Consider the following 72,089-nt stretch of genomic DNA (forward strand, 5'->3'; position numbering starts at 1 on the left):
GGGTTTAGCAACATCGCGGTTTTTATTTATTTCAATCCCACTTTCATCAATTTCATCATCAAGATCTAGAAACTCCGAATTCTTAGAACGCCTTCTAAGTAAAGGAAGATAATCTTCAGATTCATCAAGATTCATATTGCAAAACAAAGATTTAATGGGAGACACATCAATAACTTTTAGATCTTCATCTTGATTTTCATAGGGACTCGGTTTAGCGGCCATATTATTGACTAAGGTAGCTTTCATATCCGAGATTTCAGCGGTCATCTTTTCGAGGCGAGCAATTTGGGCCCTTATACCATCAAATTCTTTAGACATGTCATCAAGTTCTTTATTCATAAAGCTCATAAAACTTTTTTGTTCCTTAAGTTCGTTTCTAAAGAAATTATTGTGCTCAAATTGCAAAACTATAAACTTTCTAACATTGCTTTAGATCTCCTCTAGCCTTTTAAGGTGAAGGTCACCAAATCTTGGTAGAGCCATCGCAACAAGCAAACTAACACACGAGCAAACAAACAGATGAGGAAAAAGGCAATGGAAAGAGAGGAGGAGATTGGGAAAGAGAGGGCGAATAAAACGGCAAGGGTGAAGTGGGGGAGAGGAAAACGAGAGGCAAATGGCAAATAATGTAATGCGAGAGATAGGGATTGCGATGGGTACTTGGTATGGTTTACTTGCTTGCGTGGGCCTCCCCGGCAACGGCGCCACAAATCCTTCTTGCTACGTCTCGAGCTTGCGTTGGTTTTCCCCGAAGAGGAGAGGATGATGCAGCACAGTAGCGTAAGGATTTCTCCTCAGTTTTTGAGAACCAAGGTATCAATCTAGTAGGAGGTCACGCGCAAGTCCCTCGTACCTGCACAAAACGACAGCTACTCGCAACCAACGCGATTAGGGGTTGTCAATCCCTTCACGGTCACTTACGAGAGTGAGATATGATAGAGATAATATTTTTGGTATTTTTGGTATAAAGATGCAAAGTAAAAAGTAAAAGCAAAGCAAGTAAATAAAGTGATGGAGATTGATATGAAGAGAATAGACCCCGGGGCCATAGGTTTCGCTAGTGGCTTCTTTAAAGAGCATAAGTATTCTACGGTGGGTGAACAAATTACTGTTGAGCAATTGATAGAATTGAGCATAGTTATGAGGTTATCTAGGTATGATCATGTATATAGGCATCACGTCTGTGACAAGTAGATCGAAACGATTCTGCATCGACTACTATTACTCCACTCATCGACCGCTATCCAGCATGCATCTAGAGTATTAAGTTAAAAACAGAGTAACGCCTTAAGCAAGATGACATGATGTAGAGGAATAAATTCATGCAATATGATAAATACCCTATCTTGTTATCCTCGATGGCAACAATACAATACGTGCCTTGCAACTCTTTCTGTCACTGAGTAAGGACACCGCAAGATTGAACCCAAAGCCATGCACTTCTCCCATTGCAAGAACTACCAATCTAGTTGGCCAAACCAAACGGATAATTCGAAGAGACTTGCAAAGATAACTCAATCACACATAAAAGAATTCAGAGAAGATTCAAATATTATTCATAGATAAGCTGGATCATAAACCCACAATTCATCGGTCTCAACAAACACACCGCAAAAAGAAGAAGATTACATCGAATAGATCTCCACGAGAGAGGGGGAGAACATTGTAGTGAGATCCAAAAAGAGAGAAGAAGCCATCTAGCTACTAGCTATGGACCCGAAGGTGTGAAGTAAACTACTCACACTTCATCGAAGGGGCTATGGTGATGATGTAGAAGCCCTCCGTGGTGGATGCCCCCTCCGACGGAGCTCCGGAACAGGCCCCAAGATGGGATCTCGTGGATAGAGAAGGTTGCGGTGGTGGAATTAGGTTTTTTGCTCCTGTTCTGATCGTTCGGGGATACGTAGGTATATATAGGAGGAAGGAGTACGTCGGTGGAGCTCCGAGGGGCCCACGAGGTAGGGGGGCAGGGGGGCGCGCCCTCCACCCTTGTGACCTCCTCGGAAGCTTCTTGGAGTAGGGTCCAAGTCTCCTGGATCACGTTCGGTTGGAAAATCACGATCCCGAAGGTTTCATTCCGTTTGTACTCCATTTGATATTCTATTTCTTCGAAATACTGAAAAAGGCAAAAAACAACAATTCTAGGCTGGGCCTCCGGTTAATAGGTTAGTCCCAAAGGTAATATAAAAGTGGAAAGTAAAGCCCATTATAGTCCAAAACAATAGATAAAGTAGCATGGAGCAATCAAAAATTATAGATGCGTTGGAGACGTATCACTCATCAACAGCCTGCCCCAATAACACTGCAAGAATTTGTGCGCCTCAACCCATCCATTTTCCGCAACTCCACCAATCCTATGGATGCTGATGATTGGCTTCGTGACATCTTGTTTGAGATGGAGTCAGCTAATGTTTCCCTTGCCAGTTACGTCACCTTTGCGACATTCCACTTGAAAGGTCCAGCTGCTCAATGGTGGGAAAGCCACAGGGGTATGCTGCCTGCAGAGACTGTAACCACTTGGCAGGAATTCAGTTAGCCTTCCGTGCACGACACATTCCTCAAGGTCTGATGGACCAGAAGAAGAAGGAGTTCCGCAAACTCTCATAGGGCACAATGACTGTGGATGAATATCAGAGGAAATTCCTTGAATTATCCCGCTATGCTGCGGATGACGTCTGCACTGATGCTCGCAAGCAGGAGAAATTTCATGAAGGACTGCATCCTGATATAAAGCTCGCACTTGTTGCTCATGATTGTGCAGACTTTGCAACGCTTGTCAGCCAAGCTTTCCGAACTGAAACTGGTCTAACTGAGTACCGGGAGTCGCTCAAGCATACTCGCATTGTTGGCCCATCCTCAAGTCAGCCTGCTCAGAAACGTCAAGTTTGGATCCCACACAATGTTCATCACCGACCTGCTCCAACACCAAGGTCGTCTTATGTCGCACCTTGTCTGCCTCTGCCGCCGAGACTGCTAACGACTCAGGGTGGACAGTCCAATGTTGTAGGTCCTCCCCATAATGATGGTTTATGCCGCAAGTGTGGACAGCCAGGGCACCTTGCTATCAACTGCCGCCAGGGTCAACCCCAAAATGCTTCACATCCTCTTGTTGGCCATGGGAAGGGCCGTTGAAACCACCCTATCAGAAATTGTAGTGCCAGACCGCCTGCTATGAGTGGTGGTCAAGTCACCCATGTCAAAATTGAAGAAGCTCGTGAGTCCCCAAAAGTAATGATGGGTACCCTTCGCGTTAATTCAGTGCCAGCTTCTGTTCTCTTTGATTCAGGAGCATCACATGGTTTTATGTCCCAGCAATTTGCTCGGCTACATGGGTTAGATATGGAAAATTTGCTCACTCCTTTAGTGATTCAATCTCCGGGATCCAAGTGGCAAACAACAATGTTATGCCCTCGCAACCAAATCGAGATTGGAGGTCTACTTTTTCTGGCTTCTCTCTTTGTACTTGGACCTTCCAACATAGACATCATTCTTGGTATGGAATGGTTGACCGCCCATAATGCTTTGATTGAATGTACTACCAAGACAGTCCAGCTCACTCACCCTTCTGGCCAGACAGCCCAATACTCAGCCCGAGCAGCTCAGGATGCCGAGAATCAGATATATGTTCTGAATGCATTAAATGCTTCACCTCTTGAGGGCATAGAGAACATTCCAGTTGTTCGTGATTTCAAAGATGTCTTCCCAGAAGAACTTCCAGGAATACCCCCTGCTAGAGCTGTTGAATTCGTCATAGACTTGAAACCGGGCACAACTCCTATTGCCAAGCGACCCTACAAGATGTCGCCATATGAACTCCTTGAACTTAAGGAGGAAATCGACAAATCTCTTCACAAGGGATTCATTTGTCCTAGTTCCTCTACTTGGGGAGCACCTTCTCTCTTTGTCAAGAAGAAGGATGGTATGAATCGTTTGGTCCAAGATAACCGACCTATCAACCAGGCAACAATTCAGAACAAGTATTCGCTTCCCAGAATCAATGATCTGTATGATCAACTTGCTGGCTCCTCGGTATTCTCTAAACATGATTTGAGGTTGGGTTACCATCAGATTCGGGTTCGTAAAGAGGATATTCCCAAAACCGCCTTCGTTACTCGCTATGGTTCATACGAGTACACCGTCATGTCCTTTGGTTTGACAAATGCTCCAGTGACATTCTCTCGTCTGATGAACTATATATTCATGGAATACCTCGAAAAGTTCGTTGTGGTTTATCTGGATGATATCCTTGTATACTCCAAGAATAAAGAAGAACATGTTGAACACCTTCAACTTGTTCTGGAAAAACTTTGAGAGCATAAACTGTATGCTAAGTATTCCAAGTGTGAATTCTGGCTTCCTGAAGTGACCTATCTTGGGCATGTCATCTCCAAGGATGGTATTGCCGTCAACCCCGAGCGAGTTTAGGCTATTCTCGATTGGACTCCTCCGAAGAATGTCAAGCAAGTCAGAAGTTTTCTCGGACTTGCCAGCTATTACCGTCGATTTGTCAAGAACTTCTCCAAGATTGCCAAGCCCCTGACTAGTCTGCTTCACAAGGGCGTCAAGTTTGATTGGACAAAAAAGTGTCAGGAAAGTTTCCAAGCACTCAAGGACAAGCTGGCTTCTGCCCCAGTGCTTGCTCCGCCAGATACTAAGAAGGATTTTGTCATTTACTGCGACGCTTCACAACAAGGATTAGGCTGTGTCCCAATGCAAGAGCGTAGAGTGATTGCCTATGCCTCTTGTCAATTGCGCCCTCACGAAGAGAACTACCCAGTTCATGACCTCGAGCTTGTTGTTGTCATACATGCACTAAAACGGTGGCGACATTACCTTCTCGGTAATCATTGCGAGATCTTCACCAACCACCAAAGTCTGAAGTATCTGTTTACCCAGCCAGACCTGAACCTCCGTCAGCAGAGATGGATGGAGACTGCAGCAGACTTTGACTTGGGCATTTCTTATACACCAGGCAAGGCTAATGTAATGGCTTCTACTTTGAGCCACAAGTCATATTGCAATCACCTCCAGGTTCAAAAAGTTCATCCCTCGCTTGTTGAAGAATTCAGAAAGCTAAACCTCCATATTGTTCCTCCTGGTGCACTTGCACCCCCTCCTCCGGAATTCCGCAAGATGAACCTTTGCGTTGTTTCCCACGGTTCCCTCAATACCTTGGCTGTTGAACCAGATCTCTTGGACTCCATTAAGAGAATTCAGGGATATGACTCTCAAGTTGAGAAGATTAAATGCTACCTCGCAGAAGGAAAGCCCTCATTCTTCACTGTTGCTGATGATGGCACTTTGTACTTCAAAGGCCGCCTAGTGGTGTCGTGTAAGGAGAAAAACCTGGATATGACTAAGGAAGTTATGAAAGAAGCTCATGATACGCCTTTGTCTATTCATCCCGGTAGTACCAAGATGTACCAAGACATTCGTCAGAGATTCTCGTGGTCAAATATGAAGCAAGACATTGCTCGTTACATTTCTGAATGTGACGTTTGCCGTCGTATCAAAGCAGAACATCAAAGGCATGCTGGAACTCTGCAACCTATCTCTATTCCTGAATGGAAATGGGACCATGTTGAAATGGACTTTGTCATTGGTTTTCCCAAATCACAGAAAGGTAATGATGCTATTCTTGTCATCATTGACCAGCTTTCCAAGGTTGCACACTTTCTGGCCGTCAAAGAAACGATCACTGCTTGTCAGCTAGCAACTCTCTATATGTCCAGAATTGTTTCGCTCAGACCGTGGCAGCTTATTCACTTCAAGATTCTGGGCAAGCTTCCAAGAAGCTATGGAAACTCATCTGTCATTCAGCACCGCTTTTCACCCTTAGTCTCAAGGACAAGTTGAACACATCAACCAAGTTCTCGAAGACATGCTTCGAGCTTGTGTTATTTCCTTCGGTGAGAAATGGGAGAAATCTCTCCCGTATGTTGAGTTATCCTACAACAATAGCTATCAAGCTAGTCTGAAGATGGCCCCCTTCGAAGTGTTATATGGACGAAAGTGTTGAACCCCTCTGAACTGGTCAGAAACTGGGGAACGCCCACTCTTCAGTCTGGATATTATCCAACACGCCGAAGAACAAGTTCACATCATTCACGAGAATCTCAAGACTACTCAGTCACGTCAAAAGAGTCGGTATGACCGTTAACATAAAGACATGGTCTATGAACCTGGTGAAAAGGCTTATCTTTGAGTCACACCAATGAAGGGTGCTCACCGCTTCGGGATCAAGGGCAAGCTAGCTCCTCACTATATTGGTCCATTCACTATTCTTGAAAGGCGTGGAAAAGTGGCATACCAGTTGGAGCTTCCATCGAACCTTTCTCAGGTTCACGATGTGTTCCACGTGTCACAACTCCGTCGCTGCTTCAAGGACCCAATCCAAGCAGTGGATCAGGAAGTGCTCAAGTTGCAACAGGACCTCTCCTATAAAGAGCATCCGGTCCGCATTCTTGACCAAGCTGAACGCCGCACACGTCAGAAGGCGATAAAGTTCCTCAAGGTCCAGTGGTCGCATCACTCTGAAGACGAAGCCACTTTGGAACGCGAGGATCGCCTGCGTGATGAATACCCCGCTTTGTTTCCTTCTACCTCCTAAATCTCGAGACGAGATTTCTTGTAGTGGAGGAGAGTTGTAACGCCCGGATAATTATGCTACAGTAAACCACTGTTAATGGTGCCATGTCATCGATTTTACTGTTGTTAAGTTCGCTTTGATTCAAAGTCGGTTCCAATTTCAAAAGTAAATAAAAGAAAAAGAAAAGGCAACAACAAAAGAAAAGGAAAAGGGGAGAGGCCCCCGCCCCCTCACTGGGCCAACCAGCCCCCAGACCCAGCCGGCCCACCCCGGCCGGTGTACCCCCCACTAACCCTAGCCTCACCCCACTCTCTCCCCCACTACCTCACTCCTCCCACTTCTCCCCTCCTGGATCAGGATCGACCCCAATCCCACCATCATCTGCCGACACCTGCGCGACCCTGGCGCGCCTCGACGCTGCCGTCCGTTGGATCGCCCGCCACCGCGCCAGACCTCGCCGTGGCGCCCCCTCTCCCTCGATCTGGACGCGCCGCCGCCCGTCGACCTCTCCTCGATGCCGACCACGTCGCCCGCCCTCGCTGCCGAACGCCGCCACCACATCGCATCGTCGCCGTCCAGTCGTCCACCATCGCCTCCCCGAGCTCGCTTTCGCACATCTGCAGGGCCGGTGAGGTCCCCTCCTCTGTTCCCCTCTTCTTCCCCTCCCTTCGTCATAGGCGGCTCGCACCGGACGCGTCCCGGCTTCTGCCTGCGCGCCTTCGTCGGGCGCACCCTGGTCTCACTCGTGCCCGACCAACCCCGGCCACACCCCTCGCATCTGCCCGCTCGGGCTCGTCCCTTGGCTCGTGTCGGTGTCAAAATCGGCGGATCTCGGGTAGGGGGTCCCGAACTGTGCGTCTAGGCGGATGGTAACAGGAGACAAGGGACACGATGTTTTACCCAGGTTCGGGCCCTCTTGATGGAGGTAAAACCCTACGTCCTGCTTGATTAATATTGATGATGTGTGTTACAAGAGTGGATCTACCACAAGATCAAGGAGGCTAAACCCTAGAAGCTAGCCTATGGTATGATTGTTGTTCGCCCTATGGACTAAAGCCATCCGGTTTATATAGACACCGGAGAGGGCTAGGGTTACACAAAGTCGGTTACAATGGTAGGAGATCTACATATCCGTATCGCCAAGCTTGCCTTCCACGCCAAGGAAAGTCCCATCCGAACACGGGACGAAGTCTTCAATCTTGTATCTTCATAGTCTTGGAGTCCGGCTGATGATGATAGTTCGGCTATCCGGACACCCCCCAGTCCAGGACTCCCTCAGTAGCCCCCGAACCGGGCTTCAGCGACGACGAGTCCGGCGCGTATATTGACTTCGGTGTTGCAAGGCGGGTTCTCCTTCAAACTTCATGTTCCTGTCGAATAGTGTCCAGCTTCCTTATAAATGTTGCGCTCCTTGGCTTCTACGCCCAATAATGGCCTTCTTCCACGTGTCGTATGAATGCGAAAAGCTAGGGCATTTTTACATTTTACCCCCTAGCCGCACGAACGAGCCACTTATAAGAGAGGCGAGGATCTAGATCCAGCTCACACCATCCTCCATTCGCAAGTTCTCATCGAAGCGCTTCTGACAAAAATCCATTCCATCATGGATAGTCGACGCGGCTCCTCCTCTCGCGCTCCCAGCCCTAAGCCAGGGGATTGGGGGAGATGCTTAGTTCCACATAGCGAGCTAGTGGCGCTCCAAACCGAGGGATATCTTCCCCCAGCTTTCATGGTTCCGGTTCGAGCCGGACTAGCCACCTTCAAGGGTGGCAAGCAGGCGGAGAGCGTCCCCAACCCTTCCAAAGGAGAGCGGGTATGCTTCGTCCCTTATCTAATAAGGGGGCTCAGATTCCCCATACATCCGTTTCTCCGGGGGCTCCTGGAGCTCTACGGACTCCAGCTTCACCACCTCACACCTGCCTCCATTTTGCACATTATGGGCTTTGTAGCTCTTTGCGAGCTGTTCCTGGGCATCGAGCCCCATTTTGCGTTGTGGAAGAGATTGTTTTGCCTTGTACCCCGTTCTTATGAGGGGTCAATATATCAAGTGGGCGGAGCCGAAATATGGCGCATCGCCGGGACCGGATATCTATCCGGCACCCCAAAGAAGGCGTCCGAAGGCTGGCCTTCGGAATGGTTCTACATGGAGGACGCCTCTCTGCCGGATCCAGTTCGGATCGGCCTCCCGGAGTTCAGCAATGCTCCCTTGAAGAAACGCCTGAGTTGGCGCCCGCGGAGCCCTCAATGGGAGGAGGATGGGAGCGTCCATTATCTGATGGGCCGGATTAGGTTACTGGCCCACTCCGGATTGACCATGATTGGAATCATGGCCACGTGCATTATGCGAGGGGTGCAGCCACTCCAATATAGGGGCCACCCTATGTGGGATTTCAACGGGGAAGACGACACCACCCGTCACGGCCGCAGAGGGCCGAGCTCGGCAGCCGATCTGGCAAAGATCCTGTCCGGCTTGTACAAGGGGGAGGAGGAGGACTTTCTCCGCACGAATCCATTGAACGGATTCTCCATGAATAACCCTCGGAGCTGGGTAAGCGGACGTTTATCTACCCAATCCATACTTCCAAAGTTAAGTATTTTACTTTGTGATTTCGACGCAGGAGCTGCGCCGGGATGTGGAGGGCATACAAAGCCTAACTCCACAGCCCGAGGATCCGGAACGATCCCTTGATCCGACCTCCGAAGAGGATCCGGACATAAAGGTGGAGCTGATTGACGGGGTGTTCCACCAACTTAGCATGGACAATGCTCTAGTCGCCATTACGGCTGACTACCCTGGCTTGATTCCGGCCTCCCAGGTGACTACAACCGAGGTCTTGACACCATCATTTGATCCGTGCTCAATTCTGACCATCCTATACTGATGGTGCATCGCAGGAGGTGCCTTTAAGGCGGGAAGCCGAACCTGCGGCGGCTGACCAGCAAGGGTCAGTTCGGCCCAGCAGGCGGAAGAGGAGTGCAATGCAAATCGAAACGTCGCCGCAACGGTACGGCGCACTGTTGTTTTTAAGGGAAGGATCCCTATGAGGTATATTAATGCTCATAACTCTTTCCAGGAGGAAGAGCGCTCGCCGGACAGTGTCCGGAGAGGTTGCCAATCAAGCCTCCGCCAGCCATGCTCCATCGCGTGGTCCGGAAGTGGAGGCGAACACAAGGCAAGAGCCGGATGCTCCTCCGACAGAGGATGCCGATAGGCTGTCCGCCACCCGGTCTGAGGTGGAGAGCGCCATGAATCACAGGCGTCGCCGGACAGTTCTTCGTGACGCGTGTTTCTCCCCGGAGGCGTTGAATGCCTTTGATGCGGGAAACGCGCACCTCCGTGCTGCTCAAGATGGTTTAACCAGAGCCACGGAGCAGTATGTGAAGGACATACGGGTAAGTAATTTTAATAGTTATATATGCTTTTAGCCCCCGAGACTTAAAATAGTTAAAACAACTGATTTAAGGATCATTTATTATGCAGGATCTTACGGAGAAAAATACCCACCTGTCCCAGGAGCTCCAAGAGTGCAAGGCCCAACTTGAGGCCGCACTAGCCGCCACCGGGGGAGCCACCGAGACCCCCGCCGGTAATACGTGCTTCGAAAATAGAAGTAGTTAACAAAGTGCGGCGTGTGCGTAAATCTGACAATAATATTGCAGAGGGCACCGGACTAAATCCGGACAAGCAACAGCTACTGCGTCAGCTAAAGGCCGGCGAGAGGGTGCTTCTGAAGGTGCAGCAGGAGAGAAACAAGCTCCAAGATGCCCACACCCAGCTAGGAGAAGAGCTGAAAGGTGTTCGGGCCCAGCTGTCGGGCTCCGTGAAGGAGAATCAGCGGCTTCGTCGCAGCATTTATAGTAAGTGCTTGAGAAAATTCCTTTGAAAAGAAGAATTCGGCGAGGAAGTCGATTGACAGAAATGTGTCTTTTAGGTGTGGTCACAGGTCACCCTATAGAGGAAATGCCCAGTTCAACGGGTGACCAACTTCCCGAGCTGGTTCAACTGCTCGAACGTGTTCGGCAGGCGGTGAGTGGCGTCGTTCAGGCTTTATGGCCTTTCGTCTCCCTACCCGAGGGCCTTGGAGAGCTTGCTGAGAAGCTTCAGGGAGCACGGCGATGCCTCCGTCTGTGGAAAATGTCGGCCTGCCGTCAAGGCGCCAGGGAGGCCTGGGCCATGGTGAAGACGCGGTACCCGAAGGCTGACGCAAACCACATGGCCGAGGTCGGACCTGCAGGGCCTGATGGGAAGGAGATCCCTGTGAGCTTAATGTACGGCCAAGTAGAACTGGCCGCAAAATATTCCCAACAGGACTGTAAATTAGACAGCCTGTTAGATGGAATTGAAGAGGAGTACAATCAGTCAGTTTGACGATGTAATTTGAAATGACATGTAAAATGCCTTCTAGCCGGATTGTAGATCGTTTGTCTTTGCGGACCTTTTCGCTTCAACCTCCGGACCCAATAGTCCGGAGTGTGTCCGAATACCCTTACAGTTATAGAAGAACCGGGGCATGCGTGGAGACAAGGCGTCGGGGTCATAATTGCTTTATCAGACAAGTGCCCAACTAGCTATGTCATATTACATGGTTAGTAAGAAACATCTTCCAGGGAGAATAGTTCCGTTAAGGGTTCCTTTCCCTGGGAGGCATGCCCTAAAGTGCATGTCTGGACTGCGAAAATAGCAGAAAAAGCATCTGGGGGCAAATAAATAAGTAAGTAATAAATCATCTTTCAAGTCACCGACCGAATATTCTCTTAAGAATGCTAGCTTTTGGCTTCACCCAGTCTGAGGTACACACCGGCTGAACCGGCAGTAACAATCGCACAGGTGCTCCCTTTACCTCCTAGCCGAACAATCGGGAACGTAGGGGTAAGCACAGGAGCCAGGCAACCCAGCTTGGCCAAAACTTAAGTCATATCGATGCATATAATGGTGAATAAAAGGTACATGCGGAAGTGTGACACATGTGTTGGGCATGAAGCCCGTATAAATAAGCTTCTGTTAAAGAAGCCCCCAGGTATAACGAGTGCTAGGAGCACATCGAGTGTGTGCGAACAATGCGCAAATCAGCCTATCAAAGGTATTGAGAAAAAAAAGTGGGAAGAAGGAGGAGGACAAGAGATAGTGAAAATGTAAAAAGGTGGAAGGGGGAGTGAGACGAACTCTGAGTCCGGCGTTAGGCGTAGAATCTTCGGAGACGGGCTGCGTTCCATGGGTTCGGCTCGAGTCGGTTGTCAGATGCGTTACGTAGACGGTATGCTCCGCCGGTCAGGACTTGGTCGATGATGAAGGGACCTTCCCACTTGGGCTTAAGTTTGTCCTTTTTCTTGTCCGGCAGGCGTAGAACAAGTTCGCCAACATTGTAAGCTTTGGCCCGTACTTCTCTGCTTTGATATCTTCGAGCTTGCTGTTGATAAAATGCGGAACGAGCTTTTGCCACGTCCCGCTCCTCCTCTAAGGCGTCCAAACTGTCCTGCTGATCCAGCTCGGCTTCTCTTTCTTTGTACATGCGCACGCGAGGTGAGTCATGAATTATATCGCAGGGCAGAACTGCCTCTGCGCCGTACACCATAAAAAATGGTGTGAATCCGGTAGTTCGGTTTGGCGTGGTCTGCAGCCCCCAGAGTACGAAGTCGAGCTCCTCTACCCAGTGTGTGTTAGATTCCTTGAGGGACCGCACTAGTCTGGGTTTGATGCCGCTCATGATTAGACCATTTGCTCGCTCGACTTGACCATTAGTTTGAGGGTGATAGACTGAAGCGTAGTCGAGCTTGATGCCCATGTTTTTGCACCAGAGTTTAACCTCGTCGACCGTGAAATTCGTGTCGTTATCAGTGATGATGCTGTGGGGGACGCCAAAACGGTGTACTACCCCGGATATGAAGTCTATCACAGGTCCGGATTCTGCCGTTTTAACCGGCTTAGCTTCAATCCATTTGGTGAATTTTTCCACCATGACCAATAAGTATTTGCGCTTGTGTTTTCCCCCTTTAAGGGGGCCAACCATGTCAAGCCCCCAGACCGCGAACGGCCAGGTGATGGGTATAGTTTTGAGGGTGGTGGGTGCATGTGGCTCTGATTAGCAAAGAGCTGGCAACCGACGCATCGTCGGACTAAGTCCTGAGCATCTGCCTGGGCTGTTGGCCAATAAAATCATGTACGGAAGGCCTTGCCTACAAGGGCCCAGGCTGCGGCGTGGTGCCCGCCGAGTCCGGCGTGAATTTCAGCCAGTAGATTTTGCCCCTCCTCCTCGGAGATACACCTTTGAAGGACTCCGTTTGTGCTTTTCTTATAAAGTTCTCCCTCATGGACCTTGTAGGATTTAGATCGCCGAACTATGCAGCAGGCCTCGTTTTGGTCTTCGGGAAGTTCCTGCCTAATTAAGTAGGCTAGGAATGGTTCCGTCCACGGGGCAATTACTGCCATTATTTCGTGGGCTGAAGGTGTTATTTCATTGGCTGAGCCGCCGATCGTGTCAGAATTGTCTGTGTTAGGTGATGCAGCTGGCTCCGGATTGTTATTTCCGGACTCCTCTTCCCATAATACGGATGGCTTAAAGAGCCGTTCCAGGAAGATGTTTGGAGGGACGGCGTCTCGTTTTGCGCCGATGCGTCCTAACACATCTGCTGCCTGGTTATTATCCCGGGCTACATGATGGAATTCGAGTCCTTCGAACCGAGCTGACATTTTTAGGACGGCGTTGCGGTAAGCTGCCATTTTTGGACCTTTGGCGTCAAAGTCTCCATTTACTTGGGATATTGTGAGGTTTGAATCCCCGCGCACCTCTAGGCGTTGAATGCCCATGGAGATTGCCATCCGGAGGCCGTGTAGAAGGGCCTCGTATTCGGCTGCGTTGTTGGAGTCCATGTACATTATTTGAAGTACGTATTGGACTGTGTCTCCAATTGGGGACGTCAAGACGACGCCAGCCCCCAAGCCAGCCAACATTTTGGATCCGTCAAAATGCATGATCCAATTGGAGTACGTGCCATACTCTTTAGGGAGTTCGGCTTTGGTCCATTCGGCGACGAAGTCAGCCAGGACTTGCGACTTTATAGCTCGCCGAGGTTTGTAGGTTATGTCAAATGGTAAGAGCTCAATGGCCCATTTTGCAACCCTGCCCATTGCGTCGCGATTGTTTATAATATCGTTGAGAGGTACTTCGGAGGCCACCGTTATGGAACACTCTTGAAAGTAGTGTCGCAGCTTCCGGGATGCCATGAACACCGCATACGCTATCTTTTGATAATGTGGGTACCGGGACTTGCATGGAGTTAAGACAGTGGATACGTAGTACACTGGTTTTTGAAGAGGGAATATGTGCCCTTCAGTTCCTCGTTCGACGACGAGTACCGCGCTGACAACTTGATGTGTTGCTGCGATATATAATAACATAGGTTCGCCCAGGTTGGGCGCGGCCAGGACCGGATTTGTTGCCAGTATGGCCTTGATTTCTTCGAGTCCGGCCGTGGCGGCATCCGTCCATTCAAAGTGTTCGGTGCGCCGGAGGAGGCGATAGAGGGGCAGAGCCTTTTCTCCCAAACGGGAGATGAAGCGGCTTAGAGCCGCTACGCACCCAGTTAGTTTTTGTATTTGCTTGAGGTCTTTTGGGATATCCAATTGTGACAGAGCTCGGATCTTGGCTGGGTTTGCTTCAATTCCTCTACCGGATACAATGAAGCCCAAAAGCTTTCCAGCTGGTACTCCGAAGACACACTTTTCTGGGTTGAGCTTAATGTCATATGCTCGGAGGTTGTCAAATGTCACCCTCAAGTCGTCTACTAGAGTTTCGACGTGTTTGGTCTTGACGACCACATCGTCTACGTATGCCTCTACTGTTTTGGCTATTTGGGTAGCCAGACATGTCTGAATCATGCGCTGATATGTTGCGCCGGCGTTTTTGAGTCCGAAGGGCATTGTGTTGAAGCAGAATGGCCCATATGGAGTAATGAATGCCGTTGCGGCCTGGTCTTTTTCCTCCATCTTGATTTGATGGTATCCGGAGTATGCATCGAGGAAGCATAATGAATCGTGCCCTACAGTAGCATTGATGATTTGGTCGATGCCAGGGAGAGGGAAAGGGTCCTTTGGACAGGCCTTGTTAAGGTCTTTGAAATCGACGCAGAGGCGCCAGGATTTGTCCTTTTTGGGTACCATTACCAGGTTGGCTAGCCAGTCCGGATGTTTGATATCTCTGATGAATCCGGCTTCTAAGAGTTTGGCTAGCTCCTCTCCCATAGCCTGTCTTTTGGGTTCGAAAAATCGCCGAAGAGCTTGTTTGACTGGCTTGAATCCTATTAGGATATTTAGGCTGTGCTCTGCCAGCCTGCGTGGGATTCCTGGCATGTCTGAAGGGTGCCATGCAAAAATGTCCCAATTTTCCCAAAGGAATTCTCGTAGTGCGGCTTCTACATCAGGATTTAATTGTGCTCCAATGGATGCCGTCTTTGTGGGGTCTGTTGGATGGACCTGAAATTTGACTATTTCGTCTGCTGGTTTAAAAGAGGTGGACTTGGACCTCTTATCGAGTATCACATCGTCCCTATCCACCATGGAGCGCAGCGCAGTTAATTCCTCTGCCGCTAGGGCTTCGGATAATGCCTCTAGGGCCAGTGCGGCTATCTTATTTTCAGCGCGGAGTGCTGTATCTGGATCACTGGCGAGAGTGATTATTCCATTGGGTCCGGGCATTTTGAGCTTCATGTACCCGTAATGGGGTATAGCTTGGAAGATTGTGAATGCCTCTCGCCCTAACAAAGCGTGATATCCGCTGCCGAATGGGGCCACTTGGAACGTGACCTCTTCGGACCTATAATTGTCCGGCGAGCCGAACACTACATCTAGTGTGATTTTTCCTGTGCAGCGTACTTCTCGACTAGGGATTATTCCCCTGAAGGTTGTGCTGCTTCGCTCAATGCGGCTCCAGTCAATTTCCATTTTTTGAAGGGTTTCCTCGTAGATGAGGTTTAATCCGCTGCCGCCATCCATGAGTACCTTGGTAAGATGAAAGTCGTCCACTATCGGACTGAGAACTAATGCGGCTGGTGCTCTAGCTGTTTGGAATTTAGGTTCGTCGCTGGCATTGAAGGTGATAGCCGTGTCGCTCCATGGATTTGTTGTTGCTACTTGGTAGACTTCGGCAAGACTGCGGATTGTTCGTTTCCGCATGTTATTTGATGCAAAAGTCTCGAAGACTTTTAATACCGTACTGGTGCTGCTGGGCTGGTTGCCCGGGGCTAAAAAGCCTTCGCCACTTTTGGCCACCTGCCGTAATATCCAACATGCTCGAAGGCTATGTGTTGGAGTGGCGCCCTCCGTACTGTGGATTTTGCAGGGTCCGTTGAGCCATCCCTCCAGTACGGTTCCGTACCCTTTATGGGGTTTTTGCTTTTTGGTTTTTAACCCAGGTGCTTGAGTATGACGCACCCTTTTATTTCGGACTGGGGTTGTATTCAGGGCCGGATTGTCCCAAAACCTAGTTTCGGTTTTCCAGGCACTTTCCATCGCGCAGTATTTTTGTACAATGGTCGCTAGGTCGGCGAAGCGTGTAACTTCGCGACGACTGATGGCGTTTATGATTCCCTTGTCCATGCAATTGTTGCAGAAGATTGTCGCGCTTTCTTCACGGCAGTCCTTTATCCTGCCCATAACCAGGAGGAATCTGGCCCAGTAATGATGTACTGTTTCATTGGGCTCTTGCCGTATTTGAGATAGATCGCTTATGTTTGGGTGGGCAGGCAGAATCAAGTTCGGAACCCCGTCCAATCTGAGGCTCAAAGGCCACGAAGCTTCCGGATTCAGAAGCTTGATTTGCTGGACGCTTTCCCACAAATCTGGTCTGATGCCTGACTTTAGGTTCAGTATTTGATTAGCGTCCGTCCCTCCGCGGGAATCCGGCATGGAGGGATCGGTAATCCGGACATAGTTGGTTTTTATCATAGAAGAAGAGTCGCCGCATTGTTCCTCTACCACGACAACGTGGTGGGTAACCTGGGGAGAGTTGATTTCTCTCAGATCGGTTTTAAGCCCAATCTGATCGTAGTCAGTAGCGACTCCCAGGGCGGCGATGCGATCCAAGAGCTCGTTTACGGAGGAGAGCTCAATCGGATCTAGCTGCTCGGCGAATTCTGAGCTGACGTGAAGATCGCTTTTAATGACTTGAGAGGTCATTGTCGGAGCGGTGGCCGAACAGGCGGTCATAAGAAAACCGCCTAGCCGGATAGTCTGGCCAGCGGCCAAAGCTCCCTTGACGATGGTGCCGTCTTTAAAGACGGGAAAAGGCATCCTTCCTGATGGTGACGGCACAGAGGAACTCTCAATGAAAGCACCAATGTCGGTGTCAAAACCGGCGGATCTCGGGTAGGGGGTCCCGAACTGTGCGTCTAGGCGGAAGGTAACAGGAGACAAGGGACACGATGTTTTACCCAGGTTCGGGCCCTCTTGATGGAGGTAAAACCCTACGTCCTGCTTGATTAATATTGATGATGTGTGTTACAAGAGTGGATCTACCACGAGATCAAGGAGGCTAAACCCTAGAAGCTAGCCTATGGTATGATTATTGTTCGCCCTATGGACTAAAGCCATCCGGTTTATATAGACACCGGAGAGGGCTAGGGTTACACAAAGTTGGTTACAATGGTAGGAGATCTACATATCCGTATCGCCAAGCTTGCCTTCCACGCCAAGGAAAGTCCCATTCGGACACGGGACGAAGTCTTCAATCTTGTATCTTCATAGTCTTGGAGTCCGGCTGATGATGATAGTTCGGCTATCCGGACACCCCCTAGTCTGGGACTCCCTCAGCTCGCCTTGGCTTCGGCCGCCTCCTCCTCCCAGCGCCGTGCCGCCCCTGCCCGACAGCCTCGCCGCTGTCGTTGTTGCTTCACCGTGCCATGCCCCAGTGGCCTCACCCTGTTCCTCCAATCGGGCTTGGTGTCGCGCGGGTTGCGCTTGCCACCGCGCCCGGTGGCGCCTAGCACCCGCACCCGGCGCCCGATATGGCCCCTTGGGCCTATGACACGGGGGGCCTGTCCCCAAAAAGTTAAAAATAAAATTAGAAATAATAATAACAATTAGTTAATTAATTAATTAATTAATTAGGTAATTAATTAACTTAATTAACTCTCGTAATTTACCTAATTAACTTGATTAGTTAATTAAAACTGTTAATTAGTTGTTAGTCTATGACAGAACGACCCCACACGTCAGTTTGACCAGTCAATGCTCTGTTGACTGCTGACATCATGATGACGTCGTAATTCCAATTTTGAATTAATAATAATTTCGAAATATTATTAAAACTTTGAAAAATCATATAAAATAAACCATAGATTGGATGAAAATGTTTTCTACATGAAAGTTGCTCAGAACGATGAGACGAATCCGAACATGCGGTCCGTTTGTCTGCCACACGTTCCTAGCATAGCTAACATGCAACCTTTCCCCTCCAGTTCATCTGCGTGACAGACGTCCGAAACCGGGAAAACTTTCCCGGATGTTGTTCCCCTTTACCGGTATTGTGTAGCACCGCCTTAGAACACGTCTAGCTCTGGCTGTTCTCCTGTTATGCTCTTGCTTGCTATGTATTTACTGTTTTCTCCCCCTCTTCTCTTCGGTAGACCCCGTGACGGCTGCCGATGCCGCTGTGATCGACTATGTCGATGACGACCCCTCCTTCTCACCTGAGCAACCAGGCAAGCCCCCCTTTGATCATCTTGATATCAGCCATTCTATTCTGTCATGCTTGCGTTAGATTTTGCTACTGTAATTGATTGCTCCTATTCTGATGCATAGCCTGCTTTTGTACCTGCTTATTGTTACCTACCTGCTTATCCTAAACTACTTAGTATAGGTTGGCTAGTGATCCATCAATGACCCCCAACTTGTCCTTGTTGCCCCTGCTTCATCTTCGACGACTCGATCAACGTGATTGAGGACCAGAGTCTGACACCTCACATCACATCACGCCCCTTTAGTTGCTCGACTCTGCAGAGCTACTATCGAGTGCCGAGGGTGATCCCTCATAACGCACTCCTGATGATAATTCAGTAGTGTAGCTATTCGGTTGTGGTCATCGAGGGTTGTTCCTCTTTCACCATTCCCGATATGGCTCTGTTGTGCGACACCTCAAGTGTGAACCTCGAGGGTGGATCTTCTTACGTTCACCTTGATGATTACATCGAGTGGAATCCTCCGGGGGTGATTCCTCGGGTTTTCCCCTTGATGTTTGGACACACGGTTACCTTGACTTTACTTGAGACCTTGGTGAAAGTCGGGCGGGCCCAGAGAGCACCCGCAAGATGGTTACGTGCATGGCCGGGCATTCTAGGCCCTTGTCGTAAGTCCACGAGACGGGGCGACGGGGTCACTTTCGATCATGAGTCTCTGCTCGTCTCCGCAAGCTAATAATACACTATGGTTTGGGTATTTTTTATGAGTTGGCCTCTGGCCTTTACACACCAACCACCATGCGAGAATAGTTATGGGCCTCGGCGTCGTGGTATCAGCCGAAGCTTTGTCAGACGTCCAGTTCAGCAGTGCGGCACGGCTGGGCCGGCACCCCAAAGGTGGTGCCTAGGTCCGCCCTGCGTGCAACGACCCGGAGTGCAACAGGAGATGGGCCCAGACCCTAGAGTGCTTAGGAGGTAGACCAGCGGGGACCTCTCTGCTGAGCCTAGGTAGGGCTGCGACGTGTTGATCTTCCGAGGTCGGGCATGACCCAGGATAGTGTGTCCGGCCAGAGTAATCAAGCGTGTTGGAAAACATGGTGCACCCCTACAAGGAAGATTATCTATTAATAGACGTGTCCGCGGTAATGGACGTTCAGACTTATATCCTGATCTTATACAACTACAAATGGATACTTGAGATATGTGGCTCCGGGATTGCTTTCTCACAGAGTCAAGGAAGGATGTCTGGGCGTTAATGTTACAACATGTTTGATCATTTTAAACTGCTATTCTTTACTCTTCTACATGCTGCAAGATGCTTGGAGCTGCTTGAAGATGCTAGTCTTTGATAGGCTAGGCCTTCCCCGTTTCACAACCTGTTTCGCAACCTGTTTCACACCTGTTTCACAACCTGATCAAGAGAAAATCACCTTTACTTGTCCTTCTGGAACTTACGCTTTTAGACATATGCCTTTTGGTTTATGCAATGCACCTGCTACCTTTCAAAGATGTATGACTACTATATTCTCTATTTTCTGTGAAAAGATTGTTGAGGTTTTCATGGATGATTTTTCCATTTATGGAACTTCTTTTGATGATTGCCTAAGCAATCTTGATCGAGTTTTGCAGAGATGTGAACAAACTAATCTTGTCTTGAATTGGGAGAAGTGCCAGTTTATGGTTAATGAAGGTATTGTCTTGGGGCATAAAATTTCTGAACGAGGTATTGAGGTGGATAAAGCTAAAGTTGATGCAATTGAGAAAATGCCATGCCCTATAGATACTAAAGGTATTCATAGATTCCTTGGTCATGCTGGTTTATATAGGAGATTTATTAAAGACTTCTCTAAAATTTCTAGGCCTCTCACAAATCTTTTACAAAAGTATGTTCCATTTGTTTTTGATGATGATTGTGTACAGGCCTTTGAAACACTTAAGAAAGCCTTAATTACTACACCTATTGTTCAACCACCTGATTGGAACTTGCCTTTGGAAATTATGTGTCATGCTAGTGATTATGTTGTTGGTGTTGTTCTAGGACAAAGAGTTGATAAAAAAACTAAATGGCATTCATTATGCTAGCAAAACTCTAGACAATGCCCAAAGAAATTATGCTACTACTGAAAAGGAATTTTTAGCAGTTGTGTTTGCTTGTGATAAATTCAGATCTTACATTGTTGATTCTAGTTACTGTTCACACCGATCATGATGCTATTAAATATCTCATGGAAAAGAAAGATGCTAAACCTAGACTCATTAGGTGGGTTCTCTTGCTACAAGAATCCGATTTACATATTACTGATAGGAAAGGAGTTGAGAACCCCGTAGCTAATAACTTATCTAGGTTAGAGAATATCCTTAATGGCCCACTACCTATTGATGATAGTTTTCATGATGAACAATTAGTTGCAATAAATGTTTCTCATAACACTCCTTGGTATGCTGACTATGCTAATTATATTTTTGCTAAATACATACCACCTAGTTTCACATACCAACAAAAGAAAAAGTTCTTCTATGATTTAAGACATTACTTTTGGGATGACCCACATATTTATAAAGGAGTAGATGGTATTATTAGATGGTGTCTACCTGAGCATGAACAGGGACAAATCCTACGAAAATGTCACTCCGAAACTTATGGAGGGCATCATGCGGGAGATAGAACTGCTCACAAAGTATTGCAATCTGGTTTTTATTGGCCTACGCTCTTCAAGGATGCCCGTAAGTTTGTTTTATAATGTGATGAATGTCAAAGAATTGGTAATATCGGTAAGCGTCAAGAAATGCCTATGAATTATTCACTTGTTGTTGAACCATTTGATGTTTGGGGTTTTGATTATATGGGACCGTTTCCTTCCTCTAATGGGTATACACATATTTTAGTTGCCGTTGATTATGTCACTAAGTTGGTAGAAGTTATTCCAACTAGTAGTGTTGATCACAACACTTCCATTAAAATGCTTGAAGAAGTTATTTTCCCAAGGCTTGGAGTCCCTAGATATTTAATGACTGGTGGTGGTTCATACTTTATTCATGGTGTTCTCCGTAAAATGCTTGCTAAGTATGATGTTAACCATAGAATTGCATCACCCTATCATCCACAATCTAGTGGTCAAGTTGAACTTAGCAATAGAGAAATAAAGCTAATATTACAAAAAAAATTGTTAATAGGTCCCAAAAGAATTGGTCTAAAAAATTGGATGATGCACTTTGGGCCTATCGAACAACATATAAAAATCCTATGGGTATGTCTCCCTACAAAATGGTTTATGGAAAAGCTTGTCATTTGCCTCTTGAGTTAGAACATAAAGCAAATTGGGCAATTAAAGAACTCAACTATGATTTCAAACTTCCAGTGAAAACAGGTTATTTGATTTTAGCTCACTAGATGAATGGAGAACCCAAGCTTATGAAATGGCAAGTTGCTTAAAGAAAAGGTTAAAAGATGGCATGACAAAAGAATCAAAAAGCGGGAATTTAAAGTTGGTGAATATATTCTTTTGTACAACTCTCGTTCCAGATTCTTTGCAGGAAAGCTCCTCTCTAAATGGGAAGGACCATATATCATCGTGGAGGTTTATCGTTCTAGAGCCATTAAAATAAATAACTCCGAAGGTACTAACCCAAAGGTGGTCAATGGGCAAAGAATTAAACATTATATCTCAGGTACGCCTATTAACGTTGAAAGTAATATTATTCAAACAATGACACCGGAGGAACACGTAAAAGAAACCTTCCAGAACACTCCAGAATAACCGAAAAAGAGGAGGTACGTGATACGATAAGTAAACGGACTCCGAAAAATCAACAAGAATATTTTCTGTCAGTTTTGGAATTTAAAACAAAACAGAAGCTAGCCAACTCACCTCCAGGATGCTCCCTTGATTAGCTCCTTCGTCGGCCGTCCGATCTGGCTTCTGGCGTGTCTGAACCGTCGGATCTTCACCTGCAGTCAAACCTAATTTCACCTCGCGGTCGTTTTCATAGTCCAATGACTGGTGGGCTCATGTCGGGCGCTCGTTGGCTGGGTTGGCCCTTTCCGCATGCAGGAGGATTTGCCCCAATCAGCTCGGGCGCTCCGCACCCAATCACCCGCGTCTCGCGGCTCTCGCCCCACCCCAGCCACCAAACAAGGAACCCTAGCCACCTTTCTCCTTCCCCTCGACCCCCACGAGCCGCTGCACCCCTCCCTCTCCCTTCCGTGCGTGTGCTCGGCCAAGGACGCCGCCGTCACCCTCGGCTCCTCCTCCAGCACCTCGCCTTTTTCTCCTCCTCGCCTTCCCATCGCTCGCGTGCATGTCGCCGCCGTCGAAGAACAGGACAATGCGGGTCTCTTTCTCCTTTTCCTTCCGCCGGATCTAAGGCGTGCGGCCGTGGAGGCGAGCCTCTCCGGTGGCGGCGGCAAAGGGCGACCGCATGGATCGTTCCCTGCAGGAGAGAGAAGATGGGAGAGAGGGAGAGAAGGAAGGAGAGGAGGGAGGCCCGGTGGCGGACGGGAGAGGGTCACCGACCGGCGCCGGCGAGGTCAGGTGCGACCTAGTGGTTGGTGGTGGCTTGATCCACTCCTGGATCCTTCTTCCACTTTCGCCGCCTCCCGCGCGCTCGTCCTCTCATCTCCCATGGAGGGGGATGGGGATGTAGGGGAAGGAGGAAGCCGGAGATGCTGCTGCTGCTGACGTCCATGGAGACGCTGCTGCTGCGGATCGAGAAAGCAAAGAAATTAGGGGGAGGATGTGAGAGAGAAGGAAGGAGAAGAGAGGTCAGGGAGAGCCCCGATGTTCTACCCCTACTGGGGCATCTTTGCTCCAAGGAGAAAGGAGGGGACCAGTGGCACAGGGAGGAGAGGAGGTCGTCGAGGCGAGCGGGGAGGGGGCGGCGGCGTGGGAGAGGATGGAGCGGGGAGGACATGAGGTGAAGGGGGAGCGGGGCTCGGGAGCACATGCCGGCAGCCGGCAGGTCGAATTGTCGCGCCACCGCGTCGTCGCCTCCTCTGCGCCATGAGGCGCCACCTCTGCCTCCACCCTCCACTAGGCAAGGAGCTCGAGGTGAACAGGCGGTGGGAAGGTGAGAGGAAGCAGGAGTTCATCTCTCCTCCAATGGCCTCGTGCATCTGGAGTATAAGGAGGACAACACGTGCCTGTTGGAGGCGACTCGAGCAACGCAGGTGTCGGTGCGAGGACCACACCTATGGGATCATGAGAATCCCTACTATGGTTGTGGGGCGCGGGGTTGTGAGAAGGGCGGATCGAACAGATAGCATGCGGGTTCTTTTATCCAGGTTCGGGCCGCAAGGATGCGTAAAACCCTACTCCTGCCTTGATGGTTTGTTTATCTGTGTTCTTCAGCTAGCAATGGGGCGTGAGGAGCTCCAAAAAGGCGAATCCCCCTTCTGGTCGCCTTGGGCCTCCTTTTATAGGGAAAGGGGTTGCCACAGTGGCACACAGGAGGTGGAAAGGGCACAGTGATGCGAGTTTATCCCTCGCATTACATGACAAGGCGCATTTAATGTGTCGTGCTTAGGTGTCCCTGCTTAATCGGGGACGGGGAGAGCCCAGTCTTGTCCGTCGCTGATCCCTTTCATGTCGACACGCGCCCTGGCCAGCGGTGCCCGTGGTGCCATGTAGGCAGGCAGGTAGCTGAGGTGGCGCAGCGGTGGGTCTCCACGAAGATCCGCTTGCCTCCATGCAGGTGCCTGCCCAACTGGTTGGGTCGGCAGCTGCATGCGAATGGTGGTAGAGGTTGGAATTGGCGTAGGCCTGATGGTGGCCCTACGGGTGTCCTTGGCAAGGGCCTCGCCGTAGCCCCAGCAAGGGTCTTGCTGGGGCCCCAGCAAGGGTCTTGCCGTGGCGCCTGCTATCATCCTCGGCAAGGCTCCTGCCGAGGCCCTTGTGGTCCTCCTTGGCTGGGATCCCGCCAAGAGTCGTCATCTTCTATAGTGTGTATCTGATCTCGAATGTCTTCACAAAGATCTGCATGCCATCACGGGGATGTCTCCCGAATCCTTGCCCCATGGGGGCAGTGGACTCAAGGGTGATTCACTCCGTAGGTGTGGGGCGAGCCGCCACGGCAAGGGCCTTGACGGGTTTGCTAAAACCGCCCCCGGCAAGGATTTTGCCGGGGGAGTCTGCTTCGTTCCCTTTGCTCTTCGTGGTCTTGGTCTTGGCGTCGTTCTGCTCCTTTCGAGCTTCGGCCTTACCTTGGCTCACCTCCCTTGCCTTGCTCGGTGCGGTGGTGTCCGTAGCTCGGACTGCCCGTGCACAGTTATAGGGGTACAAAAAGTGTACCCCTCTTTTTGTACACCGACAGGATCCCCCGGGCCTGGGCCACACGTGAGCGCAATCGCGTCGTTGGGCTAGGCCCAAAAACGGTGCGCGGGCAGGTGGGGTAGTTTTTGCCGCGGTAAGTTTCTTCGCGCGCTCCGCTTCTCATGCCCCCCGCGCGTGGCTCGGCGTGGGGAGGCGTGCGTGACGTGGGCGGCATGCATGGGGCTGAGCTCTGCGCGCATGCGTCACGTCGTAGTAAAAGGGGGCGGTTCGCGCCTTCCCCATAAACGGAGGGAGGCGTGGAGGCTCGACCCATTCATTGAATGGGGCCGGGGCGTGGTCTTCAAGGCGCCCACCCCCCACGATCATGGGGTGAGGAGAGGTCACCTCACCCGTCGCCTCGGTCCTGCATGCCCGCCATGTGGTTCTCACGCGCTCAGGGTGGCGAACGGTGGAGGCGGGGAACCGGCCGTCGCGGGCCGGGGCAGCGAGTTGGTCCCAGTTCCGTGTGCCTTCCATGTCTTGATTGGCTGAGTGGGGTGGCTGATCCCCCATCCTGGCTCTTTATAAAGAGCCGGGGGGGAAGGAAATGGAGTCCCGCACTCTTCCATCTTCTCTTTTCTTCAGCTTGGCGAGGGTCGCTGCTCGACAACGCGCCCTCCCTTCCCCTTTACCCGTGGTGGTAGAGCCAGCCGCGAGGGGAAAGGGGAGGGGGTGAGGCCGTGGGCGAGGCCGAGGCGCTTAGGGAAGAGGAGAACGGGGCGGCGCGCCGGTCCCGCCTCCGCCAGTAGTTCCTCCTCCCATGGAGGGCCATGTTGGGGATGACCCTTGCGAGTTCTTCGTCAGGCTGTGCTGGTCGCCTCGCCGTCGTCTTCGTCTCCCGACTCCATTCGCGAGCGAGATGGAGCTGGATCCACCGGAGTCCTTGCAGTTGCACATGAGGGGCTGTTGGATCAGCGGTATGCGAGCTCGCGTCGACTTCCCAGCCCCTCACGTGATGTATCTTGGACGAGGGTGGAAGGCGTTCGCTCATATCCACCGCTTGACGGCGGAGCTTACCCTCCATTTCAAGCTGATGGAGGGTGGCCTCCTCTCCGTCAAGGTCTTTGGGTGCTTCGGGACTCGGGCAAGGTGCTGCGTGGAGAGCTCTTCTGATAGCGAAGACTCCTCCTCGGGCGGGAGTGATGAGGAGGACAGCGGCAGCGACGACGAGGGTAGCGGGCGGCACGATGACGGGTCCGACTAGGTGTCAGGCGCCGCTCCGTGTGGCACCGGCGATCCCATCATCCGTGTCGCCGGCTTCCTGAACTTCATGGGGTCGTCTCCTTGGGCGGCTGGCATTGGGAGGTTGCAGAAGAGGAAGAGGGCGGGCGGCAAGGCCGTCAAATCAGAGTACGCGGGCACCGACGCCTTCGACGCGTGCTGACGTCCTGCCGCCTCGTCTTCGAGCTCTGCTTCCGGCGCTGCCATCACCATCCAGCCTTCGGACGGTCACCGAGATGTTCTCTTGGTGCCTCCTGCCACCCGTAGCTCACCTAGGCGCTCCCTTTTGCCCTTTTCGCCTCCTTGACCTGCCTCCTGAGGAGAGGGACAAGAAAGGGATTATGGGCACCTTATCTCTTTTTAGTTTGTAAGCCTTTAGGCTTTAGCTGATTTTAAAACTTGTAATCCCACCATTCATGTTTTTCATTCCCTATGGGATGTACCTGAGTGGAATGTTTTTAATGAAAAGGGGATGCTTGCCGGGTCATTTGTTTGTGGGTAGAACCCACGATGAGGAGTAAATCCTTGATATCTCAAGATAAACATTTCCTTGCCCGGCAACAGGCCCTCCCGTCTTCCCACTTCGCTCGACCTTTCTCACGCTTTTGGCGGAGGCAGGGATGAGGTGGGTTCAGGCTCCTCGTTTCATTCTTTTGCTGCCGCGACTACGACCAAACCTGGCCCCAGGAACGAGCCCTAGGGCCTAGAGTTTTTAGGGGAGCACGGTAGCTTTGTGAAAAAACGAGGTTTCACATCCCTCAGTCCATAAGGGAATGCATGATAAGGGATGAAGAACTTATCTGAAGTTGTAGCCTCGGCAACTCTGGTTTGTCGTAGGCGAATCTTTGTACTCGGAGCCCCCGGCAATACTGGCTTGCCGGGGTTTAGATGCCAGTCTGTCCCTCTTTTCTTTCTCGTCCCCAAGTGATCCGACAAGGATATCTGTGAGTCCTGCGAACCAAAGAAGACAAAAGATCGGCAAAGAGACGCACACTCAACCTCTAAGCTAGGGGATAGTCGCCGCTAAGCACTATCAACCCTAACCAAGGACGAGACTTGACCTAGCATGCATGCTATAACTTAGGGCGCCAGCGCTTCATTTATTTATGCTCAGGGTCTGCGCCTGGCTTTATACAAAGGGTTACATGCATCATCGGCAATGCTTGTACAAAAGGTGGCTTGCCGGGGGGCCCGGCAAGCCGCGCCTTACGGGTAAAACTTGCGAAGATGCTCAATGTTCCAGGAGTTACTCATCGGAACAGCATCTTCGGTCTCCAGGCGGACTGCGCTGGGCCTGGTGACTCGTATTACCCGATAAGGGCCTTCCCACTTTGGCGTCAACTTGTTGGAATTCTTGGCCGATTGAACGTGCCGAAGGACAAGGTCGCCTTCCTCAAGGTTCCGGGCATGAACCTTGCGGCTATGGTAGAGGTGCAAGGCTTGCTGGTAGCGTGCTGCTCTTACAGCCGCCCGAAGACGATCTTCCTCAAGGAGCACTGCGTCATCTTGCCGCAGTTGCTCTTGCTCAAGCTCATCATAAGAGAGCACTCGAGGTGACCCGTATATGAGTTCAGTGGGGAGAACTGCTTCCGCCCCGTATACCAGGGCAAAAGGTGTCTGGCCGGTGGCTCGATTTGTTGTCGTCCTGATCGACCAAAGAACCGTCGGCAGCTCATCAATCCAGTGCCTTCCACTCTTGTGCAGCCTGTCAAAGGTCTTGGTCCTCAAGCCTTGCAGTACTTCAGCATTTGCCCTCTCAGCTTGACTATTGCTTCGCGGGTGAGCAACGGAAGCAAAACAGACTTTGCTGTCGAGGTCTTGGGTATATTGCATGAAGGTGCGGCTTGTGAACTAGGTGCCATTGTCGGTGATAACCCTGTTAGGCACGCCAAAACGGCACACTAGTCCCTTGAAGAACTTGACGGCTGACTGAGCTGTGACCTTCCTCACTGCCTCCACCTCTGGCCACTTTGTGAACTTGTCGATTGCAACGTACAAGTACTCAAAGCCCTCGACAGCGCGGGGAAAAGGGCCCAGTATGTCGAGCCCCCAGACCGAGAAGGGCCAGGAGAGAGGAATGGTTTGAAGGGCTTGGGTCGGCTGATGGAGCTTCCTTGAATGGAACTGACACGCTTCACACCTGGTGACTAGTGTCGTCGCATCCTGGAGGGCGGTGGGCCAGAAGAAGCCTTGCCGGAATGCCTTGCCGGCAAGGGCCCTTGACCCAATGTGGGATCCACATATGCCTCTGTGTATCTCTGCCAACAACTCCAGTCCTTCCTCTCGAGGGATACACTTCAATTTCACAACGTTCGGCCTCTTTCTGTACAGGACGTCATCGACGAACTGGTACATGGTAGAGCGATGGGCTACTTTCTCCGCTTCTTCCTGCTCCTCAGGAAGTTCCCCTGTTTGGAGGAATCGGACGGTATGTTGTGCCCATGCTAGAGCCTGGGGCTCGACGACGAGGGATAAAGGCATTTCCTCTGCTATAGGAGCGGCTATCTCGACGGCAAGAGCTTGACGCTCCGCCGAAGCTAGTCGTCTCGTGGCGGGCTCAGTATCCTCGGCAACATCCTTGCCGGCGGCTCCGGGGAGCTCGGCGGGAAAGTACTTGCCGGGCCCTGATTTCCTCCTATTATTCTGCTCTGTTGATGGATCAACGGATGGTTGAGTTAGCTGAAGCACAAAGGTACCTGGTTCCACAGGCAGCTTGAGGGCAGCGCATTTGGACAGGTAATCGGTGATATCGTTCTCTGCTCGGGGAACGTGTTCAGCCTGTATACCGTCGTAACGCTCTTCCACCTTTCTCACTTCATCGACGTAGGCCTTCATCAACGGGCTCTGGTAATCCTTGTTGACTTGCTTGACGACAAGCTGCGAGTCCCCCCTGACGATGAGTTTCTTGATTCCGAGGTCCACCGCGATCCTAAGACCGGCAAGCAGCCCTTCGTAATCTGCCGTATTGTTGGTTGACACCTCCCTGGGGAAGTGCATCTGGATCACGTACTTGAGGTGCTCTCCAGTGGGCGCGACAAGCAGTACGCCAGCCCCGGCGCCTTGTAAGGAGAAAGCTCCATCAAAGTACATGATCCAGTCACAACTTGCTTCCTTGCCGGGGAGAGCAGTCTCTTGGGCTTCTTCGTCAGGCGTTGCGGTCCATTCTGCAATGAACTCCGCAAGAACTCGACTCTGAATTGTCGAGGTACTTTCAAACTTGAGGCCAAAGCTGGACAGCTCCAGGGCCCATTCCACAATTCTTCCCGTTGCATCCGAATTGTGCAATATCCGCTGCAGAGGGAAGCGAGTGACGACAATGATCTTGTGCGCCTGGAAGTAGTGGCGCGGCTTCCTCGAGGCCATAAGAAGGCCGAAGAGTAGTTTCTGCACGCCGGAGTACCTCGATCTAGCCCCCTGCAGGAGGGAACTAACGAAGTAGATCGGGTGCTGCATCATTTTCTTCTTCGGCGGCACGTTAACTGGATGTGTCGTCTCTGCATTGGTGGTGTCGGGCTCTGGCGCTGCCATAACCTCGTCATCAACCTCTCTCTGCGCCACTAGTGCAGCGTTGACCACCTGGTCCGTTGCCGCTAGGTATAGCAGCAATGGTTCCTGCGGCCTAGGCGCAACTAGTACTGGCGCAGAAGAGAGGTACTTCTTCAAACCTTGCAATGCTGCTTCGGCTTCTGGCGTCCACTCCATCGGGCCCGCCTTCTTCAGGATCTTGAAAAAGGGAAGGGCGCACTCGGCAGACTTGGAAATGAACCTGCCCATGGCGGCGACGCAACCAGCAAGCCGACGCACATCCTTGATTCGCTTGGGTGCCTCAATCTGCTCTATAGCTTTGATTTTGTCCGGATTGGCCTCTATCCCACGTTGTGACACCAAGAACCCGAGAAGCTTGCCGGACGGGACGCCAAAGACGCACTTCTCAGGGTTCAGTTTGAGATTGATCTTGCGCAGGTTTGCAAATATTTCTTGCAAATCTGGTATGAGGGTTGCCCTGTCCTTGGTTTTGACCACTATGTCATCCATATAAGCTTCCATATTTCTATGGAGTTGGGGTTCAAAACCAATCTGGACCGCCCTTGCAAACGTCGAACCAGCACTCTTCAACCCGAAAGGCATCCGCATGAAACAATACGTACCACATGGGGTGATGAATGCCGTTTTCTCTTCGTCTTCTCTTGTCATGAAGATCTGGTGGTAGCCGGAGTAGGCGTCGAGGAATGACAGCAGATCACACCCAGCCGTGGAGTCAACAATCTGGTCGATGCGCGGCAACGGGAAGGGGTCTTTAGGGCAAGCCTTATTAATATCTGTGTAATCAATACATAGTATCCACTTCCCATTTGCCTTGCGCACCACGACTGGATTGGCCAACCACATTGGATGGAGCACTCCTCTTACCAAACCCGCTGCTTCCAGTTTCCGGATCTCTTCAGTAATGAACTCTTGTCGTCCCAAAGCTTGCTTTCTGACCTTCTGCTTGACGGGCTGCGTATGAGGGCAGACAGCAAGGTGGTGCTCAATCACCTCCCTGGGAACACCGGGGATGTCGAAAGCTTGCCATGCAAACACATCGACATTCGCCCGCAGGAAGGTGACGAGCACGTCTTCCTATTTGTCGTCAAGGGTGGAGCTTATGGTAAAAGCTCCTCCCGTGCCGTCCTCATTGACAGAGACCTTCTTGGTTCCCGGCAGTATGGCCCTGGGCTTCTTGTTTCCGCCGGTGGAGCTCTCTGGCACGTCCTCGACGGCAGCGCTACACTCCGAAGAGGTGCGCTTGCCGGAGTGGGTGTCCGAGGTCTCACCGGTCTTCTTCTTCTTATTCCCTCCCGGGGTCCCAGCGGCAGGAGCAAGTGCCCTAGCGGCGGCAGCTGCTGCAACTGCTTGCTGGTATAGTTGGTCAGCGCAAACCAGCGCATCTTTCTTGTCGGAGGGGATGGTGATGATTGTCATAGGTCCTGGCATCTTCAGGGTGTTGTAGGCGTAGTGTGACGCCGCCATGAACTTGGCCAGCGCTGGGCGGCCAAGGATCCCATTGTAGGGCAAGGGGATCTTGGCAACATAGAACACGATCCTCTCCGTCCTGAAGTTCAGGTCGCTTCCAAAAGTCACGGGCAGCGTGACCTTTCCCTTGGGTTGGCTTCTTCCCGGGTTGACCCCCCGAAATGTGCCCGTCTCTTTGAGGTCTCCATCAGGAATCTGCAGTTTCTTGATCACGGCAGGCGAGATCAAGTTCAGACCGGCCCCGCCATCGACTAGCATCTTCGTCACCTTGAGGTTATGTATTGTTGGTGAAACCAACAATGGCAAGCACCCGACCACAGTAGTGCGATCAGGGTGGTCCTCAGTGTCAAAAATGATAGGTGTGCTGGACCACTTCAGCGGCCTTTGGGCATCAAACGACGGCTCTGCCGCTGTAATCTCTCGCGCCCACTGTTTGAGCCGGCGGTGAGAAGTGTGCAGCGAGGCGCCGCCGTCGATGCACATGGCCTCTGTAGCTTTCTGAAACTCTTGGTCGCCGGACTCGTCGTCCTCTTCGTGATCATCGTCTTCTGGCTTTCTGTCACGGCCCCGGGCGGGCCTCTCCTGTTGCTTATCCTTGCCACGATGGCCCGCCTGGCCGTCACGCTTCTTGCCGGACCCCTCAGCACCGTCTGGGCCTTTCTCCTTGTCCCGCCTCTCATACTCAGCCCTCTGCTTCTCAGCGAGGAGCTCAACCTGCCGGCAGTCCTGGAGAGCATGGCCCTTGGTGCAATGGATCTTGCAGTATCGCTTGTCGGAGTTTCCCGGATTCTCGGCAGCCGCCAAGGCCTGGGAGGCGACACACCCGGCAACCCCCTTGCCGGGGTCATCTGCCTAGTTTTCTTGGTGGAGCCGGCGTCTTCGGATCCCTCGACGACAAGCACGGATTTTCCTTTGCGCTTCCTGTTGCGGCGCCGGCCTTTCTTCGCCGGGGCGGCAGTATCCTCATCTGAGGAGTCAGTTTCCACGCCGGCATCTTCACCGGGGTACTTCCTTCCCTCTTCGGCTCGGGCACATTTGTCAGCAAGAACATAGAGTTCTGCTACATCTCTCACCTTGTTCATTGCCAGCTCTTCGCGCATCTTGCGGTTACACACGTTCTGGTGGAACGCGCTGATGATGGTGGCAGGGTGAACATCAGGGATATTGTACTATACCCGGCTGAACCTCTGAATATACTTGCGGAGACTCTCGCCTCCCTTCTGGGGAATGACGTGCAGGTCGCTTGCTTGGCCATGGGCTTGGTGGCCTCCAGTAAAGGCGCCCACAAACTCATGGCACAAATCCGACCAGGAGGAAATAGAGTCTACCGGCAAGTGCATCAACCATGACATGGCGTTGGGTTTAAGAGCCAACAGAAAGTAATTCGCAAGCACCTTATCGTCGCGGGCTCCGGCAGCTTGCATCGCGATGGTGTAGACGTTGAGGAACTCGGACGGATGGGTCTTGCCACTGTACTTTTCGCCCACGTCGGGTTTGAAGGTGCGATGAGTGGGCCACTGGAACTGCCGCAGCTCACGGGTAAAAGCCGGACAGCCTACCTCGTAAGGTAGGCCTCCAGGGCTCCCCGGTGCTGGGTGGCTCACAGCAGGCCCTGCTCGCCTATCTGATTGGTGGCGCGCTCTGTGCCGGCGCTCGATAGTGGTTCGAGCGTCTTCATGTTCTCATTCCCGAAGAACTTGGCGTTGGTTAAAGTGGGCCCGCGGGTCGGACGATGCTACGGAGATCTCGTCGCCCGTGACGTCGCGACGGGCTGGCGTTCGCGGTACCGGGCGTGGAGGAGGCGAGTGCACCGTGGTCGCGGCGCCGCCGGCTCTCCTGCCACTGGTGCGTGGGACTCCGTCGGAGCGTCGACCCGGAGGCTCCACCGGACTCGGTTCATCTTTGTTGGCCATCACAACAAGGCTTCGGATGGTGGCTCTCCATTCGTCGAGTTTCCCCGTAGTGGGAGGGAAATCGAGGAGCAACTGCGCGCGCGCCAGGGCTTCCGCTGGCGTTGGTGGCAGCGAAACCTGCACGGATCGTGACGCGCTTCGACTTCTGACCATGTCAGAAGGAGTTCCATCACGACCCCGCGGTCGCACGCCATCCTCACCAGCGCCTCGGCGGGCAGGCAGGTCTTCTAAATCCCGGGAACGGTGCTCGGGGCTCTTTCCGTGGCGATGCCCGAGGTCCTCGGTGTGATTACGCCGTTTGTCGCGTGCCGCTTGAGAGGAGCGCGCCGTCGGTGTCAGCATGGGAGTCTTGGAAGCCCTCGCGTTGCCTTCGGGCGGGGTGGCAGCGATCCTGGAAGGCCCCGCGCCACCCGCGGAGAGCCTGGCTCTGTCTTTGGATTTGGCGGCGTGCGGCCCGTTACCAGGCGCACGAACATCGCCGCCTCCCAAACTTTGGCTGCTGGGACGGTGTTGGTGTTCGCGAACGGCGCCCCGGGTCCTTTCCGCGACCGGTCCGCTGCTCGACCACGTCGGAACGGAATGTCCGGCTCCCGGCGGGCCAACCGCCACTGTCATCTTCTTCTTGGGCGCCATGACGATGAAGAAGCGTCGAACTAACTGCCAGAGCCGATTCTCACAACTGCGCCCCCTACCTAGCGCGCCAAAGATGTCGGTGCGAGGACGACACCTATGGGATCACGAGAATCCCTACTATGGTTGCGGGGCGCGGGGTTGTGAGAAGGGCGGATCGAACAGGTAGCACGCGGGTTCTTTTATCCAGGTTCGGGCTGCGAGGATGCGTAAAACCCTACTCCTGCCTTGATGGTTTGTTTATCTATGTTCTTCAGCTAGCAATGGGGCGTGAGGAGCTCCAAAAAGCCGAATCCCCCTCCTGGTCGCCTTGGGCCTCCTTTTATAGGGAAAGGGGTTGCCACAGTGGCACACAGGAGGTGGAAAGGGCATAGTGATGCGAGTTTATCCCTCGCATTACATGACAAGGCGCATTTAATGCATCGTGCTTAGGTGTCCCTGCTTTATCGGGGACGGGGAGAGCCCAGACTTGTTCGTCGCCGATCCCTTTCGTGTCGACACACGCCCTGGCCAGCGGTGCTTGTGGTGCCATGTAGGCAGGCAGGTAGCTGAGGTGGCGCAGCGGTGGGTCTCCATGAAGATCCGCTTGCCGCCATGCAGGTGCCTGCCCAACTGGTTGGGTCGGCAGCTGCATGCGAACGGTGGTAGAGGTTGGAATTGGCGTAGGCCTGATGGTGGCCCTACGGGAGTCCTTGGCAAGGGCCTCGCCGTATCCCCGGCAAGGGTCTTGCCGGGGCCCCGGCAAGGGTCTTGTCGTGGCGCCTGCTATCATCCCTGGCAAGGCTCCTGCCGGGGGCCTTGTGGTCCTCCTTGGCTGGGATCCCGCCAAGGGTCGTCATCTTCTATAGTGTGTATCTGATCTCGAATGTCTTCACAAAGATCTGCATGCCACCACGGGGATGTCTCCCGAATCCTTGCCCCATGGGGGCAGTGGACTCAAGGGTGATTCGCTCTGTAGGTGTGGGGCGAGCCGCCACGGCAAGGGCCTTGCCGGGTTTGCTAAAACCGTCCCCCAGCAAGGATCTTGCCGGGGGAGTCTGCTTCGTTCCCTTTGCTCTTCGTGGTCTTGGTCTTGGCGTCGTTCTGCTCCTTTCGAGCTTCGGCCTTACCTTGGCTCACCTCCCTTGCCTTGCTCGGTGCAGTGGTGTCCGTGGCTCGGACTGCCCGTGCACAGTTATAGGGGTACAAAAAGTGTACCCCTCTTTTTGTAGACCGACAGCAGGCCAGCAGCGAACTAGGTGCTCCGCTCTTTCTCCTTCACTTCCTTCCTCACTCATAATTTACTTTGCTAATATTTGGATTTTTGAACTTGACGTGTGCAGATCTGACATAGAAGACCACGTTCATCAGATTCGAAAGTGATCTTCTTCCAATGGCTCTAATGGTAATTAATAACCTCTTTTTGTGCTTCACCTTGTTCTTATATATGATGTACAGAGAATGTAGTTGTGTCAAGTTTGCTGACATCCCCGTGCTGCAACTGATTTGGTATATTTGGTTAATCGTAACCAGCAAAGAGGAGTCGTCACATACGTGCCTTCTATTATTTATGTGGTTGTATGAAGTGTTCCTTCAACTAATCAAGCAACCTGACATTAGTACTTTGTTTAGTTAATATCACTCTCATCAGAGAGTATGATATCATTTAGCTAGCCTCTTTTCTTTGCGGGATAGTGTAAAGGTTAGAAATGGGTAACGAAAAGAGTGTTCTCATTTTACTGCCCCTGGATTTAGGGAATATATATGCGTATATATTGATGCATCGTTGCCATGTCTGGCTCTTCAGGTGTGTGCTAGCTAGAAGTTCGGATCCGTAATCATCTTTACTTGAACTGGAAAGGTCGACTCTGTGTCTCGATTTTGTTTAGGAATATTAGCAAGTTGAGTAACCTTATTCTTTCTAAAATAGGGATATTCCTGAATGTTGTTTACTACTTCTATTATGTTGCTTATTTTTGTGGTTCCATTTGAACAGGATGTGCACTCTTGTCTCCGTTGTTATATCTATTTTGGAATCCATGGCAGCATGTTGTGCTTTGTCGACACATTCGTGCATGTGTGAGGTCGCAGATGAAGAAGCGCCGAATGATCATTATATTCTCCTCTGCTCTGATCTTCTATTGACATATGTAAGATGTACCTTATTTCCTGGTATTTCCTGAGATTCTGGACTGATTGTTTGTCAGTGATTATTATGTAAAAGTGTTTTCAGTTGCTGTTTAGTATGGATGCCTCCATGGTTGCATAGGCATCCATAGTTCTCTGAGGAGGTTAGCTATGTCATTCTGTTTTATATAGATGTCTAATTAGGTAAGCAATCACACATGGTCCTGTTACTTGTTTGTTTCTTTTGATCATCTTGATGTTGAGTTGTGGGTTTAAGCGATCTTGCTACCCAGCTGGTTATTTGAACATGAAAAGGAGTACGACTCGGCAGGAAAGTCAAACATGGGGCGGTGCAACATGGCATGGCCTCAGCAGCCAATTAGGTGTCCTCTATCTTTGCCTATTGCTTCCTCTGGAACACTGATTTTGTTTGACTTATGAAGGCACATTCATCCTACACAATCATGATTTAGAGTTAAACCGCCCTTGCACATCGGTTTGCTTTCTTACATTGATTATTGTTTTTTATGCATTATATCATTCACCTTCTCACATAATAGTCTGATAAAAAAAGAGTGAACTCACTCCTGAATTTGCACTAATTATATATATATGGCACTATTAATAATTTGTATTTGCATTCTCTGTTGAGTTTGTCGAGTTCCTTTCTCAATATGCTTAGATGCTTTTCTCAATGTGAATTGCATCCGTGATGGAAAGAAGCAAAAGTGTGATGTAGCATAATCTCCAGCATGGTAGGGCTACGTGTCGTCCAAATATTTGTTCTACAGTAGGTTAGTACAGACTCATTGGATCATATTTTTCAGAAGTATGTGAACCTTCTGCACAATGAATCATAACCCTGAATTGTTATTTCAAAAAATATCTGTGAAACCTTACATTTGTTAGTTGTCATACATATTTTATTGTTCCTGGACAATTCCGATTTTTGCTAAATATGCTAATCAGAAGTTATATTTAATCATGGCAAAAATTTCAACAGAATTAGGCCTTTCAGTACTTCACATTTGTTGAACTAATGGCCATTTTCTATTTTGTTGCTGTTTGGATTGTTCAGGTATTGGAAGTTTTGGGTTCCACGGAATTATTGGTGCTTATCTACAAAGTTGATTATGCTTATCATTCTAGATTTTCTGATTCTCAGTTGAACAGTACCGTTGATAAAGCTACACGATGGATGCTATTCATTATATAAGGTGAGCTTCTATGACTTGGTTTAACCTTTCTAGATTATGTAACTGAATAGAAGAACTTTCTGATATGTGTATTTGTAGAATTTGCTGGTGTTTGATGCGAAATATCAGTGGCCAAAATGTTGTTATGGTTAGGTCAACCTGAATATTATGTTCATCTGTCTACACCTCCTCCTGTGGTATCCAGTTGTTCGAGTACTGGTCACCTCCTCATGGTAGACGCTTACAAGTGCTCCTGCTTGTTGAAAATGCCTGAGATAAGTCACTAGCTGAGCCTAATAAAATAGTAGAGAAACTTTTTACAACAGTACAAAAATGTAGAACAAATCAAGTAGAAGAAGAGACATAACGCACAAAAACTTTTGAAAGGAATATCAGTTTCATACATTATTTGTAGTGCTAAAATAAACATATATACTTCAGGTTCAGGACTAATTTATTATAGGCAAACCTGCACACATGTGCTACTCTACCCAGGCTTAATTCGTCCTAGCAAAAGAAATCACATCATGAGCAAAAGAACAAATTCACTACTAACATTTCAAATCAAGATTTTATCCATCTAGCAGTCCCAAAATATATTTCTCTTCTCATTATTGTAGCAGCCTTTTCTATACCAGCAATGTGACACTACACTACAATAGATTTTCACAGGTCGTGGAAAAATAAATAATTTGACAATCGATAGCCTCCAGTATATAATTATAATTCTGCGTGCACTTTGGAGCTATTGGATGCCTGAATGCGTCGTGTTCCTCCATTGTGCCATGTTAAGACTTGCAGCTTGAGAGGAGGGAAATAGTTAAGCAGGTTGTATAGAGTTGCTACCATACCATTTCTTTGTGACTGCATGGTCTTACCATCAATTTTCTTAAAGTATATTAGCCTCTTGTTCTTGGAGGAATAGATTTTCCGTGGCCTCTATTTTACTTGCTGGGTGGATTACACGTTACTTCCTTGGATGTTTAAAGGTTATTATATCCTTGCTCCCCTTTTATCGGCAAGCATTCTCTCATCTTCTGGTAACTTGAGTAAGATGCAACACACTAATGCTTTCTTAGTCTGGTTTGTTCTTGCAAAAAATAATTGAAGTGTGCAGACAGGCAACATGGAAGCACTAGAGAAGTTTCATATGTACTAATAGCTGGAGTGATTTCATACCTGTAGTAACCATCTTAGAAGAAATAAGTTTTAGCTATTTCTAAAGATATTAGACCATACGATTATTCTTAAGCTAAAATGTTTGGCATGGACTAACGTGTATACGGCTGGAGTGGTTCCAGATTTGTTACAAGCTCCTTGTGTTGAGGAACATCAAAGTGGAGAAGTTTCTATTATTTTCGAAACTATTATTCAAATGCTGAAGTGTAATTTATCACATCCCTGAGACATAGGATATACACATTTTACTGTACAGTCACTAAACCTATATCACCAATGTTTACAACTGTTTCAAAAATAGAAGCAATGTGGCTCACACTGATCAATCACATGTTTTATCTCAACCGATATTTTAAATTTTGACATGCTATTTTGAAGTATATATTGGCATTATGTTGAAAAGGGACCTGAGAGGTGAAGTTTTATTATCTATCCTGGTAGAATAATCCGAAGAAGATATGTTTTACTAACCAATTTATATGCCTAAAGGTGTTGCTATTGTTATTATTTTCTTAATGGATGCGCCTAAAACTGTTTCGATGCTCTTCTACTAAGATTGACCAAATGAGTGTTCTGCTAAAGTAAAAGTCATAAGGCTGAAATAACATGGGTCAGCCTTTGTATGTCTGTTAGTGCTACAAACTATTTCAATGAAAGATCTGACAATACATAGCACATCGTATGTCCACAATCGTGATGATGGTAGGTGCAGAGTCTTGACTACTGTAGGTTTATAAGTAGCTTTCTCTGAATGCTAAATGAATGTGCCATGTAACATAAATCCACCATGTACCATGATCATTTGAATAGTCTTGCTTAAGTTTATGTTAGCTCCATATGCTAAATGAATGTTCACTTGTATTCAAATTTCAAGGAAGTGTGCTTCATGCTTCTGTTTCTGCAATATGTTTAAGAGTATATGATTTCATTTTCCTTCATTCCCAGTTATAAATTTATTGGCGTCAAAGTAGAGCTTCAGGTTTATGGTTGAGTATATCATTGTAAAGTAGTTTATGGCTCAGTATATCACTACAGGTTCCTTACACCGTCAAATTTCAATGTTTTTGTATTTTTGTCAATGGAACCATGTTCTTTGACTATAAAGTAGCAGAGATTTCTTTTCTTATCAATTCTAATCCCTTTTTGATGCATTGTAGGTTTGCTATCAAACTCTCAAAAAAGGAAAAACAACTTTACTCTGTTTTATGGATAACCTTCCTGTAGAGTACCTCGACAGAGACAAATATGCGATCACGGATATATTCGATTGATTTTCACGCAAAACTTGGAGGATATTTTTGCAGGTTCGTTGCTTGCTTTATTGTTTTCTTACTTTCTGTTCTTCAAGACAATATCTTCCTAGCACTGATCTATAAATTTTAACCCATCTTTTTGTTCCTTTTGATTATCATGGCATACTCATCCTGTCTAATCCAAGCAAGGGCCTTCATGTTTGCAGATAGTTTGATGCTCTCATGGTTAATCTTTTTCTTGGAACTATTGGCATGTAGAGGAGGCTGCATTTTATTTGCTGGTGTGTTAGGCACATAAGAAACTGGTTTTGCCTTTTTCACAAACCAAGCTAGGGCTAGCTTCTGATGTATATGGTCCCAGCTCCAGTTTTATTGTCAAAAAAATTAAGTACAATGTTAAATGTGTTGGTTCACATGCCAATTGTTCATGTTCTTCAGGCCTTGATCTTACTATCCTATCTGAATATTCCTTTTATGGCAATCACAGGTATATGTGATTGGCGGGGATGGAACAATGAGAGGAGCAGTGGTGATATTCGAAGAGTTTAAACGGTGTCGTTTGAGGATATCCATTACAGGGATCCCAAAAAACTAGGACAATGACATCAAAATCATAGACAAGGCGTTTGGGTTTCAAACTGCAGTGGAGAGTGCTCAGTAGGCAATCGATGCGACACATGTGGGGTTGTGAATATTGTGGATGGCATTGGTCTTGTCAAACTTATGGGAAGGAGCATGGGACATATTACTCTTCATGCCACCCTGAGCAGCCTGAGATGTTGACTGTTGTTTGAATCCTGAGATCGATTTCCATGTTGAAGGGAAGGGGCATGCTGTCGTTGTTGTTGCTCAAGGCGCTGGCAGGAGTTGATTCCCCGGATTGATGACCAGAAGCGAGAGCAGGATGAGTATGGCAACATGTTGTTCCTTAGCGTTGGCCTTGTTCTATAAAGTTTACATACAATTCACCTGCATGGTTAAAAAAGCTACTATACTAATGTAAATGTTGTGTTTCTTTGAAGATTACTCATTTCTTTTACCGTTGTTGTATCGAAACAATTGTGTTTTGGCCGCCTGCGCTCATTTTATAGGAGATTGAGATGTGGGACAAGCTACTACCAAATGTTTGGTTCCCATCAAACTATTTATTTGCTAATAAAATAAAGGTTCCTTTTTTAAAACACATGAAAGGACAACACTGCATAAGGGAGTTTGCCCTTTGGAAAGGTTATTGTTTGCTGTTGTGATTAAACGTAGGAAATTTATATACCTATTGTATGACAGTTGCTCAAGCTAAAGTCTTATGTAACATGTAACATCTGGACTCTGTTTGTGGTAATAATTTTCCCACTGTAAAAGGCCATGTTGCACAAGGTGGGTGTTTTGGGTTTTAATTCAGGAATGTGACACCAATTATGGGTTTGAACTCCAAATGTGTTTGAACATAATTAAGTAGAGGAAGATATCGCGGCACATCTTCGTGGTAAAGTTGTATGTCATATACCTTGCGCCATTTGGCTCTATGCATGCTACCCTGATTGCTAAAACCTACTTCTACTAGCAAAGTCAAATATTTTCAAAACACTTTGGGTTTGACATGGTGTTTGCGCTTGCTCAAACATAAAGATATTGAAAAAATGCAAATATTTTCAACGAGCGTGTGGTATCAAATTGGACTCTGCGCCATTTGGCTCAGAGGTGAATTAAAATGTGTGTACATCTCATTATAGACAATACTCTTCATTTCTTTTTTTATTAAAGGGGTAAATTTGGTCATCATATGTCCTTGCCCACAACTAAACCAACTAAAACATGAATTTCGCTTTCAACGCGCATATGGATTCAATAGATTTGTGCGTCATACGTCCTTGCAAAATGTTAACCATTTTCATCGACAACATGGTTTTAGCGGGTCTCTGCTGAATGGAAAGTAAATCCTTGCATGCAGACAAATCCGAAATCAAAAGAGGTAAGAAATTGCTTTGGTCGGCGGCTGAGGAAACGCCTCTGTCACCCAGCTGAGGAACCGAGAAAGAAAGAAGGAGATAGAGAGTCTCCGCTGGATCCGCCCCCTCCGCTTCATATTCAGCTCCTCACGGGCCACAGGCATCGCTCTGTGTGGGCTGAGCTAAATATCTCTATATATGCACAACAAAGACATGTTTTTTACTTAGGTTTCTTATCTTTTTCCCTCTTTTTTTGCAGGAAAAAGATGCACGGCCAGGTTTCTCATGATGATAACCATGTTTTCAAACTAGGCTTGTTCATGTCACACAAATATTTTCTTTTTCCAAACCCATTGCTAAAAAATACAACCATGCCAACTTTACTCTCTCATCATAGTGGCCATATTTTCAAACTGAACATATTCATATTATGCAAAGTTTCCCTTTTTCTAGACTATTATTTAACAACATAATAAACATGTTTAAAAAATAGCATGATTTAGTTGAAGGTTCTTGCAACATGAAATAATTTTCATCGACAGCATGTCTTCAGCAGGTCTCTGCACCATTTGGCGCAACGGGTCAACTAGTATATTAAAAATTAGGAAAATAAGAAACAATCAGGAAGGCACCCGAGGAGGGCACAAGACACCAGGGCGTGCTTGTACCTACCTCGGGAACCTTCCGGACTCCGTTTTTATCCCGTTTGCTTATTTCTCAAGATAAAAAAATCTTTATATACCCCCAGACGTATTGACCACCGTATTACGGAGAAATCTTCTGTTCTTCTTTCTTGTTGTTTTTCTGGTAGATCAGAAAATATGTCATCTCAAGATTCGGAAGAGGATTGCCCAGTTTCTTATCAGCCATTGGATAAAAAGATCTTCAAGGACACCTATCCCTATATATGGTTCACCAATGAGGAAGATGAAGATGAACCAGACTCTCCTTGTTTCAAGCAGGAAAGCAAGGAGGAATTATGCAAGAGGATAATAAAGCTTGATATGGAGAACGAGGAGTTGATGATACATAATTTTACTCTCTGACACAAGCTGGAGAAAAAGGATAAGACTACTGCCTCATCACCACCACCACCATCTTCATCACCAAAGGAGACTTGAGTTCCTGGTATGGACACTCCCCTTGGCTTGTGCCAAGCTTGGGGGAGGTGTCCTGGTATCGTATCACCACCACTATCTTTGCCTTTATCTATTTTAGTTCGAACCTTAGTTATTTTTTGATTTAGTTGAATACAAGTTTAGTTTAATCCTTTCTTTTTGAGTGCTTGCTTAGTGATCTTTTGATGTAATCGTGTGTGAGATATATAATAAAGAGTAGTTTGAGTTTTGTTTCTTTACTTTCATGTTCTAATAAAAATAAAGGAAATAAATGAAAAATATCATATGCTAATCTTATGGTAAGTAATGAAATCACATAAGGAAAAGTATAAGTAGTAAAATTTATTGGAGATTGACAAACATAGCATTGGTCAATGATGCAATTCATGAAAGAAATAATAAGGGAAGAGAAGATTCACATGCAAATACACTATCTTGGACATCTTTTATGATTGGGAGCCCCCATCAAAATATTATATGCCAAAATTGTTGATGTTGGACAAGGAAGACAACGTAATGATTTATGCTTGTTCATATTCACATAGAAGTTATATTGTCATAGATCCTTTAACATGTGGTGCTTGCTCAATATCTTTGCTAGCAAAAAATTCCACACTCAGTAGAGATACTACTTATGCATCCAAAACCCTTAAACCCAAATCTTGTTTTGAGAGTCCACCATACCTACCTATGGATTGAGTAAGATCCTTCAAGTAAGTTGTCATCGGTGCAATAAGGCAATAAAAATTGCTTCTAAATGTGTTAGATCATTTAGTGTAAGAGAAAATTGAGCGTTGTACAAACTTGTGATGGCAAAATAATAAAATCAACAGACTGCATAATAAAGGTTGCTATCATAAGGGGCAATATAGCGTCTCGTTCTTTTGCACTAAGAGATCAAGCATACAACCAAAAAGTGCATGGCAACCTCTGCTTCCCTCTCCGAAGGGAATATCTTTTACTTTTATGTATTTAGTTTTATGCAAGAGTCAAGGTATTTCTCCCGATTCCATTTATTTTCTCTTTTTGTAAGCACCATGTGGTGAGGAAAGATCTAGGCACATATATCCAGTTGGATATGAGTGGGCATGAGTTATTATTGTTGACATCGCCCTTGAGGTGAATACATTGGGAGGCGAAACTATAAGCCCCTATCTTTCTATGTGTCCGGTTGAAACTCTTTGCTCATGTGTATGTGGTGAGTGTTAGCAATCATGGAAGACTATATGATGGTTGAGTATGTGGACCTGCCAAAAGGCTCTGATACGTGACCCTTCTTGAAAATATGATGAATTGTAGTTGCAAAGTTGACTCAGAACATAGTTTGTTCGTTTTCAATAGAGTTTATGCTTTATACTTCAATGTTGTGATGAATTGTTACTTGCTCATGAGAAGTTATATGATAAAAGTTATGTGATAAAGTTTTATGATAAAAGTTATTTGATACAATTTCATATTAGGATTCGTTTTGGCTAGAGCACCCAAATCCGCTATATATTTGACATGGGTTTGCCGTAATGCTGGAACTATGGCGAATGCATCTATCGTCATTGATGCATAAATAAATATACCAATTAGTAGTGATTGAATTCCTTCTATGGTTCCACATGAGAAACCAGTACGAATATAACCTACATGTCCAATCGAACTATGAGCTAGAGGTCTTTTGACTTTCGTTTGGGCCATGGCGGCCAGTGCTCCTAAGATCATAGAAGCAATGCTGCAGAAAAAGAAGATTTGTTGTAATGTACCCCCATAGAAAGTTCTATAACAAAGTTTGTTGTTGTTATAATAATATACATGATGCTTCTATGTCTATATTTTGTTTTTATCGACACCTCTGTCTCTCTCTCTCTCTCTCTCTAAGCATGTGGACATGTTTTTTGATTTTGGTTTTTGCTTGAGGACAGGCAAGGTCTAAGCTTGGGGGAGTTGATATGTCCATTTTCCATCATGTTTTCCTACTGTTATTTATAATGTTTTTATGCATAATAATGCTTTATGGAGTAATTCTAATGCCTTTTCTCTCATAATATGCAAGGTTTACACAAGGAGGGAGAATACCGGCAGCTCGAATTCTGGACCTGAAAAAGCTACGTCAAAGTTACCTATTCTGCACATCTCCAAATGAGCTGAAACTTCACGGAGATTTCTATGGAATATTTAAGAATTATTGGAGCAAATAACTACCAGAAGGGGCCCACTAGGTGGGCACAACCCACCTGGGGGCGCCAGTGCCCCCGGGCGCGCCCTGGTGGGTTGTGCCTTCCTCGGCCTACCTCTGGTACCCATCTTCTGGTATATAGGTCATTTTGACCTAGAAAAAATCAGGAGAGGACTTTTGGGATGCAGCGCCGCCGTCTCGAGGCGGAACCTGGGCAGGAGTACTTTTGCCCTCCGGCGGAGCGATTCCGTTGGGGGAACTTCCACCCTGTAGGGGGGAATCATCATCATCATCATCACCAACAAATCTCCCATCTTTGGGAGGGAAATATCCATCAACATCTTCAACAACACCATCTCCTCTCAAACCCTAGTTCATCTCTTGTGTTCAATCTTTGTATCGGAACCTTAGATTGGTACTTGTGTGTGACTAGTAATGTTGATTACATCTTGTAGTTGATTACTGTATGGTTTATTTGGTGGAAGATTATATGTTCAGATCCATTATGCTATTTAATACCCCTCTGATCTTGAGCATGATTATCATTCGTGAGTAGTTACTTTTGTTCTTGAGGTCACGGGAGAAATCTTGTTGCAAGTAATCATGTGAACTTGATATGTGTACGATATTTTGATGATATGTATGTTGTGATTCCCTTAGTGGTGTCATGTGAACGTCAACTACATGGCACTTCACCTTATTAGGGCCTAACGGAATGCACTGTGGATTAGTTATTAGATGATGGGTTGCTAGAGTGACAGAAGCTTAAACTCTAGTTTATGCGCTACTTCGTAAAGGACTGATTTGGATCCAAAAGTTTAATGCTATGGTTAGATTTTATCTGAATACTTTTTTCGTAGTTGTGGATGCTTGCAAGGGGGTTAATCATAAGTAGAAGGTTTGTTCAAGTAAGAACAACACCTAAGCACCGGTCCACCCACGTATCAAATTATCAAAGTAGCGAACACGAATCAAACCAACATGGTGAAAGTGACTAGATGAAATTCTCGTGTACCCTCAAGAATATTTTGCTTACCATGTCGAGGGGATGAACCCCAGGCAGGCAACAGAACCCGGATCTATTTCAAAAATAGCGGGGCCTGCATCGCCCCGCAAACCGGCGTGCGCCAGGCCGGGTCGCTCGACCCGGCAAGGCGCGTAACCCGGCCAAGACCCTCGACTCGGCAAGGTACGTCGACCCGGCCGCAGCGGCTGGCGCAAGGCAACTCAGCCCGGCGCAACCTTGGCTTCCCCAGCAAGCCAACCCACCCATGGCGTCCACGGCAACCCAGCCACGGGTCAGCTCCTGTCCCATCCAGGCCATAAGATGGGACGAGACCTCAATCACCGATGACCAAGACTACAGTGCCCCCGCCCATGCCCGTGGTCAGCCGGAGCGTGGCAATAGTGCCCCTTACCTACCCGCTGACCAGGGCTGGCACGGCAATAGTGTTCCTGTCCTCACCACTGACGACAGCAAGCGGCAGCCTGACGGAGAACACTATGCGCGTCTCGACTCGGCCATGCCATGACGATCGACAAGACGGCGCACAGTCCCCCTAGGCACGCGAGGCCCGCACCTAGGGGAACCCGGCGAACCACAAGCTCCCAAGCGGGACCCAGCCCGGTACCCCGGACACCAACAATATGGACCCACCGACTCGGCACATTACCATTGTAACCCTGGGTGGGTTGATCTATAAAACCCCCCAGGAGTCCACACCTACGAGGGCATGATATGTGTGATCCCCGGCATGCAAAGCCATACGAGATAAAGCAAGCAAGATAGGACTAGCCACAACATAGCAACACCAGAGAGAAGGAGCAGCCGAAGCCTTGGCCAGCCTCCTTCCCCCTCCATACAACTCCAGGAGCGACATTGTACTATCAACCATCCAACTAAACTCGGCAGGACTAGGGGTGTTATCTCTCCGGAGAGCCCCGAACCTGGGTGTGTCCGGCGTCCCGCGCCCGTGCATATCAACCTCGCCTCCGAAGCCCACCAGCGCCCTCGAGCCTCCTCCTCTCTTTAGTCATCCCTTGGCATCTGCCGTGCGCCCACCACGACAGTTGGCGCCCACCGTGGGGCAGCTCGAGGAGCTGGCCGGAAGCATCCTTCGGACGGGGCCCCTCTCCTACTCCGACAAGTCCGTTGTCATAGCCCTAGAATACTGTTTGTAAATAGTTGCATCTTCATCCAGGCATCATATTTAAATTTCTGAAACATGAGTTGAGGATTGTTGGAAGCCTCAAAACCCTAAATAAAAGCAGGGCAAAAGAACCCTGGAAAATGCATTCAATGATTCCAAAATGGCCTTAACTAATGTTGGTTATATTTTGGCCAGGGTTTTACACCAAACCAAAAATAATGAACATTTTTGAGGAATATTTTGAGCATTGAATTTAAATCATATTCTATTTGAATTTGGAATTATATTCATAATATATGATGAATATATTTTCAAATGACCTGAGATATTTTTTGTATTTGTGAAAAAGTCCATTAAGTGACTTAAAATATCTAGGGGAGTTTTGGCACTGTTTTCAAATTGTTTGAATTTGAATCCAGTGTCAACTAAATAAGAAAAACAAAACAGAACAGAAATAAATAGAAAGAGAGAGGAAACCTACCTGGGCCACTTACCCGCAGCCTACCTGGCGCCACCAACCGGCCCAGCCGGCCCAGCCCATCTCCACCCCCTCCCCTGTCGTCTTCCTCCCTCGCCAGAAGGACAGAGGCGAGGCGTGGCGCGCGCCCGAGAGGCCTCGGCCACCTCCTGCTTCCTCCTCGACGCCCGGAGACGCCACGCACCTCCCTGCCTCTCTTCCTCACTCTTCCGCGTCCTCATCCCCTCCCTCTGGACCGCTCCCCCTCCTCTGGCTCTCTCTTTCCCTCTCTCCCCTGTGATCCCCGAGCGCAGCCGTCGCCGCCGTTCGCTATAGCCGCAGCCACCAGCCCTCCCTCGCCCCTCCGCCAGTTCCATAAGCTCCGCCGCGTCGTCCTCGACCTCCTCGCTGAGCTACGCAACGCCGGACGCCCTGAAGCCTTGCCAGTGCCGCCGTTTCCGACCTCGGCCGCCGGAGATCCCCCTCGATGCTTCGCTCGCTCCGGTGCCTCCCCGAGCTCGCCGAGGCCACCGCTGCACCCGCTGTGAGCTCCTGTGTTGTTTCCCCCCTCTTCCCTGGCCCGATTTCTTCCTCTAACACCGATGTCGTCGCGGCCGAGAGCTTCTCGCCGCCGGCCATGGCGCAGCCGTGGCCATAGCCGCGCATGCCCACGACGGAGTGCTCCACCGTGCTCATAAAGCCCCCAGGAGCCCAACACACCAACCAGCTCCCCCTCCCGTGCACCGAAACGCCAAACCTGCGGGTGCCCGAACTCCGGCCACCGCGGAAGTGCTCGTCGCCGTCGACTCAGGCCATCCCAACTGTTGTCGCTGCTACCAGTAGATGCGCAAGAACGCCAGCAAGCCGTAGCAACAAACCGCGCTCAAAATGGAGCCCCGTAGCGTTTTTCCGAAACGCTCCGCCGTCGTTTTGGTCGCCGCCGGCGTAACTCCGGCGAGGGTGACGTGGCAGATTAATTCGGGCTAATGACGCACTTAGTCAACACCTAGTGACACTGACAGCAGGGCCCCACCCCTGGTCAAACCTCAGTTAGCGCTGGGTTTGACCGGGATTAGCTCCTGTGTCACTGACGTGTGGCCCCCACACGTCAGGTTTGACCTGGGGCGCCCAGTTGACCCTGCTGACGTCACCGTGACGTGGTGCTGACGCCATAATCATTTCTGGATTTAATATTATTCAGGAAATTCCAGAAAATGCCTAAAACTTCTAAAATTCATAGAAATTCAACCGTAACTCCAAATGAGATAAATTATATATGAAAAATTATCAGAAAAATTCAAGGAATCCATCTGTACCACTTTCATGCATGTTAGAACAACTTATAGCTGCTGTTTAGCACAAATCAATTAAATGGCATTTGTATAATCACATATGGAGTTTGAATTTGAATCTTGTATTCAAACCAACTTCATTTAATCTGTTGCTAGTTGCATTAGCTCAAAACACATTCATTTTGCCATGTCATGATCATGCATCATATTGTGCATTGCATTGATTGTGTTCCCTTCTGTGTTGCCGGTATTTGTCCCCTCTCGATAGACGTGATACCGATGATGTGATCGTTGACACTGATGAAGACTCAATGTTATCTTCAGAAGTGCCAGGCAAGCAAAACCCCTTGTTCATTCCGATAAAATCCCACTCTCTCGCTCCTGCTCTCTTTTACTGCATTAGGACAACATCGATTCATCTGTTACTTGCTGCGGTAGCTGAACCCCTTTATCCTTTGCATGACCTGTCATTCCACAGTAAATAGATGAAACCCACTAGCATGAGTAGGAGTTGTTTGAGCCCTGTTGTGCCTACTCATTCATGTTTGTTTGTCATGCCTGCTACTGCTTAGAGTTGAGTCAGGTCTGATTCATCGGGGATGAATTAGAGGTGTGTGAACATGTCCTACTGTGTGTGAGCTAAGTGTGTGAACACGATTTGGTAAAGGTAGCGGTGAGAGGCCATGTAGGAGTACATGGTGGGTTGTCTCATTGCAGCCATCCTCAGGAACTGAGTTCTGTGTTTGTGATCCATGATTCAGCTACTACCATACATTGGGCCCTGAAATATGACCCCGCTCGACTTCTTATTCACCCTTGTCCTCTGTCCAGGAGTTGCAAGTAGTTTCTGGTGTTTGTAGTATGCTGGAGGCCGTGGACAGCGCTGACCGTAGGGGTGGGCTGTGATGCGGTAGGCACATGGCCGGGTATACCGGGCGCCCGTTTGGTGTCACGGAACCCTGTTCACATCGTTTGGGGCTGTGAGCGAAACTCCGGCCGGATCTCCTCATGGATGGAACCCGAATAGGCGATAAACCTGGACTAGAGACTTGAGTGTTTAGGTAGGTCGTGGTCTACACCCACGTCGGCTTTCGCTTGAAGTCTGCCGAGCACATGTCGTGTGCAGACGCTAAGTGGTGGAAACATGTATGAATAAGTACACCCCTGCAGGGTTAACATCATCTATTCGAATAGCCGTGTCCGCGGAAAAGGACTTCTGGGTTGCTTATATCAGTTCATAGACAAGTGAAAGTGGATACTTTAAAATGCGCAAGATAAGCGTGAGTGCTATGGATGGCGTTCTCGTAGGGAGACGGGAGCGGATCCATAGTGGTGTATTGATATGGTGAATATGTGGACTCGTGTGCGCCACCTCAAAAGAGTCGCTTGCAGTCGTAGTTTAGGATAGCCACCGAGTCAAAGCTGGCTTGCTGCAGTTAAACCCCACCATCCCCTTGTTGAAAATGATGCATATGTAGTTAGTTCTGATGTAAGTCTTGCTGGGTACATTTGTACTCACGTTTGCCTATTTTATGTTTTTGCAGAGAGACTTCAGTCTCACTAGTAGTTCCACGTGGACTTCGACGTTTAGCTTGTTACCTCAGCTACAATCTTGTGCCCTCGGCAGGATCTGATAGATAGTCAGGCTTTTCAGCCTTTTTCATTTATAGATGTCTGTACCCAGACATGATAGCTTCCGCTTGTGCTTTGATTTGTATGCTCTGAATGTTGGGTCATGAGACCCCTGTTTGTAATATCTCGCTCCTCGGAGCCTATTGAATAAATTACTTGAGTCGTAGAGTCATGTTGTGATGCCATGTTGTGTTTGCACATATCGAGCATATTGTGTGTATGTTATTGAAATGCTTGGTATGTGTGTGATCTGACTATCTAGTTGTTTATCTTTAGTAGCCTCTCTTATCGGGAAATGTCTCCTAGTGTTTCCACCGAGCCATGGTAGCTTGCTACTGCTTCGGAACACTTAGGCTGGCCGGCATGTGTCCTTCTTCGTTCCTGTGTCTGTCCCTTCGGGGAAATGTCACGCGATGAATACCGGAGTCCTGTTAGCCCGCTACAGCCCGGTTCACCGGAATCCTGCTAGCCCAGTGCTACAGCCTGGATTCACTCGCTGATGACCGACACGTTCGATGCTGGGTCATGGATGCCTGTCCCTGTAAGTCTGTGCCACTTTGGGTTTACGACTAGCCATGTCAGCCCCGGGCTCCTTATCATATGGATGCTAGCGACACTGTCATATACGTGTGCCAAAAGGCGCAAACGGTCCCGGGCAAAGGTAAGGCGACACCCGTGGGAATACCGTGCGTGAGGCCGCAAATTGATATGAGGTGTTACATGCTAGATCGATGTGGCATTGAGTCGGGGTCCTGACAGCGTTGGTATCAGAGCTTGACTGCCTGTAGGATTACCAAGCCAAACTGGTCAAAGTTGAGTCTAGAAATTCTTTAGTTATGTAAGGGAATTGATTGTGGGATGGAACGTAAGGCTCGTTTTACTCCTTATACCTTATGCCTTCTGATCTGAGTCATCTTATCTTTCCTGTGGGGATTAAGAACTAGGCTATATCTTCTTTCTATTAGGATCACGTGTTACTAATCAGTGGACTTATAAGATTGTTGGATTTAAGTCTCAGTTCAGTTCCTACTACTTCCGTATGTTAATTGTTGATCTCGGAACCTTGGTATTGTGCTTCTGAGTGGTTATGCCACCATTTTTGTGAATGTCTCAAATCTTTTCCGAGCATTTACAGCCGTTATGCTATCCGAGTCATCCCAGGTTTCTAAATAGTCGGATGCAATTGCAAATCCCTTCCTCCTGTTTCCGATGTGCCTTTGGTCAGATTAATCACACAAATCAGTGAGTTGAGGTACTTTATTGCCTTGACATATATGTTGGAGCTACTATTATGACCCTAGGTGTTTTAGGGAGTCACCTAGTAATCTAGCAACGTTTTGTGTTCCCAGTGTGAAGATTCTGGCCTTTATTATCGAAAGCATCCTGTGATGCCATTTAGTTAGTAGGCATTCTATTCCTGGGTTTTGAACCCGAGATTCACTCTACTTACTTCATGTTGATAGTGTTGCTAGTTCCTTTAGGATATTAGTAACTTTGCGGTAGTCCTCGAGGTTCGTGGTATATCCTTCTTCCAATTACCATGAACCATTCTTGGCAGGAGTTCTTCTGAACCAAAAGATGACAACAAGAGTGCTCTTGATGAGTTCTCCATTATATATTGTGGCTCTGCCAGTTCTACCTTTCCGCATGGATTGCCCGGAAGAAATATGTTGAATTCGTTCGACATGCCAAACCATGCATCCACAACTCAGAAAATCGTGTGTTCCTTTGAGTTGTCCCTCTTTAGTTGTCTACTGACCTTCGTCTATCAATTGATAGTCAAGAGTATGCGTGCGTTCGTTTATCGATGCCTATTACTCTTGTGGTCCGTCAAGCCATTCTATCGCGGAATGACTAGGAGAAACAAACTCCAGTACCTCTTCCCTATCCAGGATTGGGTCAAAGAAGTTGTGCTCCGCAGATCGAATTGCTACTCCAGCTTTTGTTCTGCTCTACCTTGGAGTATTACATATTTTATATCGAGATTGTTATAGGAATTGCACACCATCCTATGAACTCTTGGTACAGTGATACTTCTTGCCACCATTGTTCATTCCTTGGTTCCTGTGTTATTGTAACCGGAATGCCGACAAATGAATCATGGCGTGTGAAATCAATATTGCTAGCAACTCTGTTGCTTGGTAGTTAAATGGACGATAACCTCATTCTTAGCGTGTTGATTATTGAATTGTCACCCTAAGATTGATTGTGCTACCTAGTCCCTATTTCTGGTGCACTCCTCGGCCAATGAGTTAGGAATTATTTCAAGTCCTCACTCATTTGATCATGTCGTCTTGCCCTCAAAAGCAAGATTGTTCTCGAGCTTAGTAACATACCGGTGGTTCGTGACTTTCCAAATATCTTCTTGGAAGTGTTACCGGGTTGTTTCCTGACTGTTATGTTGAGCTCGTGATCAAGTTGGTTTCTGGAGAACCACCCTTTCTCCAAGAATCTGTGTTGGGTATCCCTGAGCTAGTTGGTTAAGCTAGACAACAACTTGGAGAATTGGAAGATAAAAGCTTGCCTAACTTAGTTCGTTCCAAAGGGATATTCTTGTGTAGTGTGTGTTGAAGAAAGATGGTATCTTCATCGATTGGTCCCTGTGATCAGTTGCTGGACCTATTGTCTTATCAATCCTTGATTTGAGTGTGGGCTATCGTCAAATCAAATCAGTACCAACGATGCTCGTAATGTTGTCTTATTCGTGGTTGATCCCTCGAGCATACACCATTACATCTTTGGTCTGACCAATGCTATCACTTGTTCACTTAACTATGGAATTCCTTTTAAAAGGAAACCCAGATGAATTGTTGTTGTGCCCATTGACAACATCCTTGCCTTCTCCATAATTTTGCTGAACATTAAGCTAGCGTTGGAAACTTTCGAAAGCATTTGTTCATGCTAGCTCATGAAGCATATGTTCGGATGTAAGAAGTGACCTCTAGTTCATGTGCATTTGATGCAAGTTGCCGCCGTGGACTCAAGAAAGTCAATGTTGCTTCCTCTGGAATCATCGCAAGTCAGTCATGCACACGTGCGAAGTATTCTGTGGTCTGGAGACTTGCAACCTTCATTCCATATGTGTATCCTAGCACACCAAGCCACTGACTGATTTGTTCAAGGAGAAGGAGTATCTTCATAAGAGCTAATCCGGACTTATGTAAGAACTTCGATATCCTCGCTGATGGCTCCCAACTAGAACTCGGTAGTGTTTTATTGTAAGACTACCATGTGGGCATGCATGTCTGGGACAATGTGTTCACATGTTTGTAGCAGAACCAGCTCATGTTTTGGAGCTTGCTATCGTAGTTCATCTCCCGAGAATCCCGCAACGTCATCTCGTCGATTTGTGTTGCAAATTTCCGTTTTTCTTCCTAGACTCGATGAGTCTGGAATATCCTGACACCAACCAGATCTGAATCTCAGGCAGATATGATGGTTGGAATATTTCCCAAGAATTATAATATTGGTCGCGCGATAACCGGTAAAGTGGATGTCGTGGCCAACACACCCAGCCGGAAGACCTGTTATTATAATATCTTGATTGATGAAGTTGGCCACCTCCCCATAGGGATTTCGTAGGGTTTACTCCCTAGTTGCCCCTATGGATTTTTGTGTTCCCGAAGTCCGACCTTTTACTTGATGTTCTAGTTATCAAACCATATCTATGAATGGGATACACTAGCACGTCAAGGAGAACATTAGAAGCGGAGTGCTAAATGTCTCTCGGTCGATCATCCAGATTTTATTTCCTTGGCCCTGCCAAGGGTGAAATCTGAGAAAGTATTATCCTCCTTTGCATCTGCATCGTCCATCGCTATTCATCATGGTAGTATGTTGTGTTGCCAGGATCCTTGACACGGATGTTGGTAAAACCTTGATGATTATGGAAATGCTCAAGTTCTTGAGAGCACGCACAAGCGCTACGTGTTATCATCAGCACTACCTTGGATTCCTCTCAGTTTTCCTCGGCAATGCTATGACCTTCTGAAACCGTGAAATCACTCTCTACTGTTGGGTTCTTCCCTAGTTACCAGAATCATTCCCAGCATTTGCATTTTGTTCCCAGCTTGCACCGCCAATGTGCCATTCTACCATGGGTCTCCTCCATTTCCGGTGACAAGCAAATTTATCCATTGCGTTGTCTTCAACAAGGTAATCCACATCATCCAAGTCCGAGTATGCCATTCTACCGACCCCCCCTCCAAACGATCGCTCGAGAATTGCCCTAGGCTGGTTTAAAGAGTTCCAATGATTCCTGAATCAAAGGTAATTCTTTTTGCCACTTAAGGGGATATATCTTCGAGCCACCCTCCCTGAGGTGCATCATTATGGTATCATGGCAACTCAACTCCTCGCTACGTTGACAATCGATTACCACCTTCTTAAGCGTGAAATTGTTGTCTACCTAGTGAACCTTCGTCATCCGTTTCTTTCCACCCCTCTTGATGTGTATCTCGTGTCTCAACCCGAGAGATGGTCCTATGTCTCATTCCGTGATTTGTTCGATCTTCGAGAAGATCGACCCTTCTAGAGTCTCCTTCTTCCCTCCATGTCATGTTGACAGGATTTCGCAGAGCAAGACTTCAAGACAATGATGGTGATTGAATCAACGTTCAATTGAAGTGCAACCTGGATCGTGAAGATTGTGCTAGTTTGCGTTCCCCCTTCACCCTACCCTACGCTTGAATCTCGGGACGAGATTTTTGTTTAGTGGGGGTGAGTTGTCACAGCCCTAGAATATTGTTTGTAAATAGTTGCATCTTCATCCAGGCATCATATTTAAATTTCTGAAACATGAGTTGAGGATTGTTGGAAGCCTCAAAACCCTAAATAAAAGCAGGGCAAAAGAACCCTGGAAAATGCATTCAATGATTCCAAAATGGCCTTAACTAATGTTGGTTATATTTTGGCCAGGGTTTTACACCAAACCAAAAATAATGAACATTTTTGAGGAATATTTTGAGCATTGAATTTAAATCATATTCTATTTGAATTTGGAATTATATTCATAATATATGATGAATATATTTTCAAATGACCTGAGATATTTTTTGTATTTGTGAAAAAGTCCATTAAGTGACTTAAAATATCCAGGGGAGTTTTGGCACTGTTTTCAAATTGTTTGAATTTGAATTCAGTGGCAACTAAATAAGAAAAACAAAACAGAACAGAAATAAATAGAAAGAGAGAGGAAACCTACCTGGGCCACTTACTCGCAGCCTACCTGGCGCCACCAACCGGCCCAGCCGGCCCAGCCCATCTCCACCCCCTCCCCTGTCGTCTTCCTCCCTCGCCAGAAGGACAGAGGCGAGGCGTGGCGCGCGCCCGAGAGGCCTCGGCCACCTCCTGCTTCCTCCTCGACGCCCGGAGACGCCACGCACCTCCCTGCCTCTCTTCCTCACTCTTCCGCGTCCTCATCCCCTCCCTCTGGACCGCTCCCCCTCCTCTGGCTCTCTCTTTCCCTCTCTCCCCTGTGATCCCCGAGCGCAGCCGTCGCCGCCGTTCGCTATAGCCGCAGCCACCAGCCCTCCCTCGCCCCTCCGCCAGTTCCATAAGCTCCGCCGCGTCGTCCTCGACCTCCTCGCTGAGCTACGCAACGCCGGACGCCCTGAAGCCTTGCCAGTGCCGCCGTTTCCGACCTCGATCGCCGGAGATCCCCCTCGATGCTTCGCTCGCTCCGGTGCCTCCCCGAGCTCGCCGAGGCCACCGCTGCACCCGCTGTGAGCTCCTGTGCTGTTTCCCCCCTCTTCCCTGGCCTGATTTCTTCCTCTAACACCGATGCCGTCGCGGCCGAGAGCTTCTCGCCGCCGGCCATGGCGCAGCTGTGGCCATAGCCGCGCATGCCCACGACGGAGTGCTCCACCGTGCTCATAAAGCCCCCAAGAGCCCAACACACCAACCAGCTCCCCCTCCCGCGCACCGAAACGCCAAACCCGCGGGTGCCCGAACTCCGGCCGCTGCGGAAGTGCTCGTCGCCATCGACTCAGGCCATCCCAACTGCTGTCGCTGCTACCAGTAGATGCGCAAGAACGCCAGCAAGCCGTAGCAACAAATCGCGCTCAAAATGGAGCCCCGTAGCGTTTTTCTGAAACGCTCCGCCGTCGTTTTGGTCGCCGCCGGCGTAACTCCGGCGAGGGTGACGTGGCAGATTAATTCGGGCTAATGACGCACTTAGTCAACACCTAGTGACACTGACAGCAGGGCCCCACCCCTGGTCAAACCTCAGTTAGCGCTGGGTTTGACCGGGATTAGCTCCTGTGTCACTGACGTGTGGCCCCCACACGTCAGGTTTGACCTAGGGCGCCCAGTTGACCCTGCTGACGTCACCGTGACGTGGTGCTGACGCCATAATCATTTCTGGATTTAATATTATTCAGGAAATTCCAGAAAATGCCTAAAACTTCTAAAATTCATAGAAATTCAACCGTAACTCCAAATGAGATAAATTATATATGAAAAATTATCAGAAAAATTCAAGGAATCTATCTTTACCACTCTCATGCATGTTAGAACAACTTATAGCTGCTGTTTAGCACAAATCAATTAAATGGCATTTGTATAATCACATATGGAGTTTGAATTTGAATCTTGTATTCAAACCAACTTCATTTAATCTGTTGCTAGTTGCATTAGCTCAAAACACATTCATTTTGCCATGTCATGATCATGCATCATATTGTGCATTGCATTGATTGTGTTCCCTTCTGTGTTGCCGGTATTTGTCCCCTCTCGATAGACGTGATACCGATGATGTGATCGTTGACACTGATGAAGACTCAATGTTATCTTCAGAAGTGCCAGGCAAGCAAAACCCCCTTGTTCATTCCGATACAATCCTACTCTCTCGCTCCTGCTCTCTTTTACTGCATTAGGACAACACCGATTCATCTGTTACTTGCTGCGGTAGCTGAACCCCTTTATCCTTTGCATGACCTGTCATTGCCACAGTAAATAGATGAAACCCACTAGCATGAGTAGGAGTTGTTTGAGCCCTGATGTGCCTACTCATTCATGCTTGTTTGTCATGCCTGCTACTGCTTAGAGTTGAACCAGGTCTGATTCATCGAGGATGAATCAGAGGTGTGTGAACATGTCCTACTATGTGTGAGCTAAGTGTGTGATCACGATTTGGTAAAAGGTGTCGGTGAGAGGCCATGTAGGAGTACATGGTGGGTTGTCTCATTGAAGCCGTCCTCAGGAACTGAGTTCTGTGTTTGTGATCCATGATTCAGCTACTACCATACATTGGGCCCTGAAATATGACCCCGCTCGAATTCTTATTCACCCTTGTCCTCTGTCCAGGAGTTGCAAGTAGTTTCTGGCGTTTGTAGCTTACCGGAGGCCGTGGACAGCGCTGACCGTAGGGGTGGGCTGTGATGCGGTAGGTACGTGGCACGGTGTACCGGATGCCCGTTTGGTGTCTCGGGAACCCTGTTCACATCGTTTGGGGCTGTGAGCGAAACTCCGGCCGGATCTCCTCATGGATGGAACCCGAATAGGCGATAAACCTGGACTAGAGACTTGAGTGTTTAGGTAGGTCATGGTCTACACCCACGTCGGCTTTCGCTTGAAGTCTGCCGAGCACATGTCGTGTGCAGACGCTAAGTGGTGGAAACATGTATGAAGAAGTACACCCCTGCAGGGTTAACATCATCTATTCGAATAGCCGTGTCCGCGGAAAAGGACTTCTGGGTTGCTTATATCAGTTCATAGACAAGTGAAAGTGGATACTTTAAAATGCGCAAGATAAGTGTGAGTGCTATGGATGGCGTTCTCGTAGGGAGACGGGAGCGGATCCATAGTGGTGTATTGATATGGTGAATATGTGGACTCGTGTGCGCCACCTCAAAAGAGTCGCTTGCAGTCGTAGTTTAGGATAGCCACCGAGTCAAAGCTGGCTTGCTGCAGTTAAACCCCACCATCCCCTTTGTTGATAATGATGCATATGTAGTTAGCTCTGATGTAAGTCTTGCTGGGTACATTTGTACTCACGTTTGCCTATTTTATGTTTTTGCAGAGAGACTTCAGTCTCACTAGTAGTTCCACGTGAACTTCGACGTTTAGCTTGATACCTCAGCTACGATCTTGTGCCCTCGGCAGGATCTGGTAGATAGTCAGGCTTCTCAGCCTTTTTCATTTATAGATGTCTGTACTCAGACATGATAGCTTCCGCTTGTGCTTTGATTTGTATGCTCTGATTGTTGGGTCATGAGACCCCTGTTTGTAATATCTCGCTCCTCGGAGCCTATTGAATAAGTACTTGTGTCGTAGAGTCATGTTGTGATGCTTCGTTGTATTTGCACATATCGAGCATATTGTGTGTATGATTGAAATGCTTGGTATGTGTGGGATCTGACTATCTAGTTGTTTATCTTTAGTAGCCTCTCTTACCGGGAAATGTCTCCTAGTGTTACCGCTGAGCCATGGTAGCTTGCTACTGCTCTGGAACACTTAGGCTGGCCGGCATGTGTCCTTCTTCGTTCCTGTGTCTGTCCCTTCGGGGAAATATCACGCATTGAGTACCGGAGTCCTGTTAGCCCGCTACAGCCCGGTTTACCGGAGTCCTGCTAGCCCAGTGCTACAGCCCGGACCCACTTGCTGATGACCGACACGTTCGAAGCTGGGTCATGGATGCCTGTCCCTGTAAGTCTGTGCCACTTTGGGTTTACGACTAGTCATGTCAGCCCGGGCTCCTTATCATATGGATGCTAGCGACACTATCATATACGTGAGCCAAAAGGCGCAAACGGTCCCGGGCAAAGGTAAGGCGACACCCGTGGGGATACCGTGCGTGAGGCCGCAAAGTGATATGAGGTGTTACCGGCTAGATCGATGTGACATCGAGTCGGGGTCCTGACAGTGTTGGTATAGAGGCCATGTAGGAGTACATGGTGGGTTGTCTCATTGAAGCCGTCCTCAGGAACTGAGTTCTGTGTTTGTGATCCATGATTCAGCTACTACCATACATTGGGCCCTGAAATATGACCCCGCTCGACTTCTTATTCACCCTAGTCCTCTGTCCAGGAGTTGCAAGTAGTTTCTGGTGTTTGTAGCTTACTGGAGGCCGTGGACAGCGCTGACCGTAGGGGTGGGCTGTGATGCGGTAGGTACGTGGCACGGTGTACCGGATGCCCGTTTGGTATCTCGGGAACCCTGTTCACATCGTTTGGGGCTGTGAGCGAAACTCCGGCCGGATCTCCTCATGGATGGAACCCGAATAGGCGATAAACCTGGACTAGAGACTTGAGTGTTTAGGTAGGTCGTGGTCTACACCCACGTCGGCTTTCGCTTGAAGTCTGCCGAGCACATGTCGTGTGCAGACGCTAAGTGGTGGAAACATGTATGGAGAAGTACACCCCTGCAGGGTTAACATCATCTATTCGAATAGCCGTGTCCGCGGAAAAGGACTTCTGGGTTGCTTATATCAGTTCATAGACAAGTGAAAGTGGATACTTTAAAATGCGCAAGATAAGCGTGAGTGCTATGGATGGCGTTCTCGTAGGGAGACGGGAGCGGATCCATAGTGGTGTATTGATATGGTGAATATGTGGACTCGTGTGCGCCACCTCAAAAGAGTCGCTTGCAGTCGTAGTTTAGGATAGCCACCGAGTCAAAGCTGGCTTGCTGCAGTTAAACCCCACCATCCCCTTGTTGAAAATGATGCATATGTAGTTAGTTCTGATGTAAGTCTTGCTGGGTACATTTGTACTCACGTTTGCCTATTTTATGTTTTTGCAGAGAGACTTCAGTCTCACTAGTAGTTCCACGTGGACTTCGACGTTTAGTTTGTTACCTCAGCTACGATCTTGTGCCCTCGGCAGGATCTGATAGATAGTCAGGCTTTTCAGCCTTTTTCATTTATAGATGTCTGTACCCAGACATGATAGCTTCCGCTTGTGCTTTGATTTGTATGCTCTGAATGTTGGGTCATGAGACCCCTGTTTGTAATATCTCGCTCCTCGGAGCCTATTGAATAAATTACTTGAGTCGTAGAGTCATGTTGTGATGCCATGTTGTGTTTGCACATATCGAGCATATTGTGTGTATGTTATTGAAATGCTTGGTATGTGTGGGATCTGACTATCTAGTTGTTTATCTTTAGTAGCCTCTCTTATCGGGAAATGTCTCCTAGTGTTTCCACCGAGCCATGGTAGCTTGCTACTGCTTCGGAACACTTAGGCTGGCCGGCATGTGTCCTTCTTCGTTCCTGTGTCTGTCCCTTCGGGGAAATGTCACGCGATGAATACCGGAGTCCTGTTAGCCCGCTACAGCCCGGTTCACCAGAATCCTGCTAGCCCAGTGCTACAGCCTGGATTCACTCGCTGATGACCGACACGTTCGATGCTGGGTCATGGATGCCTGTCCCTGTAAGTCTGTGCCACTTTGGGTTTACGACTAGCCATGTCAGCCCCGGGCTCCTTATCATATGGATGCTAGCGACACTGTCATATACGTGTGCCAAAAGGCGCAAACGGTCCCGGGCAAAGGTAAGGCGACACCCGTGGGAATACCGTGCGTGAGGCCGCAAAGTGATATGAGGTGTTACATGCTAGATCGATGTGGCATTGAGTCGGGGTCCTGACATCCTTCGCTCTGGCGGACGACGTCATCGGCGCGCTCGCCGCCTCCTTCATTGCGCTGCGCATCTCTGACGCGCTCGCGGTCGACGAGTACCCCAGTGCGGTGCTCAGCTACTCCAACTCCCCACTCTCTCTCAGCGGCGGATTCACTGCCGGGGCAATGGACACCCACGTAGAGGTCTTCGTCACCGGCGATGGCGCCTCTTCCTCGTCGAGCAAGGCGAGAAGAGTCGCCGAAGCCGGGGGCGCCACGGCACGGACGGAGCCATCCGACCCGCTGCGCGCCGCGATGCAGAGCCTCCGCGTCCCCATCGGCACCGACGTTGACACCACCAATGTCGCTGAATCCCGAACCCAGCTCGAGGTCAGGCGCCAGCAAATGCTGGACCTGTCTGAGACGCTGGCCGCCATCAGACGCCGCCTGGAAGCTGCTCGGATGGAGCACGACGCCGCCCACGGAATCACGCCCGCCGCGGTCGAGCCAAGCCGGGCCGCCGATACTCGCACCCGGGGAGGAGCGATCGGCCGGGCCTTCGGCGCCGTCTGGACCGTCTACGAGACCCCAGTCAAGAACATGCGTGCTGTGGAGGCAGCCGCGGTCGGCCTCGACCAACTCGCGGGTGAGGTGCTCAAGGAGCGCATCAGGCGGATGCGCGAGCTCCTCCACGCCGCTAACACCCAGCAGGATCGCCTCAACCAGCTCGCCAAGCCGGCGGGGTCCGGCTCCGCCCGCCTTGGCGAACCCGACGAACTCCTGCACACGGCCTCGTCGCCGCCCGGCGAGGCGCACTCTGGCCAAGGCCGGACCCGGCGTAACCCGGCCGGCACCGCCGCCGACGCTCTGGGCAACGAGCCCGCCTCAGAGACCCAGCGTGGACCCGGCCAGCCTGGCCGGCGTCCGGCTCCAGCCGACCCGGCCCCTCGGGGCCTAGCCACTAATCGACTCGGCCCGCGCGCCAGCGACGACGCCGACGCGCGCCACCGCCTCGATCAGCTTGCTCACTCCCTGGAGGTGGAGGAGAGCGGCGCTATCGGGCCGGCCTGTTTCGGCCCACGCATCCAGGAGGAGCCCTTCCCCAAGGGGTTCGTGCTTCCCCGCGACACCCCCAAGTACAATGGGACCGTGAAGCCAGAAGACTAGCTCACCGACTACACCACGGCCATTGGCATCACCAGTGCCAATCGTCGTCTCGCCGTGCGCTATGCACCGCTCATGCTCCAAGAATCGGCTCGCACATGGTTGAACAGCCTGCCGATGGGCAGCATCAACGCATGGGTCGATTTCGAGGAAGCATTTGTCCGCAACTTCACAGGGACATACAAGCGACCCGGTCGCCCCATCCAGCTCGCCATGTGCGTGCAAGGGCCGACGGAGACCGGCCGCGAGTACCTCGCACGCTGGACCGAGCTCCGGAACAGCTGTGAGGGCGTCCATGAAGTCCAGGCGATCCAATACTTCGTCAGCGGGTGCCGAGACGGCGCCCTCCTCAAGCACAAGCTTCTACGCTCCGAGTCGGCCACCATGGCCGCGCTCATGGTGACGGCGGACAAGTACGCCAACGCCGGCTCTGCCATGAAGATCCAGGTGGCACTGGACGAGGCCGGCAAGGCGAAGCCGGTCCCTCCACAGAAGACGGCCGGCGAAAGCAGCCGGTAGCAGCACCACCAGAACAACAAGCGCAAGGCCGAGCAGCCGGCGCGACGTCACGACAACCGGCTCGTCACGGCCGCCGAGCCCGCGGCGAAGCGCTGGCAGACCGGCAAGATGGCATGGCAACCCGCCATGAGCTTTGAAGAGATGCTCGACGCCCCATGCAAGCACCACAGCGGCGCAAGACCCTCCACGCACACGCTTCAACAGTGCGCCATCACCAAGCGCATCATGAGGGGTGACGGCCGGCCTCCTCCGGCTCTGTCTCCGCCTCCACCGCCGCCTCCCGCCGGCGGCACGATGCGGAATGATGCCTACCCGGACCAGAACGCGACACCAGCCTCAGCGATGACAAGCGCAGCGAGTGCCTCCTCCGGCAGGAGGTGAACACCGTCGTCCTGGCCAAGACCGATTTCATGCATTGGCCGGATCGCCCGATCACCTGGACCCGGGAGGATCACCCAGTAGTCATGCCGAGTCCGGGTGGATACGCCCTCATCCTCAACCCTACCATCGTAGCGCGGCGCACCTGCAAGTTCTCCTGAGTCCTCATCGACGGCGGCAGCAGCATCAACATCCTCTACCGCAACATGATGACCAAGCTCGGCCTCAAGGCCGAGGACCCCGGACCGTCTTCAACGGCATCGTATCCGGCCTCTCCTGTTCACCCATTGGTCGGGTCCGGCTCGACGTCCTATTCGGCGACAGCAGCCACTTCCGACGCGAACCGATCTGGTTCGAGGTGGTGGACCTGTCCAGCGCGTATCATGCATTGCTGGGCCGGCCCATGCTCGCCAAATTCATGGCAGTTCCCCACTATGCGTACCTGAAGATGAAGATGTCGGGTCCCAAGGGCCTCATTACTGTCACCAGCGACTACCGCAAGTCTCTGGAGTGCGCCCGAGAGGGCGCCAAGCTGGCCGAGTCACTGGTCATTACCGAGGAGCGGCGCCAGCTCGACCGGATCGTCGTCCTGGCCGGCGAGGCCTCCGATGCATCGATCCCGACCCTGGACCCGGCCGATGAGGCCGCCTTCAAGCCCTCCAAGGAAACCAAGAAAGTGAAGCTGAACCTGGAAGACCCCAGCTGCATCAAGTACGTTGTCGTAGGCGCCTGCCTCGACAGCAAATAGGAAGGCGAGCTCGTCGACTTCCTCCGTGAGAATCGGGATATCTTCGCGTGGACCCCCAAAGACATGCCGGGTATCCCGAGGAAGTACGCTGAGCACAAACTCCACATCCGCAAGGACGCCAAGCCTGTCCGTCAACCCCTCCATCGATTTTCCGAAGAGAAGAGAAGAACCATTGGTGAAGAGGTCGCCAATCTCTTGGCGGCCGACTTCATAATGGAAGTGTTTCACCCCGAGTGGCTGGCCAACCCAATCCTCGTCCTAAAGAAGAACAAGACCTGGCGCATGTGTATTGACTACACCATCCTCAACAAGGCATGTCCCAAGGATCCATTCGCCCTCCCGCGGATTGACCAAGTCATCGACTCAACCGCCGGGTGCGAGCTGCTGTCCTTCCTGGACGCCTACTCCGGCTATCACCAGATCAAGCTGGACCCGGCCGATGCCCTGAAGACGTCCTTCATCATGCCCTTCTGGGTGTACTGCTACATCACCATGTCATTCGGGTTGAAGAACGCCGGTGCCACCTTCCAACGCTGCATGCAGAAATGCCTGCTACCGCAACTCGGCAAGAACATCCACATGTACGTGGACGATATCATGGTGAAGACCAAGCAGCACTCACGCTCCTCGACAATCTTAAGGAAACATTCGCCAACCTCCGCGAATACAAGGTCAAGCTCAACCCGGAAAAGTGCGTCTTCGGCGTCCCAGCCGGAAAGCTGCTCGGTTTCCTCATCTCGGAACACGGCATCAAGGCGAACCCGAAGAAGATCAAGGCCATCGAGCGCATGCGCAAGCCAACGCGGTTGCGCGATGTCCAGAAGTTCATAGGCTGCCTAGCTTCGGTCAGCCGGTTTCTGAGCCGGTTGGCCGAGAAGGCACTGCCCTTGTACTAGTTAATGAAGAAAACAAGCCCGTTCGAGTGGAACGGCAAGGCGGACGAAGCCTTCCAAGACCTCAAGTGCATGCTCTCCACCGCACCCATCCTGGTCGCGCCGACCGACAAGGAGCCGCTGTTGCTCTACATAGCCGCGACCTCGCGGGCGGTCAGCATGGTGCTGGTGGTCGAGCGACCGGAGAAGGGCAAGATCTAGGTCGTCCAGCGCCCGGTCTACTACCTGAGCGAAGTGCTCTCCACCTCCAACCAGAACTATCCTCACTACCAGAAGATGTGTTACGGCGTGTACCTCACCGCCAAGAAGCTGAAGCAGTACTTTCAAGAACACGCTGTCACCATCGTCAGCACGACGCCTATCGGAGAAATCATCGGGTGTTGGGACGCCTCCGGCCGGGTCGCCAAGTGGGCGATCCAGCTAGCCGGCCACAGCATCCTCTACGAGCCCCGCACCACGATCAAGTCTCAGGCCCTGGCCGATTTTCTCGTCGACTGGATCGAGACCCAGTACCTACCGCCGCCTACTGACTCGACGCATTGGCGCATGCACTTCGACGGGTCCAAGATGCGACTCGACTTAGGGGCCGGCATCGTACTGTCCTCTGAAGGGTGACCGACTCTGCTACGCACTCCAGAACCACTTCATCGCCTCCAACAACGTCGCTGAATACGAAGCCCTTGTGCACGGCCTCCGGCTCGCCAAGGAACTCGGCATCCGGCGCATCCTGTGCTACGGCGACTCGGACTTAGTGGTGCAGTAGTGCTCCGACGAGCGGGACGCCCGCGACTCCAACATGGAAAGCTATCGCTTCCTCATCCAGAAGCTGTCCGGATCCTTCGATGATTGTGATTTCCTCCACGTCCCGCGCGCAGAGAACGAGGCAGCCGACACGCTTGCCAAGATCGCCTCGTCACGTCAAGCCATCCCGTCCGGCGTCTCCCTCGAGCACCTGCGCAAGCTGTCCGTCAAGCCGTCGCCGGACTCCAAGTCCATCCACGTCCCAGAAGACCCGGCCGCGCCGCAAGCTGGCCCGGGGACTGCTCAATCCGACCCGGGGACTGCTAAACCCGGCCCGGGGGCTGCTCAACCCAGCCCGGGGGCTGCTCAGCTCAACCCGGCCACCATCACCCCGGACCCGGCCGTCGCCGCCACCAACCCGGGGGCTGCTCAACCTGGCCCAGGAGCCGCCGACTCGGAACCCACCCAGGTGGCCGTCTTCATCGCCATCACGGCCCCATCTTGGGCCCTGCCGATATCAGAATGGCTGGAGAACGGGGTTCTCCCCATGGACGAGACCAAGGCTCGGCAAGTTCAGCGCCGGGCGTCCGCCTACAGCATCATCAACAACGAGCTCGTCAAGCGCAGCTCTACCGGCGTGTTTCAGCGCTATGTCGAGCAGGACCGCGGCATCGACATCCTCCTCGACATTCACCAGGGCGAGTGCGGGCACCACGCCGCATCTCGATCCCTCGTGGCCAAGGCATTCCGCCACAGCTTCTACTGGCCAACGGCCCTCGAAGACGCCGAGTCGCTCGTCCTCAAGTGCGAAGGATGCCAGCGCTTCAGCAAACGCAGCCACCAGCCGGCGTCAGCACTCCGCACCATCCCGATCGCCTAGCCCTTCACGGTCTGGTGACTCGACATGGTGGGACCCTTCAAAACCGCTCGAGGCGGCGTGACGCACTTACTGGTGGCAGTGGACAAGTTCACCAAATGGATTGAGGCAAGACCAATCAAGAAACTGGACGGGCTAACAGCCGTCCGGTTCATCAAGGACATAGCGGTGCGCTACGGCATGCCGAACAGCATCATCACCGACAATGGCACCAACTTCGCCAAGGGCGCGCTCGAGCAATACTGCTCCGTCTCCGGCATCTGCCTCGACCTGGCCTCCGTGGCGCATCCGCAGTCCAACGGGCAGGTCGAGCGGGCCAACGGACTCATCCTGTCCAGCATCAAGCCGCGACTCATCGAGCCACTCGTCCGCTCACCAGGCAGTTGGCTCGACGAGTTGCCCGCGGTTCTCTGGAGTCTGTGCACAACACCAAACCGGTCGGCCGGGTTCACCCCGTTCTTCCTCGTCTACGGATCCGAAGCCATCATCCCGACCGACGTCGAGTTCGACTCGCCGCATGTCATGATGTACACCGAAGCAAAAGCAAGAGAAGCACGCGAAGACGGAGTAGACCTGCTTGAAGAGGCGCGCCTTCTGGCACTTAGCCGCTCGGCTATCTACCAGAAGGCCTGAGGCACTACCACAGCAAGAAGATCAAGCCTCTCGCATTCCGCAAAGGCGACCTCGTCCTTCGACTCATCCAAAGAGCAGGCAGGCCAACACAAGCTATCCTCTCCATGGGAAGGCCCATTCATCGTGAGCAGGACTTTGCGCGACCGCAACGCCTACTACCTCATCGACGTGCGCAAATCGAAGAAGCGCAAGAGGGACATCGCCGGCGAAGAAACGACCCGGCCGTGGAACGCGGAACTCCTCTGTCCATTTTACAGTTAGCCGCACGAATGTATGTATCAACGCCTTTTGTAAGCATATGAAACTACGGGGTCCCCGAACGAGACTCGGTGGCTGCCTTTTGCCGACCAATTTATTACGTCCATATTTCACACCACTTTACTACTGAACCCGGCCGCCGGCTCGACTAGCTCGACCCGGGGGCTCGGGGGCTGGCCGGCTTGATCATCACCCCGCCGCTTTACTTGGTGATTCCTGATAAAGTTAGGATGCCGCCGCCCCCCACTTCACCCTAAAACCGCAGATCCAGCTCTGGCTGACGGCGGGCAAGCACAACGGGCTAAAGCTCCCCTATGATTCATACACTAAGTCAAAGCCGCCGGGTCGACCAACCCGGCCCGACACTCGTCAACTAAGTTAGCCGCATGACCGGCTGCTCACCAACCGGCCAAGCCGGATTGCCGCCAGCCGGCCCAGTGGGTGTTTCACTCACGCTCAACGCTTCTAAGGACCCAACTCCTGCGGCCGCCTCTCGAAGAGCCGAACTCCTTATCACAGACCGGAGCCTCGGCTGTCTGACTCACGTGGGGGGAAGTTTCAGAGAGGAGCAACGCATGAAATAAGTTCGAAAAAAGCAGAAAGCAAAAAGCAAATAAACACTCACAACATTTACACATAAATGTTTCAACCAAAGGCCCACGGCTCGAGTTCATTACACCTTGAAAACCGCCAGTGGGTGGGTGGACTTGTTACTTAACAGAATTTTCTACAAAAGATTCTCAGGCATTCCCAGCGCCGCATCGCGACGTCGACGGCTCCCCCCGGACGGCCTCTGGGCCCAGCGAAGCACCAGTGTCCTCTTCGGCTTTCGCGTCACCGTAGACGCCCGTCTCCTCCGAGCTGCCCTCCGGGTCGCGAAGAAGCAAGATGTAGTCGTCGCCATCCACGACCGCGTCATCTTCTGTCCGTTCCGGATGGAACTCGTCGTGGAAGGCGAACTCGGCGATATAGCTGGCCCGGGAGGCGATCTGGCCGGCCTGCTCCTGCAGCAACTGCTCCGAGCCAACGCGCTGACCCATCAGCGTGTCCAGCTGAAGATCTGGATGCCAAGACAGCGCGATCCGGAGCGCCATCTCAGCACCGGCCTGGGCGGCGGAAACGCGCCAATCGCTAAGGTGATCCGGACCCATCTCCAACCAACGTGCCAGACGCGAGAAGCTGCGCGGATGGACGGAGTCCGGCCACAAGGCCGCCGTCGTCGCGGTACCGGCTCGGGACAGCCGCTCCATCCGCGTCCCCAAGACCCGCAGCCGGGCCTCAGCAGTGGCAATGATCTCCGGGAAGGTCTAGGCTGTCAGCGAATCCGTCCCGGACCCAACAACGCCGGTCGGGTCGCGCTGATAGCGGACGGCTTCCTCCGCCAGCCACTGCATCTCCGGAAAGGCCCCTATAGCCAAAGAAGAAGCAAGTCAGAAGAGAAACAAAGGAGAAAGGGCCGGGTCCTGACCCGGCAAACAACGAAGAAGCAACACTTACTGGAGAAAGACTCTTCCAGGTGATGCGCCTCGAGCAATGTACCACGTCGCTCCCACCCCAAGACACGGTCCTGCTCCCCGAGCGCCTTCTCCAGGTCGGCCGCCTTAGCAAGGGCCGCCTTCAGCTCGGCGTCCTTGTCTTCGGCCGCCTTCTCGGCCGCCTCACGGCGGCGAGCCTCGGCCTGGCGGGCCTCCTCAGCCGTGGTGGCCTGCTCCCGCAGACGCTCCACCTCGGCCTGGAACCGACCCTTATCATCGACCAGCTGGTCGCGCTGCTGGTCTGCCTCGACCAGGGCCTGCTGCGTCTCCACCACCTTGGCGGCCTCCGCCTTAAGAAGCTCCACCTCGGCCTCGAGGCGGCTCTTGTGACCCGCCAGCTGCTCGTGCAGCCGGTTGGCCTCGTCAAGAGATCGCCGGGCCGCGGCCGCCTCCGCCCTCGCCTGCGCCGCCTCGACGCCAAGACGGCCGGAATCAGCAACAAGCCGGTCATAGTGATGACCAGCACGGAACAGTCGGGTCCGCCAAGACAGCACCTCGGCTGCAAAGAAGAAGAACTCAGCAAAAAGAAAGAATAAGACAAGACCTAAGATTTGGCCCAACTGTTACACAGTTGGCCCGAATCTCGGGGGCTACACCCAGTGGGTGCGCTAGCGCGCCCCCACTAGAAGAAAAGAACACAACAAAGTACCTGCGGCGACGCGAAGCTCCTCCTCCTTGGCAGCAAGCTGCTCCTTGAGCTCCCGATGCTTGCCCAGGAGCCGGTTGAAGGCGGCAACCCGGAAGGCGTCAAGGTGCTGAAGAGAAGACCAAAGTCAACACAAGGCCAACGCTCTTAAGGTTCGACCCAACTACTACATAGTTGGCCTGAACCTCAGGGGCTACACCCAGTGGGTGCGCTGGCGCGCCCCCACAGAGATGAAATCACAAGAAAACAAGAAGAAGGACTTACCAGGACGGCGTGCTCCAGGTCACGCGTCCACTCTGTCTCGGCCTGGGCAAAGACCTCAAGGCGCTCCGTCCGGCCTCGCAGACGGCGGCTGACGGCATCCAGCGCCGCCTCCTCCTGGGTCTGGGGCCCGAAGACAGCCGCGCCCCCGCTCCGCACGGGCTGCGGCACGGCAGCTCGGCGCCCACCCTGCCGAGGCACCAAGGCGTGCCCCCCGCTAGTCGCTTGCGACACGGCCAACACCTTCTCCGACGCCTCTTCCGGCGCCAACGGTGATCCAGACACGGGGACGCCCTGCGTCGCCACCTCAGGCACCGCCGCCTGCGGTGCCTCCTCCATAGCCGACGGCGCCTCCGGCGTCGCCGCCTGCGGCGCCCCCTCCAGGATGCCACTGCCTCCACCACCATCAGCCCCCGCGCGCTCGACCACGTCGGCTCACGGCGGGTATCACCCCCCACCTCCACGACCTCCTGGTCGAGGAGCACCACCTCGGGCCGGCCCCCACGGCCGCGCTCCCTCACTGACGACGGTTCAAAAACCGTCGCCTCCACCACCGTGCCCTCCGGCATCTCGCGCCAGGCCGGCTCCGCGCCGCCTCGCGCCCATGCCACCGCCGCGTCGGTCCAAGCCCGGACCGATGCCGCCTCCAGCTCCGCCTCAGCCCTATTCCTGTCCCGCCAGGCTAAGGCCTCGGCGTCGTCTGGGTACAGGCCGAGGTCCGAGTCGCCCCATCCCTCCTCCCCGGCCAGGCCGGCGAGGTCGGACCGGCTCCTGCGGAACACGGTCCCTTCAGCGGCCGCGGCCTCTGCCGCCGCCCTCGCCAGCGTGATTGGTGACCTGAAGAAAAAGAAGAATAAGCAAGCGAAGACAAGGCTAGCCCAAGAAATCAGGGCACAAGCAAGAAACAAGACTTACCCCGACAAGACTGGGACCAGGGTCGGCTTCCCGCGCCTCTTCTTGGTTGGCCTCCCGGGCTAGGCCGGGTCCGCCGCGTGCTTTGATCCACGGGGTCGCGGCGCAACGCTGTCCTTGCCATGCGGGCGGCTCGGTGCCGCTCCATGCGAGGACCTGGCTCCGCTCGCGTCGCCGCCTCCCCCGCCCAACGCCGCTACACCAAGCAACCGGCGTTAGCATCGCCTTCACCGTGACACGAGCAACAATTCAAGACAAATGAAGAAGAGAAAAACTCGAAGCTTACCCGCACGACGCCCAGCGCCGGCGTCGGACTCGGCCACCTCCTCGCCGCCTTGGGCCGCGGGCTCCTCTGGTGCCACCGGTGCCACCTGCGATGGAGCCCAGACGTAAGGATGCCGGATCACGTTCAAGACAACGTCCCGCGTCCCGTCGGGACGAACAAGAAGATGCGCGGCGGCAAAGTAAGGAGACCAGATGCTCACTTGCGGCGCCGGGTTCGCCTGGCTGTACGGCGCCTTGCCGAATCGCCAATCCTCTCCAAGATTGGCCCTGGAGAAGACGTTGACGGCGCGCGCGGCCTACTCCGCAGACAGCCGCGTCGACCCCATTCGGTTAGGGTCCTACAGGCCGATCATCTCGTCGATGAGGCAGGAGCACCTCTGAAGTGGGAGGACCCGGCGGGTGATGAACGCGGCGAGAAGGTCTGTGCCGGTGAGCCCCTCCTGCGTCCTCATCACCGTCACCCGCTCGCAGAGGTTGACGATCTCCTGCGACGGGCACTGGGGCGAGTAGCCCCAGTTCGTCTTCGCCCGCGGCGGCGCGATGACGAAGGGGGGAAGATTGATATGGTCCGCGCCATGGTTGCGGACGTAGAAGAAGGAATTCTGCCACTTCTTGGCAGAATCCTTGAGCGGAATCTTGGGGAAATCTGCCCCTGACCGCTTGGAGATGACGGCGGTGCCACAGTCGGCGAACTCCCCGACCGACAGGCCCTGCTGCTTCAAGGAGAAGAAGTGCGCCCAGAGGTCGATCGTCGGCTCGACCCCCAGGTACCCCTCGCACAGGGTCACGAAGCCGGAGAGTTGGACGATGGCGCCGGCGCCAAGATGGTGCGGTTGAAGCCCGAAGAACTCCAAGAAGGCGCGGAAGAAGGTGCTCACCGGCAGTCCGAGCCCGCGCTCGAAATGAGTTAGGAAGATGACGCGCTCCTGCCCCTCGGGTCAGGGCCTTTGCTCGCCGCGCGGCAGGCAGACACCGACGTTCGTCTCCCGCGGCAAGCGCCGCGAAGCTCGAAGCTGTGTGATATCCTCGAGGGTGACGTTGGATCCCATCCAAGAGCCCGACGGCAGCACCATGGATAGAAGCGGAAAGAAGAAGACGAGCAACAGAGGAAGCTCTGCTCGGGGCTGCGGGCGCAACTGTGCATCGGTGGCAAGGAGCAGAGCACGAGCAGGGGGACAGGAGGGCGCGAGCGAGAATGGTGTCCGCCGCCCCCTTTGCCCCCCTCAATTTATAAGCCCCAGTTCAAACGTGGGGGAGTGGGATCGTCTGCACGCGCTCGTTCTACTACCCCGCAATAAGTGCGCACATATAAACGCACTAACTACGCGGGGAAGTGCAACCGGCCCCCAGACGCCGCAATAAATCCGCACGCGTGGCCAAGGGAGTGCGGCGGCGGGCCCCGGCCCGTCGCCTAGTCCCATCACGCGCGTCGCCTGTCAGGTCCCTCCGGCTTCCGGGCACCACGTGGCGCCTGCGCGAAGCCCGAGGGATCGCCTCAAGATTCGACGGACACCTCGGTTCCCGCCACGGCCGGGATGCCGAGATCCAGTTTCCGAGAAAACCGGCACACAGTGGGTGTTGCCGGACCCGGTCGTTCGCAGATTTCGCCTTGCTCAACGGGGAAGCTGCGAAGGCCCACTCAACCGAAGACGACGGACCTTCACAGCTTCGGGGACTATTGTCAGCGGGATGAACCCCAGGCAGGCAACGGAACCCGGATCTATTTCAAAAACAGCAGGGCCCACATCGCCCCGCAAACCGGCGTGCGCCAGGCCGGGTCGCTCGACCCGGCAAGGCGTGCAACCCGGCCAAGACCCTCTACTCGGCAAGGTACACCGACCCGGC

The 72,089-nt window shown here is 50.9% G+C and overlaps 2 long non-coding RNA genes across 3 annotated transcripts; both read left to right on the top strand.

Moving 5' to 3' along the window:
* Nucleotides 1-34,696: 34,696 nt before the first annotated feature.
* Nucleotides 34,697-35,350, top strand: LOC119281266. The gene is made up of 3 exons (XR_005138337.1): nt 34,697-34,728; nt 35,079-35,130; nt 35,320-35,350. It is a non-coding gene; the product is annotated as an uncharacterized LOC119281266 (long non-coding RNA).
* A 1,083-nt stretch (nt 35,351-36,433) lies between these two features.
* Nucleotides 36,434-40,043, top strand: LOC119281267. Of its 2 annotated transcripts, none has more exons than XR_005138338.1 (3): nt 36,434-36,667; nt 38,771-39,129; nt 39,566-40,043. It is a non-coding gene; the product is annotated as an uncharacterized LOC119281267 (long non-coding RNA). The 2 variants fall into 2 exon arrangements; XR_005138340.1 differs by lacking the exon at nt 39,566-40,043 and adding an exon at nt 39,285-39,404.
* The last annotated feature ends 32,046 nt before the right edge of the window (nt 40,044-72,089 follow it).

The sequence above is a fragment of the Triticum dicoccoides genome, chromosome 3B (assembly GCF_002162155.2).
Source record: "Triticum dicoccoides isolate Atlit2015 ecotype Zavitan chromosome 3B, WEW_v2.0, whole genome shotgun sequence".
NCBI classification, from domain to species: Eukaryota; Viridiplantae; Streptophyta; class Magnoliopsida; order Poales; family Poaceae; genus Triticum; species Triticum dicoccoides.